The sequence below is a fragment of the Coturnix japonica genome, chromosome 1 (genome assembly GCF_054131305.1).
Source record: "Coturnix japonica strain WE chromosome 1, WE-NBRP24, whole genome shotgun sequence".
NCBI lineage: Eukaryota > Metazoa > Chordata > Aves > Galliformes > Phasianidae > Coturnix > Coturnix japonica.
In genome coordinates, this window is record NC_140663.1 from 27740401 (window position 1) to 27812489 (window position 72089).

The 72089-nt window shown below is 43.0% G+C and overlaps 2 protein-coding genes across 11 annotated transcripts in view; both read right to left on the reverse strand.

The window, feature by feature from the left end:
- Positions 1–18548: 18548 nt before the first annotated feature.
- Positions 18549–50607, reverse strand: SLC38A1 (solute carrier family 38 member 1). Of its 2 annotated transcripts, XR_014933854.1 has the most exons (17): positions 50385–50607; positions 42467–42679; positions 36800–36875; positions 36178–36293; positions 31105–31178; positions 29408–29500; positions 29032–29113; positions 28130–28212; positions 27722–27780; positions 27480–27605; positions 25165–25244; positions 23856–23956; positions 21807–22154; positions 20666–20784; positions 20012–20153; positions 19811–19908; positions 18549–19122 (listed from the first exon to the last, which is right to left on the reverse strand). XR_014933854.1 is itself a non-coding variant. In XM_015855030.3 (16 exons), exons 2-16 carry the CDS (start codon positions 42583–42585, stop codon positions 19018–19020), a joined length of 1473 nt encoding a protein of 490 aa, XP_015710516.1. In that variant the 5' UTR covers positions 42586–42679; positions 50385–50607; the 3' UTR covers positions 18549–19017. The 2 variants fall into 2 exon arrangements, 1 of the variants encoding a protein (XP_015710516.1); XM_015855030.3 differs by lacking the exon at positions 21807–22154.
- Positions 50608–65919: 15312 nt separating this feature from the next.
- The window catches only part of SLC38A2 (solute carrier family 38 member 2), a 13863-nt gene continuing 7693 nt past the window's right edge, over positions 65920–72089 (reverse strand). For 8 of the 9 annotated variants that reach the window (XM_085514156.1, XM_085514138.1, XM_085514143.1 and 5 more), the window contains 8 exons: positions 71559–71617; positions 71292–71441; positions 70837–70916; positions 70641–70741; positions 70157–70281; positions 69695–69839; positions 69483–69580; positions 65920–69121 (listed from right to left, as the gene is read on the reverse strand). In XM_085514156.1, coding sequence (XP_085370282.1) covers positions 69023–69121; positions 69483–69580; positions 69695–69839; positions 70157–70281; positions 70641–70741; positions 70837–70916; positions 71292–71441; positions 71559–71617 — 857 coding nt within the window. In that variant the 3' untranslated portion in view covers positions 65920–69022. Of the gene's footprint in view, positions 69122–69482; positions 69840–70156; positions 70282–70640; positions 70742–70836; positions 70917–71291; positions 71442–71558; positions 71618–72089 lie in introns of all 9 variants that reach the window. The other variant, XM_085514123.1, reaches the window with a different exon arrangement.

A 72089-nucleotide genomic window follows, 5' to 3' on the forward strand; every position in this document is an offset into this window, starting at 1 on the left:
TTTGTAAGTGAGCTGCCCCAGTGCAGGGGAATGCTATTTGGAGCAGCAGCATGCAGGGATTACTAAATTGGAAATGCTGTTCCCTCGGGCTTTGTCATTGACACAGAGAGCACTACTCATCACTACTCCCTGTGAGGAGCTGCAGCTGCCATGAGGCCTCCCTTCAGTTCTTCTGCTGTGGGCTGAGCACACCCAGGGACCTCAGCCATTCTACACATTTCTTGCCCTTTAGAAACTTCACCATCTTGTTCAGATGCTCTCTAACAGATTTATGTTCTTATACTGTGGCACCCAAACCTGCACCCAGCGCTGGAGGTGAGGCTGCACAGCGTAGAGCAGAGAGGACAACCTCTCACTTGCCCAGTGGGTCAGGGGCAGTCAGGCATGGTTGGCAATGCATAACAGTGTATGAAGACCAAATTATTCATTGTAGTTACTAAAGAATAAGATAAGATCCTGAATCTCTTGATTTCTAGCTCTAAAAATGTTGTAGAAGTAGCTTGCTAAGTGTGAACATTGGTGCCTGAAGTTTCTTTCTACAAGTCAAGTACACAGCTCCATTCTGCTATGGAGCGTGCAACACGATCAACCATGAACATTCCACAGATGCAACATTCTGGGGCAATTGCTCATTCTGGAGGAATTTTTTAACTGTGAGAAAAGATGCAATATCCTCTTTGAATAGGGCCTTTCTCCAGATGGGTGTCAAGATGAGGTAGGAGGAACCCCCTTCAGACCATGTTTTTGGGTTAACTCTCGCAGAGCAGTTAGTTAGAAGCAGCTCAATACATAACTCTTTACAGCAGCTGCAAACTGACCGAAGCAGCCACATGGTGGAGCTGGTTCTACGGAGAGGAAGGGCAGAGTATCCCGAGATGTGCTGGTACACAGGACAGGCTGCCTCCTGAGCTGCCGGCAGGTATCCTGCTTGGTGTCTCCCACAGTAGGCGACCACAAGGCCTTAGGCCTTTCATTTTGCAAAGCCACCAGCTCTTCTCTCCCTTCTGGCTTTCTGTAGGTTGCACATCAATCATCTCTGTCTTTCCCCTGGAGATAACCACATATTCACACCCCTTTCCCTCCTCCTCCCACCAACACTTCATTTTACAAGAGGGACAACTCTTGTCATTGCTGGGACCCTACTCCAGGTATCTTAAAAAGAAATAAAAAGAAAAAAAAAAAAAAGAAAAAGATGATGATTATCTTTTAGAAAGGGTTAAAGGCTGCAAGCTGTGAATGAACACAATGAGCATCCCTTAGGGAAAGGGAGTAGCAGAGATGTTGTCAATTCCAAATAAGTGGCAATGCCAAAACTTGACAGTGTCAGGCTTTATAGGACCAGACATATTTAGCATTTCAGCAGTACTGTAAATGAGGATGTGCATCATTATTTCCCGTGATTGTCAACCCTCTGATTGAACTCTTGGTATGTGGTGAATAATATTATTACAATACTGTACATTCTTAAGCGCAGAGGACATAATAAAGTCCCACCCACAAAGGTCAGATACATCTGACTTGCTATTGTTAAGAGTTAAGAGGTTTCCATTCAGTCTAACAATAACTTGTTTAGAAAATGAAGTCAATGAATTTCTTGGTTTTGTGAAAGGTGTCATTTTACTACAGCAGGAACAATGGAGTTTGTTTCTGAAGTGAAGCTAAAAATAGAGGAGAGATACTATTAGATCAGATGGCCATTTAAGACATTACAGCCTCTTTGATGAAATCAGTGTAAGTATTATTTACACTGGTCTACTACTACTGGTATATACTACTATATTCTACTACTGGTATATTTAAAGCAGGTCTATATACTTAAGAGATAATTGCTAAACCAATTTTATATAAGTTATTATGGAGGAACTACACTTCTAAAGTTCAGTACTATTAGGTATTCGCATGCTCTTATCACCATAAATCAGCTTGGACAGAAATCTGTAATTCTCATTTTTATGACAGTTTTGCTGTCTGAAGCTCTTGTAGAAGCCCAGTACTGGTCCACTGTATTTGTATCTAGCATTGCATTGGAATATTTACGGGGGTCTCATCAGAAGAAAAAGAGTTTGAGCTATCATCACAAATAACAACAAAATAATTGTTAATGGAAGGGATTAGGAATAAGCGATCTCTATTTTTTTTTTTTTTTTTTTAACTGATTGTTTGTACACTTTAAAGCCCTCTGTCTATAATTAGTTTCTTGGTTTTACTGATATGGCCACTTCAACCTGGATCTTGATAAAATCATAGGATCATCAACATTGGAAAAGACCTTCAAGACCATCAAATCCAACCATCAGCCTGACCTGCTGAGTCCTATTGCTAAACCCTTTCTCTTATTGTCACATCCACATGTCTCTTGCCTTCCAGCTTTGAAATCTAGGGCAAGCCCGGTGTCCATGTTTATTATTAGGAGTCTAAATATCCTCTTGGAGTCAGACGTTAGTTCTGGTAATGCAAACACATTAATCTGTACCTAATTCTGTTACTTTTAATAGTTTGGTTGTCAAGCTATAAAGTAAAAGCAGTGAAAAACAAAACTTCTTTCTCACTCTTTAAGTAACAGAAGTAGACAGAAAGCTTACATTGAGCAGTACAGAAGATACCAGCCAAATCCAGATTGACTTATCACTGTACATCCCGTGAGAGGATTTAGGAATCTACTAGGACTGTGTGTGTATTTTATACAACTTTTCTTTCATGCTCGCATGAAAGAACCACATCAGCTCACATTACTGTGTGTGGTACAGATGAAAGTGCTGTATACAACCAAAGCAAAAGATTTCAGCAGCATCTGGCAGCATTAACAGCAAAGCTCAAAAACAGAGGAAGAATGAAGCCTGAAAGTAACTTCCAAAATGATTGTATAGATCTCTGCCTTGTTTCTTCTCAAGCTGAAGGGGAGAGGGCAGGGTTCCGTACAACATCAGAATGAATCTAAATGCTGTTTGTGATTGATTTTGCTGTCTTACTTACATAACACACTTAATCCTGCCTCTCAGCTCTGTAAATCGCGGCCCACAGCCTTATTCTTATGCGTCTACTCAGAGGATCATGATGAAAAGAAAATCTCATTACTGATCTGCAGAGCAAGTGATACAGAATGGAAAGTAAAGAGAATTAGAACTTTGCTACTTAGATTGAATCAGTTTTATCTTCCTTTTTATCCTGTATTAATTCCTACACTCTCAAAAAAAGCCCAAAACAACCATAGTGCCTGAGGGCAGGGGAATGAGGTGGAACTGGGGTAAAGTATCTTCTCTGACCAGATGAGCCCAGATCTTACATGTGAGGTGTGTAATTAGGAAGAAGGGAGCCTGAACAACATGTTTATTCCCATGTCCCTAGCTAAACCCACAAATAAATAGAGATTTGCAAAGAGGTATTCAACTCTCTGAAAGAGAGGTCTTACAAATATATCATGGCCAGTAATAGCAATGCAAAGCACTTTAAAAAAATCTGCTCTTATTTATTGACCTAAGAAGGAGCTGAGCTCTTCAGACAATTCATCCTTAATGGGGAGACAGCGTTTGGGCAGCCTGACCTTGCTTACGCTCCCTTGTCGTCTGGGAGGTGTGGGTTTGGCTTTGGCTTTTTATGTAGAAAACAAAGGCAGTTCTGAAAATACTCACAGGGGCAGGGACTGGCCTTACTTGAGCCATCCCTGCACCAAAAACAGTTGAGGTTTTATGCAAACACTTGTTTTCTGAAGGGAAATTTACAAGGAGAGATGATGAAAGAGCTTGTGGGGAGGAAATGGGAAGTAAGGGGCATGGCGATTGTTTGCATGAGCCTCAGAGTGCTTGAGAAAGTGGTGCTGGCCAGGTCTGTGCTGTCCTCCATCCACCTGCACCTTGAGAACAACTCCCCTGGGTGAAGCACTGAGCCAAAGGCTTAAACATCCCTTGCAAACTTCAAGGGTGAAGGAAAGGAAAATCTCCTGGTGGTGTAGCACCGTCTTTTGCACACTGTCCTTCAGTGAGAGCTTCATCCATCTCCTGGCAGAGCAGGGGCATGAGACCATTGCTCCAGCTGGCAGAAATGGATGGAAGCAATGTGACAGGAGCATGTACGGCCCCATCTCTTTTTAACCATTAGGAACCTAGTGTTTTGGAGCAGTATCGGAACAAGCACAATCAGGAAGGCCACAAGAAATTAATTTCTGTTTACTTATTCATTGTGTATCTCTGTGTTGTACTGAGGAAATCATTCAGACTCCTGCAATACCCAGTTACTTTCAGCTGCCTTCCTGAAGGTAAGCATGTGACTCTGCTTTCGATTGCTACTGTAAATATACAATTATTTATAAACTACCTCACAGGGACCATATGGTCCCCTTTTGAATTAAAAATGCACAGACGGAGCTGAAAAAAATCTGTGAAAGAGAGGCATAGTAAATTGATACATGGCATACCATCTGCTTGCATGTGTGAGTGATGTTATAACAAACTGCAGGAGGCGCAGCTAAGGCAACAGTAGAGAGCCAACTCCTTTACGGTGTTTGAGGATCTTCTGCCGTTCTTATGCCTAGTATTAGTTTTGTGTTGTCATTTGCTGTGGCATTAAACCAAGAGGGCCATATTGACTAACTTCTGCACACTTAGACTAATACCCATCTGTGGTTTCCATTGAGTATCCAATGAGCACCCCAGAATTAGATTTCAATCACTTTGATTTTTGCAGGGTTTATGAAACAAACTGGATATTACCAATCAACCAGGCTAAAATTTACAGTACTTCTGACAATGTTTATTCTGTAAAACAGCAAGAAAACCAATGTAGAACTTCTACATTTTTGAACCATTTTCCATACAGAACTGAAACTTCTGTTTTTTCACAGATGTTTTTAAAATAGTATTTGCATTAGCGCTCACTTTTGGCATAGGACCTGTAAAAGTTACGTGTGTTTTTATTATTGTTATTTTGATGTCAGGGCACTATAAGTGCATGTGTCAAATGAAAGTAGTTGAATGGAGTCTTTGCCACAGCCATTGTTTACGATGCCACGCAAGCTGTGGTGTATGATCTCTTGTATGAATTGCTGGCAATGTAGGTAGGGGGCAGCTCAGCAAAAGCAAAAGGGCATGAAGGAAATGGATGAAATATTGTGGTTTTTACTATGGCAAGAAAAGAATGGAGTGGTTAACCAGCAGGACGGCCTGCCCTAACACTGGCACTGCACATCTGGCCATGGTTTGGTGAGCTGGCTTGGTACTCATAGCACGTCATTTCTGCTCTTGTGTGAGTCAGGAATGAAGCAGGGGCCAAGGAGGCAGTGCTGCCTGTCCTGCCTGCTGGGAGACATGGCCCCAGTTTGTGGCTGTCACTGGGGCCTCGGGTCTGCACTGCCCCTGCAGAAATCCAGCCGTGGTTATGTCACACCAGGGAGAGGAGATGCAAAAGCATCTCAGAATTTTTCATAAATGCTTGAGAAAATGATACGTTTCATTAAAAAGGCACTTGGAATACACATTTCAAGATAGCAACAATGCACATTTGATGAGTTACAAAATAGTGTCATGCATAATGTTAACACTGATATTATTCAATTGTATTCAAATTGTTCAGGTTTTGACACTGAAATTCCAGCCACAGGGCAGGAGCTGAGTCAGACAGAAAAGAACGGAAGAGTTAAAAGGGAGATATAAATAAACAGAGCTGCCTTATTCTCTTCCACTGCTCTCCTTGAGGCCCCCAGCTCCAGAGCAGCACTCCCCTTGCCTCTGGCCACTTTCCTCCTTTAGTACCTCTCTGCAGAATACAGCATACACATGGGCATAGACTTCACCATCTCTACTGCCTGTGCACTGAAAGTGATTTGAGACCTTGTGCTGAGAAACTGCACCAAGAAGTGCTGAGGTAGGAGAGTGGCACATTACTAAAAACGAAAGCAGTGCTCATCAAGAGACCCATATTTTCATGCATAGCTTTCTGACCTTCTGTCAGTCCTTCCTTACTTCAGACAATATTAAGGTTGTGTGCACACCATCATTTTCCTCTTTCTCCTCCTTAGGCTTCCCAGGTAACAGGCTGCTCACTGAGGCTCTACAGGGTCAGTTGAGCTCCTTTGGCCCTGAAGCAGCCAGGAAGAAAGACAGTCCTTCTGAAAGTACTATCTGCTAACTTGAAATAGAAAAAGCAGCAGGCACCCACTGTCTTGCATATTGGTTAAGGCCACCACAAGTAACATGAGCTGGACTGCTAAATGATACACATGCATCAGAGTTGTGCTATGACTGTTTTTGGTTTTTTTTCATCTATCAAAGCAAAACACTCGGTATCTCTTACAGAATCATAGAATCATGAGGTTGGAAAGCATCTACAAGATCACCTAGTCCAACCATCCTCCCATTACTGTTGCTATCACAAGCCACTAAACCATCTCTCTTAGATTCCCATCCAGACGCCTCTTGAATGCTACCAGGGACGGCAACTCCACCACCTCCCTGGGCAGCCAGTCCAGTGCCTGACCACTCTCTGAGAGAGAAAGATGTTTCTTATGTCTAATCTAAACCTATCCCAGACCTGATGCAATGAAAAATGCTGTGCGTACCTCTGGGGACTGCACTCACCTCTGGTTTCCTTTCTGGGTGAGATGGGTTTGTTCAGCAGAAACGTGTATGCTGCACTTTCTGCATGGTCAGATACAGAACAATAGTGCAGGAGGAAATGCTCCTGGTGAAATAGATTAAGTGGTGCTGAGGGCAGATGCATTTTTTCTACAGCATGCAGCACTGCTGCAAATCTATCATCAGTCTTGCTGATCTTTACACCCGCACCTCCTCAATAGAGCTTTGGAATAAAGTTACCCTAAAAGATGTGAAGGGAGCTCCTTCATGGACTGGTGCTGGTTTGCATTCCTTCCAACATTTTCCTCAGCAATGCACCACTGCTATCATTTACTGTCTGCTATCCTGGCTATTTGTTGATTCTCCACACCTATAGCAGAGTAAGTTTGGATAATTTTTCATTTCACATCAAGGTTGAAAGCAATAAAATATAAATCCTAAGCATCAATAAAAGTCACAGAGACTTGATTCCTATCTTAGGTTCCCCTCTTCCCCTCTCAAAGCAATTTGTTTGTAGCTTAGCTCTGGTACCCCTTAAGGCAGTTATTCGGATTGTGCCAGTCCAGAGCTTTTAATCCAATCATGTAAAACTAAGGCTGATTCAGATGACCACAGTGAACATCAACCATTCTGCAGCAGGCTGTGTACCATGGGAGCTCTGTGGAAGTCATGCTTGGGAATAGCTCTGTGCATCTATATAACAAACCAGTCTGATCCCTTTCAGGAGTGTTTTTGGCACTTTGGGGTGTCTGCTGGTAACTTCTGTCACATGAACTTTGTACCAAAGCAGCAACTTTGTGGCTATATTTCTTTATTAGTAAAACTGAATACTCTAAGTCACATCTTTGTTAGGAGCTAATTAGCTTTCCATTCTTTGAAAACATACAGCATTTGTATATGGCTGCTGTACGGCTAATCTGGTTTGTTGTAACTAGATTATGGGTTTTCTGCCTTTAGCTCACCCTGATCTGCCTGAAAGGTTCCTGGGACCAAAAGTTTGCTGAGCGGAGCAGTGGTGAGGATGAGGACATGTGAACTTTCTTGCAGTTTTCAGCTGTTGGACATAGCAAAGTTAGTACTTTCCCCAAAAGGACTACAGAGGTATTATGGGCAGTGTGCAGGGACAGTGCTTCTTTTGGTATCCTTCAGTGACATAGTGGGGTTGGAAACATTGCAGGTTCTTCCTTGTGAGTAAATGCCATTCCCTGTGGGTAAATGTCCTCATCGTGTCTTTCCCCTTGGGAAACACACAGCTCTTGGGGCTGGCTTCAATGAATCTCACTCTTTGTGGGTGTTGTTTACATTGCTCAGCTGTGCTAACCGCAGTGTTTTCTCAGACGTACGCAAGGAGTGTATTGCAAAAGGTTTGGTTTTTTTTCTGGCTATTAGTTTTGACCTATTCTGTTTACTGTCATCTGAGCTGTTTGTAAATACCAAAATCAAAAAAGTCTTTCCAGTTTTAAACAGATGAGCCTAAGAGGTATTTAGATGCCCTCAAAGGAAGCATAGGTTATTTCTGTAATAAACAAGACTGATGATCTCTTATGCTTTGTGCTTGACAGAGGGTTGTAAAGTAAATATGGGTATGTTACTACCTGAATGAACTTATTTATAATTGACCGCTCTTTTTCACACACTTGTCCCCAGACAAGTCAAAGACTTGCGCGCCTGTTGTGCTATAGGGCCAGTCACTTACCTTAGGTGCTTGCCTGGGGATTGCAGACCCCAGTTGGTGTGCATCTTTTGCTTTGTGGTGCTCATGCTTTGCTCAGTTGCAGAGAGAGAGAGGGAAGTGCTGGGCTTCCCCTGGTGTGTTCTGGAGGAGGCAGAGATGTGCAGGAGCACTGGACTATGGGACATAAGTAGCTCGTGTCTGAGTTGTCTTCCTGCTTGCCAGAGGCTACGCTGCATCTCAGCAGGCCCTGCACAAAAGAATTCTGTTCCTTGGCTCAGAGTAGAGGTGAGGGTTTTATCCCCTCTCTGAATTACCTTGGTAAAGGTAAGTGATGAGAAACAAATTAATATCCCATGTGAAGATGAAACTTCTGTTTTTGTGGTGATCCCAAATCCATATTGAAATAATTAACACAGCTAAGTCTCAGTTATCCAGGCTTTTTCATCAACCAAATATGATTGGCTGCCCTGTACCAGAACACTTTAAGAAATCAGACAGTTTCTCTTAGTACTCCTATTCCCCAGTTTCATCTCATTAACAGCAGGGATTGTGGCTTCTGGTTAAAACTGTCTGCCTGGCTAAAGCAAGGAGGCTGACCCTGCTTGTTCTGCCCAGAAAGATGCCAATTAGTGCTCCACTAGAGTCAAAATTTAACAAAGGCTCGAATGTTCCTGTTCCTGTTGCTCAACAAGATTATTTATCAGTTTACACTGAGGCCACACTGCCTTTTCAAAGTGCTGCTGGAGGGCTGCCAGACGTAGTAAAAGAGACTGCTTTCATTGTTTAAATGCCACTGAGTACAAGAGAGGCAGACTGATGCTTGTTTTCCTTTTATTTTATGATGATCTAATTGCCAGATATATATAATTCCTCATTACGGCAGGGAAGTTGTTTCTGCAGCATCTGGTAGTTCTCTGATTATCTACAAACGGTATCTGAAAATTAATAGATCCAGTGACATCCAGCTTTCCTGTAGAAGTATTGGTGGGAGCTGTTGCCTGCTCAAAGCTTGAGGAGACTTCAGAGTGCACGATCTGCCTTTGTCAAGGAGCATACAAGTATTATTTTTTTAACATCGTAGGAAATTACAGGCTTTAGTTACAGCTTCAAGAAATGTGTTCTACAAATGTTGTAGCATCTGTATGTTGCTGTTTTTACTGCAGTCGTTGTACAGGTCATTAATCTCATCTCACCTCGTAAAAATTTCTCCACCCTCTTTATGAGTTTCTTTGTTATCATAACACTTTCCAATACCTTGGCGCCTCACTCCGCTATACTCCATTATAATTACCCAGGGTAGAACAATGCTTTTTTATACTTGTCATGTTCCACTTCTTCAGTGGAGCTGCTGAGCACCACGTTTGCCACATTGCTGCTCTGGGCTGAGCATCCAGGAGCATGGCTGAGCTTTGCAGAGCTGCCCCCAGAGGCTGGGAGGCATTTGGCCAGCAGATCCTCCATGCTCTGGGCCGTGCGTGGAAGCTTGACAGCACAAAGCAGCTGCCTTATTCTCTTCCTACTGCTCACTTGAAGATGGAAAGGGGTTGGGTGACAGCTGTGACATTATGGTGGTTGTGGTGGAAGTGGGAGCAGCCCAAGGGGGGGCAAGCTGTACTACAGAGTACGCAGACAAACAAGGATAGGGGCCCTCCTTGTGCGTGTTAGGAGAGCTCACCTGTATAGATGCCAGAAGCCCACAAGCTCCCCTGTAGTCCACAGGGCACAGTAATAATCTCACAGCTTATTTCTGATGGCTGTGTGTGCAGTGAGCAAAGGTGAGACCAGTTTCCATAGAAACGCAGGGGAAAGATGAGGCAGCACACTGGAAGTGAATGGTGTCTGACATAGCATTTTGGAGAAGCATTTCCAGCTCTGCCAAAGACACTGATCCTGCTAGGCCGTAATCCATCCTGCACGGGATCATACATGCTGAAGGCCACAGTGAGACCCCAAAATGCACTGTGCCTGATGAGACAAAGGTCTGCTTCTGCGGGTCTTGGGAGCAGAGCTGGGAGAGTAGGTGCATTTGGTGCTCCTGCAACTGGTACATCACTTTCATCTCTGCCATCACTGCCAAACAGCTCTGCACAATCTTGGTCCGATGTTGTGTGAAAAAGAGAAACTGCAAAAGGAAGAGCTGAGCAACCTCAGCTGTCACAGAACCACAGAATCAAAAAGGCTGGAAAAGACCTTCAAGTTCATGAAGTCCAACCAACAACCCAATCTACTGAGTCACATCACTAAGCTACATCCCTTAGTGCCTTGTCTGCACATCTCTTAAGTACTTCCAGAGATGACGACTCACTCTTTTCCCTGCACAGCCCATTCTAGTGCTTGACCAACCTCTTTGTGAAGAAATTCCTCCTTACACACCACTTGAGACTGTCCTGCTTAAGGCAAGGTGGTGGCAGCTCTGCCCAGAGTGCAGGGCCAGATTACAGCAGTGCCAGTGGAACCAGGCCCATCATCCAGGCGGTACCATGGAGCGGCTTTGGTTTGCAGATGGGCTCACTGACGTGGTGGCTTTTGCCCAGGGGCAGGCACTCAGCCCATTGCAGCCTACTTTCATAGCTCTATTGTCTCAACTTTGGTCTAACTACACCTTTTTCCAAGAATCCCAATAAGCTCATGTTTTTCAAGCAGTAAGCCATGGCAAGGACGAGGCCTGCTAAGCCAACTGCACTTTCCCTCGCCAAAGCTGTGGCATTTAGCAGTGCAATACACACAGACTTCATTGTCCCTAACAGTAACTTGAAAGTGAAATGCACGGTACGTAATGTTTGCGAAAGACAGGTACTAGGCTGCCTGAAAACTTATATAAGAGCACTGTTAATGTTAAGTAGGCCCTGTTTTGGCCAAGGTGTATGAGCACAACTGAACACAAAGCAAATGCTGTTGCAGTCCTGTGGGGCCTGAGAACAAAAGCAAAGACCACATTCAGTTTATTGTGAGTTTGTGACAGACCTGTTACTCATCTCAGCTTCTTCCAAACTTATCAAAGCTGGTGTGAGTGCTTCCAGCTCTGGGCACAGCGAGGAATGAGGATGAGGAATGAGATGTCTTAATAACAACCTGAATTTAGCTTCAGTCTGAAGACCAGCTGTATGAACATGAACTGAAGTAAAAGTTCAACCAAATGGGGGGTAGTTTCTCCCCTCAGACGGGGCGTTCTATGCCCAAGGAAAAGGTAATTTTCCTTACTTTTTGACCCCTAAGTAGGGAGTGGTTAGATGAACTCAGAGATCTGGCCAGGCACAGGGATTCATAAAGACCAAGCAAAAGGTAGCGGTCAGTGTCTAGGAAGGAAGCTGTGTTCTTTGGCTCTGTGGTTTAGGGTTAACTTGAGGTGAAGCTGACAGTCTGCACTGCAGGTGACAGATGCTTATGCTCATCTCTGCAGGCAGGAAGAAAAGAAATACAGCTTATTCTCTTCCTCTACTCCAAAAGCCACCCTCCTGAGCTTTAAGGCATGGCTCTGAGGTGACTCTCCATTGCTGGGTAGAGAACAGAACCCAATGGTATGCCTGAAGGGGCTAAGCTATTGGACCAGGTCAGGAGCATGGCTTTGAGACATGTCAAGAATCCTCCAGTGCACAGATCCTCCCAACATTTGTCCCGCAGAGGGGTGGGGGAGCTGCACCACAGATATTGACTGTTCCATCCCCTTCAGTCTTATGGCCAGGGCTCCAGCCAGGGCCTTATCTTGTAAGTGGTCACTACAACCTCAGCACTATTTAGAATTTGTGGTCAAAAGCAAAAAGCATTTTTGAGACCTCCTCAGGCTGTGACAGAAGCATAGATGTAGTCAGGAACACTCACATGGCCTCCTCATCCTTCTGCTATAAGTTTCCGCCCCAGTAGCAGAGAACATACAGCAGGGGTAGTTCTACTCCAGACACTATTTTGGCATCTGAGCTCAAACCCAACTACAGGAGGCCTTATTGCTTTACACTGAAAAAAACTGGTGAAAGTGTGGACATTCTTCAGGGAATGGACAGAAGGAAGCACTGATTAGCACCTCTGCTCTGTGGTGACACTAAGTCCTAGCTTTAAGCCCCTCTAAAGCTCTGTCAGAATTGTTATCTCCACAGCCACGTATTGTTGTGCCCTATATTTTGCACCAGGTCTTATGGAATTGGCTTCACAGAGCTGCAAGCCCTGAGTTCAGTGGAAACACTTGTGTAAGAGCTGGGAACACATCCTGTTTAGGGGATTAAAATGATATACATTCATCCCCTTCAAAGAATGACTATTGCCCACATGTTAGTTTAGATCACAATTTTAATGTTTAAAAACTATAGAGGTAACAGAGAGATTACAGAACATAATACATTTTCTTTTTTAAGTTTATTTACACACTGAAACTGAAAACTGCATCATTTATTTGAACATGAAGAGCACAAAGTATGATGACGATAGCAGGAGCAAAATGTTACCGATCACTCACTTGAACAATCTATTAGAGATGAGCTCATATCGAATGTACATCACTCAAACAGTACTGATTACATTGGGTCTGGGTGAGCCTTAACGTACCTTGGGATGCTATAAACAGATTTCTATAAACAAGTTCAAGTCTTGTGGAAACATACCTTTACAGTTTGTATTTTGTTGGCTGTAACAGTGAAAACAAAAAGTACCAGTAATTTGAAAAGCTCTGTAGAATCGACTGCATATAATTTTTTCCTCAAATTTGTGCTCATGGTGAAAGCAAATGTTATTTCAAGTTTCATTTTCATCCAAGATCATAAACTAAACATGGAAAAAATACAGTTATTTTTAGATGCATTTCTCAACCTCTGATTTCCATCAATCCTGAAAAACACGTTCCTGTGCTTTACCAGTGAGACTCTAAGCCTGCAGGACCAAGGCTGCACTCCTGTGGAGTTACTCTCGGGACTTACACAACTGTGGTTCCCTTCCATCCCCTGCACCCCGGACATGCAGCCATCCCCTGAACAAAATGCTGCCATCTGGTTCATCCTATATACAGAGGGATGTACAAGCCATCCCTGTGCGGCTGATACTCTCCCAGCACAGGAGGTGCTAGTGTTGTGGTTACAGATAGCAGTGTGCGCCTGGGGCTGCAGTGAGGGAGCTGAGGGCCACAGGCTAAAACTGCACCAATTACTGTGTTTGTCACCTACCCTGGCATGTGATATTTCATGTCTCAACTATGTTTCTGCTGGTTGAAAAGGAAGTGCAGAAGTCCTTGCCTGACTTCTATCTGTACTAGTTGCCTTCCATGGAAAATACTGATAGCTATGCCTGAAAACCAAAGTGGCAAAATGTTAGGGCAGGTTGCTGGCTGCAGCTTACTCCACTTTCTGCATTAAGGCTGTGTCAGCGTGCTGCTGCCACCTGACCTCAGCTGAGGAACTGAGGGCATTACATGTGCCCTCTGTGCTAGGAGAGACTTGCTAAGGAGAAACCAGGGAGATGTGCTGCAATTAAACCAAGCAATTTCATTGGACCTTTTTCGTCTTTTTTTTTTCCTTTTTTTTTTTTTTTTCCTTTTTTTTCCTTTTCTTTTGGTTTGCTATTTTTACATCAGCAACGTAATTATAATTTCAAGTTCAGGATTAAAATTGCCAACTCTTGGAAGAAAAGATATAGATTTTGCTAAGTCTGAAGCTAAAGCATTTGTATTTCTATTAAAATTATTCTTAATATGCAGAGCCTATCTCAACACTCATATATCATAGGGGATAAACAACTGCAAAAATATACAGCATCCTATTTATTTACAATATATATATGTACATAAAAATGAAATTTCCTACAGTAAAACACAACTGCATAGATTTGTCTTCAGTAACATAGGCATGTGTACAATTTGTGAATTCTAGACCTTTCCAGCCCTGTACTTTTTATTAATTCATTATCTTTTTTTTTTCTTTTTTTTCTTTTTCACAGTTTGTTACAGAAATCCTTACATTAGATACAAATAAAACATTCTTTGTGTACCTTATAGGATATAAGGACTTTCCTGATGCCAAGTGCTCTGGGGAACTGTTTAAGCGAGCAGCCTGGTACCAGGAGATAAAGCCATCTCGTGGAACTGCTGATGGACCTGAATACATTCTGCTGTGCCTCTCTCCTAAAGGCACCGGGGTGAGACATTAGGACTGGAGGTGGGATAACACCACATGGGAAGAGTTTTGTTTTGACCAAGATGCTCTTTAGCCTTAATGTAAGGTTCAAGCAAAGAAACGTATTAAATTAACGACGAACTAGAGATACCGTTGGTTGCTATCGTTAATACTCAGTATCAAAGAGAACTGTGGTGCTTATGCCTCGTAAGGCAGATGTACAGACAAAAGCCATGTAACATCAAAACTGCATTTGCACAAATGACCTGTTCCAAGGGGAGCACAAGCTATGGATCTTGTGTATGGAGCTCAGGACAGCAGCCTTCAAGGACAGGTGGGTGTCCCTGCCCTCACAGGATGGGGCTGGCCTTTACCCCCCAGCTCCACATAGGGGCAGGGCACTGCTTGGGTCTGTGTGAATTCTACTAAAGAGCTGTGACGGTGCACAGGTTTGACATTGGCTCTCTGACCAGTAGCAAGCATCACACAGAGAGCCCACAGCTTTCATCACACTGTTCTCAAATAACAACCCCCTGTGTTTTTACTTATTTGGCATGTTTGCTGCCAGCCAGAGAAAGACAGTTGTATTCTGCAACTAAAAAGGGTGTTTTAAGCTCAAGACTATTTTCTTTGCAGTGTGCTATGGACTAGGAGAGGCAGCAAGTCTGTCTTTTCAGTGTAGGATTAACTCCTGCAATCTTATTGAAGCCCCTGCTTCTAATTACTCCTTCCTTGTCTCAGTACTCAGCTGTTGCTATTAAGCAAAAGAGAAGTTTAAAGTATTTTGCTGCACTTACTAGGAGCAATTTTTCATCCAGTCTATGAAATTTGCAGTGCTCACGACAGTGATAAACTCTCTGTGAAAAGAAAGCATGCTACCACCTACTAAGTAGATATGGTACTCTGGATCCTATTAATTTAACAACAGAGAAACTCCTACAGCATTTCACTGTGCTCTTTAGATCCTAGCTAAAATGTGGGACTTGTACATTGTTGGCTACAAGTTCACTATTCCAAATGAACTGAATAACAGCAGTACATTTTACAGATAACCTCATACAAATATTGTCATCCATCACTGATGTTGACAGTTACAGCAGGGTCTATTGCATTCTGTTAAGAATGTATAAACCTGATGAGAAAACAAAAAGCACGTTATTTCACGTTCATTACCACAGACATCAATAAACACATGATTCCTTTCCATAAATATCTATAAATATGATGCCAGTAATCAGCCTAAGCAAAATTCCCTCTATATATTTTTTTCCCCACAGACCCAGAAATGAAGCCTACTTGAAGACTCAATATTTCAGGTACCTGTCTTTTAGTATCTAAAATATGCTTTGATGGTACAGTACCTTGGGTAATTTCCCTCTGTGCACACACCCAGATCATTCTTCTCCCTATTTATCCAGTAAAACTCCAGTATACAAATAAACCAGGAAAAGGAGTAAGGCTGAAGAACAAAGAGGAGGGAGAGGGGTTGTCATGGAGGAGACTCAGGAAGTTGCATGGAGCAATCAGACATCCAACAGCCCCTCAAGTCAAAGTGTAGTGCACAAGACTACACAATATGGGGAAGGGAAAGAAGGGAAAACATAGTTGTGATCGTGCTGGGACTCTGTGCAGCAGATCAGACCTCTAGATTCTACCTAGATGTTTGAAAATCACTCCCAGGATCTCCTCTTTTGCAGCCCCCCAGTGCACAGAGCATCACTGCTCAAAGATCAGTAGTAGAAGGATAAAGGGGAAAAAAAGCAGAAGGGCCTTGGAGCATTATGAGGACAACACTATACAGTATTCTCAGGTCTGAGTAGGTTTACTGGGATGAAATCCAGAGAGATTATAAAGTGCCTTGGATTTTGACACATGATTGCAGCAAGATAATAATAGCATGATCAAGTGGTTTGGGCTGGAAGGGATCTTTAAAGATGACCTAGTCCAACATCACTGACATGGGAAGGGACACCTTCCACTAGGCCAGGTTGCTCAAAGCCTCATCCAACCTGGTGGAGTCACTGATCATGGGAGTGTTCAAGAAACGTTTGGATGTGGTGTTGAGGAATATGATTTAGCTGGGAAGTATTGGTAATGGTTGGACTAGATGATCGTCTAGGTCTTTTCCAACCTCGATAATTCTTTGATTCTGTGATTCTGAGCATCCACAGCTTCTCTGAGTAGTCTGTTCCAGTGCCTCACCATTCTCATCATAAAGAACTTCTTCCTCCCAATCTAATTGTAACCTTTTCCAGTTTAAAACCATTGCCCCATGTCCTCTACAAGCCATGGTAACGTGTCTTTCTGATTCGAAGTTACAAACCACGCTCCTGCTATGGCTGCCTTTGTGGATGCCTCTAAAAGGGAAGCCACAAATGACATTTCAAGCTGGAAGATGCAGGGAACGAGCTGAGAGGAGATGGCAAGAACTGATTCTTCTCTCTAGACCTTCACTAGCACCTAGACTTGTAGGCTATAGTGAATGAGAGCCCACCTGATGAAAGTGGTCACATAAAGAGGACAGGTTAGAGGTCAGTTGCTGGAAAGTGTTAGCTGCTGATCCTCAGCCTGCTTCAGCCTTGGGGCCCATCTAGCTTAACTGTTCATGTTTTGAACACTAGGCTGCATGGGAGGAAGGACGTCATGCTGGAGACTTTGCTGGGAGCCTGTATTGCTTGGAATAGAAATCTAGCAGGTCAGGACAGACTGAGGGAGTCCCACTATAAATCAGCAGGTCTTTAGAAAGAGGGGACTTCCAGTTTTCCTCTTGCTCCAAGGACCTCTCCACATGTTGATGCCTAAATTCCAAGTAAGGCTCCAAGCTAACCTCTCTGTATGTTACCCTTAGAAACCATCTCTCAAGGTCCTGGGAAGGCTCTGGGGTCTCAACTCTCAGTGCCTTCAAGCCATGTAGGACAAAGTGGGGGCAACTGAGGTAATTCAACAGCTTGCAGAAATCCCAAGACCCTGAATTCTCCATCCCTAACCTTAAAAAGAACAAGCTGTAACGACAGTTTACCCACAGGCAGTGCTGTTAACTACAGGCTCCTCCCACAGCTACAGTGGAAGCCAGAGGGTCACTGCACAATGACAGGTACATCTCAAACACACATTACTTAGAGCATTACTTAGCCCTTGGATGTGACCTAGGGCTCCCTTCAGCCTTCAGGTTTTTTTTTTTGTTTTTTTCAGTAAGAGCCAGTTTCATCTTCTGGGAGCAAAACTCAGACACATTTTAGCTCACAGGATGAATGATACGAAGTGAACACAATTATGCTGCTGGCAGTGCACTAATAAATGTCTGCTGAGGATGGTCAACAATCACCTGCTTAGCACTGGAATCTCTATAAGTAGTTCTCTACACCATCTATAAGGCATTAGGCAAATACTTTGTGGACAACAGATACAAGTTACAGTGTTTCTGCTAGTAGTAATTGAATGTCTTTTCTGTATTGTTATGAAGAATGGACGTGAAATGTAAACAAAACATTTCAATATTGCAAAGTGTTAATGTTATTCGAAAGAAATTCTACAGGCTTCCAATTCCATTAGAAAACTGGTAGTTCAGTAGGGTGAGTCAGATACTGCTCCAGATGCAGTCAGAAACCCTGCTGACTTCAGCGGGAGGAGGGTGAAACATGAGAGGAGCAAATCTCTACAAGGTCACCCTAGGTGTGTACCAATGAATCCAAGAATGCAAAAGGCATGAGGTATAATTAAATGTGTAGGTTTTGATAAAACTGGAACCTGCCATTGTTTTCTGAGATGAGCAGGGCATTAGCGAACAGTTTGATGCTGAAAGAAATGCAGACTTCCTATGGAAATCTCTGAGCATCTGCTTCTCTTTAGGTTCAGGTATCATTGCTGAGCATCCTGGCTATTGGTGGCCAGGTGCAAACTGAAAAGCAGCAGGGAAATGGTGGCTGATGATGATCATCCTACTCCAGCTCCTTATACCCCTTTGCAAAAACACACACACACGCATACACACACACACAATGGCCTGCTTCTCAAAGCAACAAATGAGCCAAGCCCAGGGCTGGCCCCTCCACTGCAACATTACAGAGAGAAGCACCAGATTTAGGAACTAAGTTTATACAGCGCTCATTTATCCTCTGGTGGTGCTTTTTGTATCCATATCCAGAATGCTACACTTATTTGGTGAGGCAAATGGTGTACAAAACAGCAAAAGAACAAACAAACAAACTGAATGCATACAATTCAAAAGCAGTTTTTGTTAAAATGCAATGGGGAAGGGAGTGAACTGACGACATTTGGGATAATCACTCCAGCTGGAATTGATAACAAATGTTGCTGCTCTAAAGGAGCAGAGCTCATGGTTCAAGGGCTAAGAATAATAACAGAACAATGCAGTTCATGGGTGGAAGAGGAAAAACAAGTTGTGATGAATTCCTATGAGCAATACTCTATATAGTCTTGCAGACAACATAGAATTGGTGCTTATCTGATTACTCAGTATTGTGGGACAGAGTGATATGCCTGTTGGAATAACGGGTCTGTTTTCTGCAAGAAAATACACCCAAAACAGCATTTTCGGTACTGGAAAAATCATTATTTGGATTTGATTTGAGTAAACTCACAAAAGGTAGAATAGATAACAGAATGGATGGTTGCGATTTTGGTGTGTAGCAAACAGGCATGTCTCCTTTTCAGAAGGTCAACTTCAGTCGCTGCCTTCAGTACTACCTCCTGACTGTACCCAGTCATAGATGACCAATGGGATGCTCACTAGGGAAAACATTATCCCTAGTGCCAAGAAAAGGGAAGCCTGAAACAAAAAGAAGAGAAAATTAATGAACAAAGAGAAAGGACAATTAATTTGATTGTGTTAAATTTTCTTAAGGACATTTACAAGGTGATGTATCAAAACCATGAGCTAAAATGGGATTTGTCTTCTGGTGAAGGCAAGAGCCATAGATAATTAAACAGATTACTGTCATTAATAATTACTTGCTGAACATAAAAAACAATTCTTCCCCTTTCGATTCACTTGTTAGAAGCCAGCCATCCCTAAAAAGGATTAAGTGAGTCTGCCTTTAGGACTTATCAGCTCCATTCTCCTCAAAGCCAGGATGAGCAACGTGCTGAATGCCTTCTGATTCAGCACACCGAAAGGCAGAAAACTTGCTGGGCTGAAAGGGCTGCCAAAGGCAGCTGGAGGGACACCCATACTTATATATGGGGCTATAACTGTGGCTGCTTGCAGACCTGCTCTTCCCCCAGAGGTAAGAGTTCCTCACTCCACAGAGAAGGGCCCTGGTGCACAGGGGAACCCTGCACCAGGAGATGCACAGAGCAAATGAAAAGGGGCAAGTGAGGCTGCCAGCTAATGGAGGCAAGAACGGAAAGTCAGGAGAAACAGCTCACACGTGTTCAGATTAAGCAGGCTTTCTATCTAACTCACTTTAAGGAATGGCATGCAAAATGCTTTGCACAGATCAGAAAAGAATGCATACCCAAATCCTCTGAGTAAATTTTGCTCCATCCTGATGTGTAATTTTTAAATACAGTGATGAAGGAAGAATGAAAATCAGCATATTGGCAGAAGTGACCCCTGCAAAATTCAAACGAGTGAGTATTATTAGTTGCCAACACCATAATTATGTCGCTAATTAACAACAGTTCTGTGCTGGTAGTACAAAGGCAGGATACTGTACCTACAACTCCAAAAATATCCTTCATGGTTGGGATAAAAATGACTAACAGGTTGATGATAACCAAAAGAACAAAAGTAACCAAGACATGACGGCATAAGTCAAATTTTGTTTTTCTTGCCAGCTCGAATAATGATGAACGCACCTGTAGGAAAAGAGAGTTCTTGGTTAGGAGCAGTCCATCATCCAGTTCAAGGCTCCCCATGATTATTTTAACCGGTTCTTCATGTGACAACAAACTCTACGTGAATCTGGCAGAAAATTTATGGACTCTGATCTATTGCCTTTTGAGATAATCCTTGCAATTACTCTGGTATTTCAAAAATGTATGTGTAGATGCATCCGAAGGATATTCCTCCCTTTCTACCATGCCTTTTGGGATAATGAACTTCACCTCTCAGCCTGCTCCAGTGAAATTGCGTGAAGGAAGAGAAGGCCCTTGTGGATTCAGTTTAAAACAAAAAGTGATTCATTGATTTCCTCCAGGGAGAAGCTCTAAAGAAGTCACTGGGAACCCGGTGTGGGAAAAGACTGATCCAAGCTCAAGTTGTTTTGTATCTGCAACATTAATGACTAGGAAATGGCTGGACTGTTCTGAAAAGATCCAATGTGCACAGAGATCACCTACTTCCAAATCGTGTGGAGACTTTTACTTACAGTGAAAAACAGTACTGGCACTGTGAGTATAACTGCAACAATCACAGCCAAGCGCACCGTCAGGATGAGAATGTCATCTTTACTCTGGTACTTGTGAAGCAGATCTGACTGCACATTTTCTATGGAAAAGACAATTAGGTAAGAGTTCTGGCAAGGAGGCAATTAGTTTACAAAAATCATTGCTTAAAAACAGACTTCTTGAACAACAAGTGATTTATCTGCAAACAAGAGTATGGAATGAACATTCTTGAGTTAAAACAGCATTTTGAACCAAATCTTAATGATCTCATTATTCCAGATTAATCCTTTGGAGGCCTGATTAAGGAATGCATCCTAATTCAGGACAGCACATGCTTAAGTCTAAGGTGATTTTCACTGTAGGAAAGACAACAGTGAGACATACACCAAAACTTTCTTAAATATATACATACATATGAAAAATAATTGAAGTAAAATTAGCTACTTCTAATCAGTTCTGCGGGCTTGTTTTTAAAGTTTGAAATGATATAAAAATAACCACATGCACTGCAATGGCTGAGTTAAATACAAATTACAGGGATGAGCTAAATCAGTCAAAACAGCAAGTAAACTCCCAGCACAGAGCAGTGCCTCTGTTTTCAAACAAGAACAAAACCTGTCTGAGGTCAGCTCCCTGTGGGATGTTGTGACATCTGCACTCACACCCCTGGGCAGCTCCTCAGAGGGCTGCCCTTCTGAATATTCTCTTGAACCTGCTTCCCCTTACGGTGCCCACAGCATAGCCAGTGCGCTCTGCGCAACCAGCGTGCCCAAGGGAGCATGCTGGGGTGCTAGCGGGAAGGCGCTGGCCTTGCTTTAAAAAGCCCTCCTGCAAAAATGCTTCCTTTGCACTATCTTTACGTACTGATAATGGACAGGGAAAGCAAGTCGCTGGGGGACCTACGTGCTTGCTTTGTGTCTTTCTAGTATTTAGGCAAGGCAACTCAGGGAGGTGGCTGTGAAACACACCACAGAACCACACTTGCTGCCCTGTTTTAGAACAGCTTGTGTTTTGTTTCTGTCTGCTAATCTTAGAAGGCTGACAGTAAACTGTAATAGCTCTTAAACCGAAGTCCTTAAGTGGAACTCGGTGGGCATGTGTAGATCAAAATCTTGGTACAACCTCCTCTATTCTTGAAGGCAGAGAGCCGCCCTGCAGCGAAACTCCTGTGCTCCCCCCGGGGCATCCTCCTGGGGCGAGACCACCTCTCAACACCTCTCCGCAGCGCCTGAATTCCAACCAGGAGAAAAAAAACACTCTCCCACCTCCCTGCATGTTAGGAGTGGGATTTTCAAGCCGGGCACATGCACAGCTTCTGCGACACAGAGCTTACTCTGCTCCTGCGAGCACAGACTGCAACTTCTGTACCGCTCACGGGCTGCAGCCGGGTAGGAAGTGAAAGGCAAGGCTTACAGTTGAAGGTCTGTTTTCCTTTCAGCTAGATACACCACAGAGCCCAACCACAGTGACCTTTTAGGGGAAGAAAAACACCTCTTTTCTGTAATTCTGCAATGTAAATATAGTCATAACTGCAACACTTTCGAGAACACAGCAAACAGACAAGCACTACTGGTGTAAAAATGAAATGGACAAAATAAAAACCCTGGTCTTACCCAGCTAGGGAAGAGGTTAGAAAACTAAGTGCACATACAAAAGGCAAAATCTTGTCAGTCCCAAGGGCAAGGAGGAATGGAGTGGAGGGGGGTTGATATTCCCTAGGCTCCTTTTTGTGCTGTTTCTTGTGGCACTAACTCTCAGACTGTTTGTATGAGCCCCAGTGGAGCTGTGTGGAAGCACATGGTGTCCATGTGCAGGGATGCCTGCTCCACCAGGGAAATTCCTCTCCCTTCCAGGGTCAGGAGGATGCAGCCTCTGCCTCCATGGAGTGTGAGAGGTTCCCAGAGTGGTCCCTATGGGTATGTGCCTCCTCACATCCCTGGGGTGACCTCACCAAAATTTCCTTCCTGCCAAAGACAAAGGGTCTGTGCTGATTCACTCCCACTGCCCTCCTGGGGCTACTGATCTGATGTGTTTCTTTAAATGTTCTAGCAAGCAGCAGACAGATGAGAACAGCTGCTGCTGCTGTCACTTGAAGCAGATACCCTCTATTTCCATCAGTTGTCTTGGGAAAATCACAACTGAGGACCTCAAATTACTTCAACACAGGAAGGCTCAAGGCGTTATGAGCCTGAGAAAATTGAGATAGGTACACATTTGAAAAAAAAAAAAAAAAGCCAAATTTCATATTTACTTATTTTCCTTCTTTTGCAATATGTGCCTCACAATGAATGGTGTCACAAATGGGGAGACTGTAACAAAAAGGTCACTTGGAATATAGAATATATACTGGAGAAGACTGATGACCTTTAGGTGACTCTGAGATAAAAGACAAATGTCAGTTGAGTCATCTGTCTCATAACCCCTTAACGGCCTACAAGCAAACACACTGCGCTTCAACTTTTCCATGATACTGGAAATGGGAGTAGCTTCTTGGGCCACGTTCATTTTTTATCCTATTTACTTAATAGTTATATCTGTTCCTTTAGGACAGCAATACAACACGGTTTGTTTGTGTCACTAACTTAACCAATATTTATGAAGAGACGCAGCGCAAGTCCCAGACACTGCTATAGCCATGCTTGGCTGCTGAGCTGGGACAACCCTCTGGGCTTCCCCACCCTTTGCAGCCAATTTATTTAACCAAAAACCGAAGGGGTGAACCCTAGGGACATAAGGAAAATATGTAGTGTTTTGTCTATGGTGAAAAAGTCAAATAAGAAAGCAAAAAATTCTACAATGGCTCACTTGATACCAAATTCCTAGGACCTGTTTTCAAACCTTCCTCATTTTATACAGTCACAAATCAGTTATTACCAATGCATACAAAAAAAACCCCACCCAGGTAAGGACCATGGAACAAAAGCCTTTTGGTAGGGCCCAGCTAATCCCCAGTTCTATTAAATAAATCTTCCTCATATTCTGAATATGCCTTCTGTAAATACTATTTTCACTTGTGCTTCTCATCTCAGGGGGAGAGAGGAAAGGGTCTGTACCTTCAGTATGAAAACCCTACCGAAAAATCTTTGAAGAAGTATTGGAATGTAAGTGAACGGGACTTTCCAGTCGGGATTCACTACTGATTTCACGTGTATTCTCTTTCTGCATACTTACCATAGAAAGTCAAATAGCCAAATATGGCAGTCATAAAGTACATCACAAACATGGCAAAAAATGAGATATTTGAAACCAACTGCATTTTTTTCTGTGAACGGCTGGAAAAAGAAAAAAAGAAGGGAACATATAAAATGGTTGGATTGCATTTCTGAATAGCTGATTAAAAATGTATCAAGTCTTTGTATAAACATATCAATCCTGGGGAGATTCGTGAATTCATTTTCATTTAAAACAGGCATTCATTGACAGCTGCACAAGGAAGAGAAAGGTGGGGGCAATGGATCGAACTTGGAGTTTAAGCACAGAAATTCTGTGAGCACCCCATGGCTCTGCTCCCTAACCATACTCTTGTAAACAGAGGGAAGGGAAATTTGAGTGGGTAGGGAGAGCCCTTAAATACTTCAGTAATTAAATTCAAAGGCCAAAATAAAGGGAGAGTAAACACACACACAGAAAAAAACCTCCAAAAAAAAACCCATTCTGAATGTTTGCAAAAAAATATTTGTATTGCCATGTGTAGGAAATCATGGATGCATACAGACCACTGCAGATCCGTACATTGATTAAATGTAAATATTTCATTTTTAGATATTTGCTGTGAAACAGTACATGTATCTGTATATATATATAGAGAGAGACTTTAAATACATGCAGGGATACCCTAAAGAGGCCCCAGAGAACCTGATGAACTCAAGTGAAATACAAAGTGCCCAGTTTTGAGCACATCCTGAGGATCCCCATGGGTCTGGCTGTTCATAACCCTCCCTTTGGTCCCTCCTTCCCACTTCCAGGGGCCAGGGCTCCACGTCAGCCCCATGTCGTTCCCTGCCCCAGCCAGGTTGCAGCAGGGCCAAGCTCCAGCTCTGCACAACCCTGTTCAAGGCCACAAGTTGGGCATTCTGGCAACAACACAATAGCACATGCAAGGCAGAAAATCATTTCTGTTTCTGGTACCACACCAGATTTTTAGGTACACTGGAACAAATGCTGTGGGCTGAACACACGTCTCCTTCCTACGCAAAATAACAGCAGTCGACACAACTTGGCTCTCCCCAGGCTGCCATGTACTTCCAGAGAAAACTCCCCATTTATTGCATTATCCTCAGCTTCTCTCCACCCCAATGACACCTCTGGGAGTCCAGCTTTCCTAGCTGACAGTCACACTCATTGACTTGTTTGGTTTTACTGAAGCACATCTCCTCCGAATGGTAAGAATGACTCAGAGCACCTCTGCACTAACATTTTCCATGCAAAACAGTGAAAACAATTAACTGGAAAAAAAAAATAATAAAAGAGAAAGGCTTACTCTTTAAGTTCGCTGTATATTGGAAGGACTGATGGGTGGCACACAAACGCAAAAGCGATGGTGGGTAAAGCATACACTGTCTGTTCAGAGAGAATTTCAGACAAAAAGTTAAGAAAAACAAGTATTTTTCCCAGCAGTATGAAGAAATGATCTGTGTTCAACTACCTCAGCTCCCAGCTATCTGGACTCTTCAAATGAATGTCGAGAACCCTTTTCAGAGAAGGCAGGAGACCTGTCAGCTGGCACATATTTAACAAAGTATGGAGAGCAACACTCTTCCAAGGGGAGGACAACATCTTGGTGTTGGCCACCCAAGCCCAGTCCTGACTTTGTCCTCAGCGCACAGCAGTGGATGCCACGTGGCTGTGGGACCGCTCCCAGACAGGGGTCTCCCTGCCCAGCTACTGCCACCTCCACCAACACGCTGCCACGTGTAACAGGGATGTATGGTGGATCACTGCTACACTACCCTGCCTCGGAATGGAGAGGGGTGCACACCCATGGTGCTAAGGCTGAAGTCCTGGAGATGAAGCCCATATCCAGACTGTAAGAAAAGAGAAGAGGAATGCAGAACTTACAAATAAATGGATATTTCAAGGTACCAGACAGAGCCCCTTCATTTCCCAGGACAACAAAAGGGCTAGGAGGGCTGTGGAGGGAGCATGCTTTTCCTTGGGGAAAGAGAGAGACCGTTATGTCACTATGAAGCATAAAGGGCCTCTGAAGGGAGCCTCACCCACTGCTCAACCAAAAATCTGAGCAGGCTTCAGTGGTCAGCATCTGGCCAAGCTTTATAAATGATCTCAGAGCTCAAGCACTTCCATTCTCCCCAGGAAACTAGAACGAGCTGAGATCACATGAAAAAGGTCCTCCTGTTAGGATAAAAGGATAAATCCCTACAAGCAGCTCTCCCCACTGCTCGGAGGTTTCCTCATGTTGGCCACAGGACACTTATCACCACAGAAGCCATTCTGGGGCTGCCCAGTGGGGCGGGATTCAGAAAGCACACTGCTTGCTCTCCAGTGGGGCCTTTCCACACTGTGGCCTCTGCTGCCTTCTCTGCTTCACTTCCAGTGCACTATTGTTGTGGAATCTCTATCCCTGGAGATACACAGAAGCCATTTGGATGTGGTCCTGACCACTTTGCTCTGGGTGTCCCTGCTGGAGCATATGGACCCAGAGGCTCCTGCCAGCCTCAAAACAGATCTCCTCTCATGTAGCAAAGTTGCTTAAAGTGACTGGCAAATTTTTGGCCCTGAGAGCAAATCTCTAAAGCTCAAGTCTAGTGTGCCTAGTTCAGACTGACTGCTCCTTCTGATGGGCATCCATCAACTCTGAAGTAAACACTAACACTTCAGGAGATCAAGACAGTCCTTTGACACTGCCTGAACTGTACCTACACCTATGTTGCTACCGCATACCCAGTCAACTGCTTCTTGGTCGGTCACACTGGATCTGAGCTGATGGCTGTCCCCGGCTGAATGAAAATGCTCACCTGATTTAATGTGAGCTGCACTGAAGCTGGCAGGATGAATTAAAAAAAAATAATAATAATTTTTGCATGCATATAATATGCATATGCGTTCCCTACGAATGCAGTGGTGATACCCTGAGGAGCATGCCCTACTGGATAAGGTACCATTCAAGAGCGCTGCAAACCAGCATGGCCGGAAGAAGAAATCCTCTTACTCCCACAGCTACAGCCAGCTGCTCTTTTGCACTCTCTTGGCACAGCATTTTGTGCAGCTGTGCAGCGATCAAGGAAAGCATCCAGCTGAAAGGCCATCAAATTTTTACTTTCAACTGTATCCTTTTTCCTCATCTTGTTCACCATACGGCTACGGAAACACATACCCTGTCACAAAGAAGTGGTTTGTGTGCAGGACAGATGGGTTACTTCTGGCTTTTGGATGCAGGCATGGCTTACAGTGTCTGCTGAAACACAGCCTAAGCACTCAGTTGCAGCATGGAAAACAAGAAGCAGCAGAAAGGAAAACTTTCATAAAGAAAGCATTTGTTATCTGGTGGCAGCTCAAGCTCACAGCCTTAGCATGCCTGCTACCGAGGCAGCTCACTCTGTGCTCACACTGTCTCAGTTTCCTGAGGAATGGAGTGACAGAGCAAGGCTGCAAGGAGCTACAGGCATCATGGCACCTCCAAAACACTGGGCAAGGACACCTGTCATGCATTCACCATCAGAGTTATGTGTGGAAGCACGGAGGGCAGGCCCTAGGTGGTGCTGAGCTGAGTACGACATGGGGTGTGGGTGCATATATTATGTGAATCAAAAATAAGTATCATAAAGAGAAACATACCTTGGAATTAAAGATAACATACTTTGGCTTACACATATGCTCATGTGCTGAGCTATTGGATAGGATAGGTGATGTTGTATTTAGCCCCGGCTCGAAACAGGGAATTTGAAACTTCTTGTAAATAACCTAGAACAAGAGCTAACTGTTAAAAATAATACTAAAAAGCAGATTAAAATTAAATTCAGAAATTCTGCATATCTTATCAAGTGACTAATCCAACAAACAAAACAAGCTGAACTTACCACTATCAGGAAAAATACCATACAGCTTAATGAAAATCCACTGGTATAGCCAAGATACCCTGAAATAAGTAAATAAATTAAAAAGTTATACGGAATAATTTTTATTAAACATATCTTGCTTTTTAATTGTCTACTCAAATGAACAATTTAAATGTATTATGAATTTCAAATGAGTTACAGGATTCTGGGCAGGACAAAAGCGACTTCATTTGGTGCCTTCCATGTTGTAAAACAGTGAGATTTCAGACAGAGTACATACTCAAAACAAAGCATACTCCCGAACCAGGGGTATCCTCTCATTACAACGAGAGCACAATTTCTAACTTTTATTTGACTTGCCAGTGCAGCTGTCAGAGGCGCAACGTCTGGCTCCTCTATTTTATTCCTGCAATGGTATTTGCATCTTACCTAAGTTCTTTAGGAGACATAAAGGGAGGATGATACCAAACGTCACTGCAACAACAAGAATCCGCCCATCCACATACCATGCCCTGTATGAAACATTTAGAAAGTACCATGAACACACCTTAAACCCTTTCTGGCACTCCTCACACTCAGCTGACCTCTTTAATCACTGCAGTTACAGAAGTATCTTTAGTATCATTATATTTTGGAAGTAAAGATGGGGACCATGTCTGAACTTTGCAGAAGAGTACTCAGCATCCCGCTCTTAAAACACGACACTGCTCTGACTCAGATGCAGCATTAACGATGTTCTGTGTGTCGTATTTCCATTGATCTGGCCAATTCAGTATGGAAGCCTGAGGAATGGGATCTCTATTTTACCTGGTTCTTTACAGTATATTATGAAACCCAGTGTAAACGATACTCACTACTATAGAAGAATACCATCCCTCTATAAAAGAAGCTGGTAAATGTCAAGTGACAATTGGCAGAAATCTAAGAATAATATTCTGCTACTGTCATTGATTAGAAGAATTTTATACTATCAACAGTGCTTCGGGGGCACTAAAAAGTCCTGTAAGATGCGAAGAATGAAGGGAAACATATAATGTGAAATTTGCATTGTTCCAAATATCTTCAAATGTTACCAACACTCTAAAAGTGTCTAAAAGATTCTGCACCAATATCCACTGTGCAAAGAATAACTGTTGATAACTTCATCTTTCATTTTCTATCCATCCTCCTTTCCTTCCCAAAGTTTTCATGTTTGTTTTTAACTCACAGAAATATTTCTGTGAAGATTTAGTTGTTAAGCCTAAAGAATACTGAAGAGCTTTTATACATGTTTACTTAAGCTTCCTTACACAACGTTAAATTCTAAAATCATCCAAATGAATTGAACTTACGAAAAAGATTCTTCTTTTCCCATTAGAAACTTTATGGCAGAAGGCAGTTCATTTTTGACTATGAAGAGATAGCTCAGCATTGCTGGAGGAAGAAGAAAGTCACTTTAGGAAACAGATGAGATATTTTGCAGAATAAGTACACGCTGAACTTTTTCCAATTTCAGCCTGTAAAGCTAGAAGGCCTAGAACTGTAACTGACTATAAACTACTGATTATTCAGTAAGAAAGTATTTTTAAAAGGCCATGTGCAAAACATTACTGAGATCAAGCATGAAAATCCAAAGACATTGCTAGGAGAAGAGGGAACCTGCCAAGTTGGGAGGCATAACTTCATAAAGGTGTTTGTGGGTTGTGTTTTTTAATATTCCTCCTTTACCTCCAACATTTTGAAGAGATGTAGATCCAAAGACAATCATTTTCCCTGGGGTACCAAAAACCTGCTCACCGAGCTTTTCATATACCATGCAGCCTGTGTAAGAAGAAATGAGGAGAAGGGTAAAGAATACAATGGCATATGCTGTTGAGTCAAAACACTTCTGATTCCCTCTCTGCAATCATATCTTCCTGTCACAACTGAATAGAGAGCTCTCTTGTAATTGCTATGGCTGAAACTTAGGGAGGAATGTTTTCTTGATACCTGTAAATGCTTTCTTTGGCTACCAATCACTTATGGGACGGAGGCATTCCTTTAACGAGCCCATTTATACCTTTAGGGGCACTATCCCCATCCTGGCATATTAGGTTTGCAATCTCAATGAGAGGTTGAAAGCCTTCTCTCCAGACCAAATTCAGTACAACAGGGACCACAGACTGGCACTGGCAGCCTGGCCACAACAGACACCAGACTGTAATTCTGTAATTTTGCTTGGTTTGACTAAATGACCCAAATGAAGGCAGTCACTGCTGCACCAGATGATTTACAGTCTTTAATGATAGTGTTCTTGTGAATTCTAGAACGTGGTATGCTTTTGGTAAAAGCAGAAAACAGTGTAAATTATAACAAGAACTTAAATATCTGTCAAGCTTGTGAAACTCCACTATTAATTGGATTGTGCTTCAGTTAAATGCTTTTTGTTTTTTTGTTTTTTTGGTTTTTTTTCTCTTGGCTGTGATTCAGGCTGAGGGAAAAAAAAGACTGGACACGGTGAAGCTGTTGAGACTCACAAGAACAGAAAGAGAAATATTGCAGATGTTACACTGAACAGATTGTTTTAAAAATGGATCTCACTGTTTGTTTTTCTCTACGTTTCCTTATAGCTGACATTTCTTCTTTGAAGCTTGTATAAACAACAAGATTGACCTTAAATGTAGTGTTGTGTCTGTGATCCAGCAGCACAGAAAGCAGGGCTTAGATTCTGGGAACTAACGGGGCAAAAGTGTTCACAATTAGGCCTGCATACCTAATTAAATAAGCTGTTGCTGCCATTGTACATAATAGTAACTCATCTGCATCCAAATTACATATTAAAATATATTGGTGCTCTTACATAGAGATAATTTTAAAACTCTGGTTCAGTGATTGTTACTCAAGGAAAAAATCTACGATTCAGAATAGAAAGTCATTTAACCCTGTATATAACATCTAATTTCTGTGTTTAGAAATACATTTTGCTTAGAGATACACCTCCTTTTCTAGAGGAACTGGTTCCCTTTTATTTTCTCCAACTACAACAGGAATTTCAAACTAGCCATTAACAACAAAGTGTACTTCCACATAAGCTACACTGTAGACAAAGATTCATTATATTTCATTTGGAATAGATTTTGTAATGCAAATAAACTATCTGAGCTGTTCCTCCTACTTTGCTGAAGACATTTCACTACGACAGAATTCAGTCTTTGGCATATATTTTTTTTCTCTTTACAGTGATGTTCATATGCTGTTCTCCTTTGCTATGACATAAATTATTTTTAATTCTGGGCTTCTGACCCAGAATTTGGCAGGACTTTCTTTTGTGTCAGCAAAGTTATAGAAATTCTGTGTTTCACAAAGCACTTGGCTTTATTCTGAGCACTTTCCACCTCTTCTTCTTTACAATTCCATTGAAATGGTACAATAAAGTCTTAGATTACCTGTTTCCTTTGAACACACCAACAGGAGATGTATTGAATAAATAGACAGCAATGTCACAGAAACCAAAAGCAGCCTACAAAAGAATGAAAGATAAAGCTTACTGTAAGAACAGAGCTCTAACGTTACAATATTTTATGTGTTGGGTCATATACCCATTGAGGCCAAGATATTTTTTATAATCCTCTGAGAACGCAAAAAGCTCTATAAACAAAAGTGATTTACATGCTTTATGCAGTTCTGACACACTACAGAGGAGGTACGAAGCCTTGTATGCAGAGGAATCCAACCAAGGAAAACTCAGTAGAACTACGTCCTGCTATTTAGTTATACCCTCCCAAGCCGAAGGAACAGAGATGTCTCATCATATAGGAATTAGGATTTAATCAGAGCAGGAATGAGTTGCATACATTCCTCACCGCACAGTCTAAAGATTTTTGTTTTTTTTTTTTCTCTTCTGGAAGACAAAAATTTCAGAGGGAAGTCCTCTATTTAAGGATTTTCATGCCAAATGTAAGCATCTCTCTCCAAGACACATGCCACCAAAGGTAGCCTCCCAGTGCCCCTGGAGGAGGAGAGGAGGAAGGCTAACACTGCACAGAGCTGTCTTGCTCTGGCCAGCTCTTGACGTGTGAATGGGACCTGGACATAAACTCAGCTCACTCAGTGAAGAAGGTGGTCTCTAGTTTCCATTCTGACCCTATGCTCACAATGAGTGAACGTGAAACTTGAGGGCTCTAGGCTTTAGGTGTTGGGCATCAAGACAGCTGAGCCAGAACCTAACCCTTCACCTCCATGGCCCACACTGGGAGTAAAGGCAGAAACCAAAGGCTTGTGCTTCACCCAGGCAGGGACAGGTGTTCCCTCACTGATGTCACTCCCTGTTTTCCTGTGATCCATATTTTGACTTTGCATGTAAAAGAATTGCAGGAAGTAATGACCAAACTGTTTGTGGAGAGAACTTGCTGGCACAAAAAACTCTCAGTGCCGGGGGGTAAGTACATAAAAATACTTCAGTTCATTGCTCCATGTCTTTTAGCCAAGCACCATGTGTGTCTTCCCTTCCAATACTGAACACATAAAGGCCTGACGACGTTTTCACGATGTGTGTGAAGAGCATTCAGACAATCTGCTGGCAATTCCCCTTCTTATTATGACAGCTACCCTTGGGACATTACAGAAAACAAGCCTGAAATTTAAAAGAAAACTGCGTATCTACTGCCATAGATAGGCACAAACATATCTCTTCCATTGTAACGCATAGAATAGAATACGAAGCCTTCTTCCTCCCCCTTCTTCTTATTTTGGACTACAAATACTTTTGTGTCAAATAATGACCTATGGGTTACTTGGAGCCAGAGGAGGAGGAAGAAACACAGAAATGGTAGGAAGAACTGCTCTTTTGCCAAGAACGAATGATGGTTCACAATAACACAACGCTTTTCGTACAGGCCAAAGGGTGTTTCTCCTTGGGGAGGTGAAGGGAAAGGAGACTGCGCTGGCTGCTCCATTTTTAAAGATGCCCTAAGTTCTCCTGCTGCCCTGCTTCCCCTGTCCGTGTAGAGGCACGGTGCTCACAGCTGCCATGACTCACTCCCAGTCCCAAGTGGCTCTGGCTGTACAGGCCAGCAGCATCAAGGCTATTTTAATATTAAAAGCTCCCGTTTTTCAGGCACTGAGCTCATGGAGCTTTCACAGTGGTAAAAATAACACTCTCGAGCAGCCAGGTATTTATCTGATCTGTTGTCCTTAGCTCCCCATAGGATTAATACAGAGAAGCTTGGCATTTTCATTAACACTGCGTGAAGAACTTGTTTGTGTCAGGACACTCATGCCAGAACCGCCCCTTGGAAGGGAATGAGAATGTACATACCACTCATCCTGTGCAAATTCAAAACAGAAGTGGGGAAGCTCACACTGCCGTCTCAACGCTTATTATTTTGCCTAATTTTAAAGTAGTGCTGGCAGCTGTGAAGGCAACCAGCACACGGAAAAGTCACCTCCCTCCAACAAATCCAGAATAAACAGCTTAGGGCAGGAGACTGATACAGGGCTACGAAGAACACACTGTTCCTATGACACCACTGCTGTTTGCCAACAGCTGCGTTACCAAAGCAGCTGAAATGGGTACTGTCCCCAGCGCCCTGTGGAGCCCAGGCTGCATAGTCAGAAGAGCAATGAGGATCATGGAGTCCCCTCTTCATTGCCTGAACCCCTGTGAAGCATTAGATGCAGGGTCACGGCACTGTGTGGCCTCAGCCAAGTGACTGCCTCCAGCCAGCCTTAGCAGAGGTGCCTGCAGGGAGCAGTGTGAAGCTCCAGTTGTCACCTCACGCTGCACCTCATCCAACAAGCCCGGTGTCTCAGATGATCTTCTCAACTCCTTTGCAGGGATAGGCTAAACACAGGCTGAAGGCATCTTGTGCTTGTTGGCCTGTATGTCTCTGCAACATGATCTGTGTCATTCTGCTAATGCGACTTGAATGAAACCACAAGCAGGATGAGCTACCTGCAGGTGCTCCTGCCATTCCCAGCTGGCCTGACTCAACTGAAGCTCTTCAACCTCTTGTGCCATATTTCTGCAGCACAAAACTTTTCTTCCCTTCTTCATAAAAGAAAGGATATTCTTTTCTGATCTAGGTTGTCATTATTAACAATGTCAGGATCAAGTTCCTCTGAGTTTCTCAGCCCAGAAAGCCTAACACTTCATTGCATCAATCAGTTTTGTGAATAGCATGTGAGAGCACATATCCATCTCTGTATTTCTTTTCTACAAAAATACAGGATCTGAACTGATCTACTTTACACTGCAGAAGCACAAAAGTTGTGAGAGTGGAAACCAGTTTTGGTCTGCTTTACCAGCCCTAAAAATGCTGCTTTAGTTTTTACTCCTCTGCTTTCTACTTTTCAGAGATGGCACAAGCCAGTACTGGCAGGCTGACAACCTGGACAAGGCAACCTAGAAACCCTGAATTCTGCTGTTCAGGAGCAATGAGTGTAAGTGCTTTCTCATGCGCAAAAATCATATGAATCCTTTCCAAGACTTTATCCTTTATCACTTGTAAAGAAGAGACAGTTCTAAGATATATTTGGAATAAAGAGCAGAACTATACATTTGTTGAAAAAATGCACTGAATGAGAGTGTGACCAAAACTGTAAAAGTAATGGTCTAACTTTAACTGTGAGACTATTGTATGGTAAAAGTCTATTTCAAGCATTTCAATTTTCAGGCATAACTACAGAAAACACATTTGAATGACCTGTCTCCAGGCTTCAAAAGCAAAATCTCAGCTAGACTGGTCAGCTAGTTCCCGATAGCTTCCTTACCTTTCCTCTCAGCAGGCTGAGTGATCTCCAAGCCAACAGATCTAAGAGCATCAGAAAGCTATCAGGAACAATTATCCACTCTTAAACACAATCCAGGAGAGAGTAGTGCTGTTATTTGCTGTATAAAACTACCAAACATGTGTCTTCGGCAGATTTTGTGCAGTTAGGTGGTATGTATTTACACACTCACTACTCAAACCAAGATGAACTTAGTCAATAGGTGAGACGCTATTAATCATAGAATCACAGAATGGCTTGGGTTGGAAGGGACCTCAAGGATCATCAAGCTCCAACCCCCCTGTTTCAGGCAGGGCTACCAGCCTTTACAACTAATTCTAGACCATTATCTCAAAAGAGGCAACTAGGCTGAGCTTTTTTTGGTTACAAGAGTTTTTGCCCACCTCTGTCATTGTCCTTATCAGAGTATGGTAGAGAACCACAGAGAGGTTAGTGTCACATGCTGGTTAAACTCAGCAGAACTGAAATAAACTCAGTCCCTCTGCATAAGAAAAAATCTAAATTTGAGTCCTGCTACTTTATTGCCCAGCTTAGTTGCAACACAATAATGAGGCTTTGTACATTCTTAATGTAAGTGGATTAATTCCTCGGATTATTCCCAGATTTCACCCAACCACTGCAAACTGTACTCTAGCAGCATGGCTGCAGCTATACTGGCACAAAATCCTGGAGCAGATGGCTGTACATACCACTGTGGCCATTCATTCTGCTATATGCAGAGCTCACATTATAATTCTTCAAAAAACAAACCAACCCAAAAAAACCACCTGGTTCCAGAATTTTTAGGATCTGATGTTTAAGAAATGACACCTCTGCAGAGTGATCTGTAAACTTAATAACTGTGTTGAGCGGTTCTCAAATACTGTAAATTATTGTGTTTTTTTCCCTCAATGAACATTTATTACTGGAATCTGCACACAATTCCCAACTGATTTCTTAACAATCACTTTTCACAATGAAATGCCTCATGCTGCAAACCAAAATAACACAGTACTCCGGGTCTTATTCATTCATTGGCACTGTTTCATTTTTAAACTATACAATTCTGTTTTATGAAATGCTGCTTTTTTTTTTTTTTTTTTTTTTTTTTTTTGGTAAAGTACTTTACCTCAGCTTTTTTTTTTACACTCAAATCTTGGCTATATTTATGTTGGCTCTTAAGGACTCTCACATAAGAAACTGAAGAAACTGTGGGAGTGAGATGAAAATATTATATCTGACATTTAAAAGAATATAAATATTCCTTTTTCCTGCTTACAAGACTAGATATTGCTTCATGCTTTGCTGAAAGCTGTAGAGATTCTGGGACACAAGTAAGAAGTGAGTACTGTCACACTGCAAGTATTACTACTGAATAAATTTGCTTTTTTCAATGTATGTGCAATTTGCAGACCATAGGAAAAGTTCCTGGCGAGGCTCAGGTCAGCAGTTAATGACATGGCCTTAATCTGCTCTAGAAGCACAACTAGTGTTTTTCCCCCCCACACCATTTTGACTGAAAAATATATGACTGAAAAACGTAGCTAACATTTTCAGGCTTAAAAGCTGTAGTTGAGTATGAGTACATTTTTAGATGTGACACAGCTGACCCATCCAGAAGTACCCTGAAATCCAAGCTACTTATACAGGTCAGCTACTTCAAGCAGTGAAAAAGAACATTACATTTCCAGTAGACCATCAATCACTCAATCACAGAGCAGAGTTCAGCTCCTCAACCCATTCACACTTACGAAAAAAGGAAGATTCCTGTGTTGGCCAATGCAAAAGCGAGGCCTAAAATGCCACTGCCCATGATGGCGTTGCTGAGGTTGAAGACGGACATTCCCAAGGAAGTTGTACCTGGAATCTGGAGAAACAAATGTTTGTGTGTCAACAGGAGTTTGGAACAGAGCACAGGAATGCCCCTACACCCCAATCTGCAGGCTATGTGATAATCAGAGAGAAAGAGCTACTGCTGTGGGAGCACTGTGAGGTTTGAAAGAGAAAAAAGGCCACTGTTCTTTTTCACCCTTATATTCTGATGGCTGCCCTACTGGTTTTGTAAACTCACATCAGTAGCACGGGCAATATACAACTCATACTTACAGTGTGAATTTTAAAATCCATCTCTTGTCATGCCCATGGGACATCTTAGGTGTGTGAATGATGTATTATAAGCCCATGGAAACAGACATGCCTCCTGCCCAGCAAGGGCCAGAGGACTTCCCTTACCTGAACCAAAATGCCTTTTGGCTTTTTCGTATTTCAGTTACACATGCCTGTACTCAGCTCTTTTGAAAACTATATCCAAGGGTTCTCCACACATGACAGACAGTTAATTCTGACAAAGAGAAAGTCTACAAAAATACTTACATATTCATCACATTTCTTCTTTTCCAAGTGGCTGTTTGTGAGACTTCTCCTGCTCTCTCGGTCCGAAATAAATTTGCTGAAAAAACGTCAGAGTATTAATTTCCAGCAAAGAGCCATTAGAAAATGCAAACAAATTAATTCCATGAGCAGCACGTGATCACAAAATACACAATGTACACAAGCTACACACAAGAAAAGGTCAAGCCTGTAACTGTTAAAGGAGCCCAATTATGCTTTCCTGATGCCAGCACAGACTGGGCGTCAATAAAGGTACCACTAGATCAGAATAAACGTGTAGGGACTGGAATTTTAGGAGATCTAGTAATGAAAGGGCACTGATAAGCTGCTGAGTGCAAACCTTCTGCGGCTGTTGTGGGGTTGGTGTGGTTGGAGCCAAGAGGAAAATGAGGCGCTGCAGGCAGCAGCGCTGCCAGGGCCATCCTAAACCAGGCCATGTGCCCTGTGGGCGTGCTTCTTGTTGGGATTGCTGTACGGTCACCAAAAAGCCTTTCAAAACTCAATGCAAAATTCACCACACTGCAAAATCAAACATGTCTGTGCAGAGGAACATGAGCTGAATGACTTTTCTTCCTCTACAGCTACACTAGCTCTCTATTCCTAATACACACACACAGTCACCAGAGCAAGATTTGCCTCTTGCCTTTGTGTGTCAGTATGCAATGGATTTCTGACACTTCTGATTAGGGTAAGCTGTTAGTTTCTCCCAAAACCACTCTTCAATAAACAATTTTACTTTGTGCAAAGCATTCTTTCAGCTACTGATCTTCCAAAAGGTTTATGCATAATTAAGTCCCTGGCATCTCTGCTAATTTACAGATGGTTCTCTGGCACTGCCTACAGCAGCCATCATTCGTAACACATACCTACCCAGCTGCTGTCACCAAGCTTCCTTTATTCTGAATGCAGATTACAGTGGCTCTTCTTAAAGCAAGGAGTGAGCTGAACACAAAGACCAGCCCTAATGGCCCTTTCCCACAGCTGGGAACATCTCCCAGCCAAAGATTCACAGTTCTGACTCTGACTGTGCAATTATTGCTGTTTGTGTGGCAACTTTGATTCCTACCATCAGTCTGCTTCGATTTGCTCTGTATATAAACCAGACATAGGCTTCTCTTTTATTTTTTAAACGGTTAACTTCAGAAACTAATTCACTGCAAAATATAGATACTGAGACAGTCTCTAAAGCCCTAAAGCAGTTGGAATGTACGGCTGATCCTCCCCCACTGTTTTAAGGAGTGAAAAGCAATCACGGCTAAGGTGAACCGATCCAAAATTAACTTTCTGAAACTCATCGGGAAGGCATTTCACTCCGATGGAATCAAATCTCAACCCAATCTTCTGTAGATTCGGAGTATATGCTTTCTTTTTCTTCCATGCCTGTTTAAAGCTGAGCACAGGCAGCTGAGTGTGAGCGGTCTGACAAAGACATTCTGGCTCCCTCTCGAAACACCCCGCAGGCAATTTGTACAAGCAGGAGCGCACAGAAAAGTTTTGTCTCTTCTGTGTTTCTGAGCACTGCTGGGAACATCTGTGGGCTTTGCCTTCTTCTGTCAACCATGGAGATCATGTGTCATTTCAGATTTAGTTGGAGTAAGAAGTCAGCCAGTTCGCTCCCCCTGCTCCTGCTCAGCCCCACGCATTCAGTCTGTTCAATAATCACCAAAATAACAAATCTGTAGATACTATCGTTACCACCACCTGGCATTAAAGATCAATGAAAACTGTTGTTAAAGAGCTAGTACGTGACAAAGACTACATCCAAAAGACATGGCTCAAATGTAAAGCAACTTTGGAATTTTTCATTTCAGTACTTTCAACAGAAATGAGTTTTTACGGAATTGTCATTTTCAGTAGGGAACAAATGCATTATTTCCTTCCAGATGGGCAGAGGAGAAAACATCTGGTTAGATAAGCTATTCCAAAGTACTTTCTCTGGAGTCAGCCATGCTAAAATCCTCTCATCTCCTATGACAAGGTGTGTTCCTCATCCACTCCACATTTACTGTGTTGCAGGGCACACTTTTCTCTACCTCTGCTGTACAGTGTGTACTGGCAGGCAAAGTCAGATGCAGGACCTTCTGTGAGAGGCACAGCATTGCCCAGCTTGCACAGGGTGCTTCCCAGCCCTGCCTGCCAGCTGTGGCTGTGGGATGTCCGTCTGTCTGTCTGTAGCTACATGCACTGGTGCAGGTAACGTAACTGGCAGGCCTGGACAGGAAGGTTGCCTCGGGTCCATGCTCAGTAGGTGGTACAGATGAGCCGTGGGACACCCCACGCTGCTCACAAATGGAATGCGTTGCTGAACTCAGGTTCAGAAAGAGAAAATAAATGGAAGAAATAAAAGAAAGTAGGGAGAAGGCAGTCAGATGGATTCTACAGAAACTAATTTTCCCAATATACACTTTTTTTTTTTTAATCTAATTTCAGGATTTTTATTTTTTTATTTTTTTATTTTTTACTACAGTACATAAAGGAGAACATAGACTGGAATACTATAATTTCTTATTAAATCGTGCCTTGCATCTGCTCCGCTCAACAGCTGCACTTAGAAAGCGAGCTAATCATTGTCACAACGGTGAATATTTTAGCTTTATGAACCTGACTTGAATAAAGCAATATGACTGTTTGCTGTGGATCCTCCCAGCCCACAGAAGGACTAGAGCCAGCAACAGGTCCTAAAGAGTGCCTCCCACAGTGAGGCAGCACAAGCCTCCAGTGCCTTGTGGGCCCTGACAAGTGTGAGATCCATTTGGGCTGTTTGTCGTCTTCATTTTGAATGCTCTCCTCATCATACCCAATCATAACTTGTTCTTGTATGTTTCTGCTTTCCTGGTGTGCTTCCTACATCACAGTCAAGCACAAACAGTTTATGCAAAACTTTTCAGATGCATTTAAAGAATATCCTGGTCAAAAGATGATCAGCTCATCCTTGTGATGAAAGAAGCCTCACAGCTGGCTTGGAAAGAATGCTGTAATCAAATTATTTTTCTGCCTTGATTTAGTGAAAAACAGAAACTCAGTCTTATTGATAAAGTGGCTTTAAAAGGACCGTACTTAACCACGGTCTACAAATTTAATTTATTAAAGGACTTAAATGAGAAATGCTTGATAAAGGTGATATCCTGGAGCTAACCATTTTGGCTAAGCAGAGTTAAAACCATTTAGCCATCTCAGATATGTTTAAACATAATTAACTTAAACTGATATTTGACAATGCCTTAAACATTTGTTAGGGAAAGCTCATTTTGCCAAGATGACAGAACTCTATCCTCAGGCGGTTTCTTAAATGGAGCTGCAGCTTGAGTGATGGCAAAGATTTCCAGGGCAAGCAGGAACAAGAAATGCAGAAGAAAGCTTGCTTTGGCTTACACTATGAAACTCTGACCAGATCTGGGTATAGCTACCAGCAGCCTTGTCAACCAGACAAGGAGTGCTAATAACTTGCTCATAGCTGCAGACTAGGACAAACATTCAGCCAGCAGCTTCCTGTGAGCATCATCACAGGTACAGATCCAAGTCTGCTGAGCGGCTTAGCAGATCTGTCCTGCTACCACAGGAAGCAACAGGTCACCTACACACTGATTTATGTCATGTTCAGTGATGGCAAAGAGGTGTAGCCAGGATAAATCGTTAAAAGATGGCAAATCCATATTCGTATTTGATGCATGTTCCTTTGTATTTCAGAAAATATTCAACATCTGCACGCACAGAAAAACCCGTCCCAGTAGAGCTCCTCCCAAATAATATCCCATTTCTGCATATATAAATGCATATTCAGGCTCAGGAAATGCTGGAAATCTAAAGGGAACTACAGAATTCCTTTCTAAGATGGGGAAATATTTGGGGTTTAAATCAGACCTGGTATCAGCTTCTTACTGCTGCACTGTCCCCAGAAGACCCTTAAAAATACTGTTCTACATTCTGCTCAAAAAATAATGCACTGAGAAAGAAAAAAAAAGGTTCAAAATGAAGTACAGTGCGTGGAATCAGACAAGCTGAAACAACAACGAAAAAATGCCGGTTGAAAATTACACATCTAATCTAAAGCTCAAGTGAAATCAACATAAAAAGTCCCACTGATATTGGTGGACTTTGGCATTTCACAAGGCCTCACACCATGTGTCGGATGGCACAAAATACAGATGTGCATACACCCCTTATCCTCATAGTATGCAGAGGCTGGGTGTTTTCTGACATAGCTATGGGATTTCCATCATGGAGTGGAAAACAATGGAATATACTCACGTGCTTGAAGAGCCAGAACAGGACTTTGAAATTCTGTCTCAGTTTTGACACTTTCTTCACCCAGTTTTTATTCCAACTTAACCCTGCTCAGACGCTGCCATCATCACAGAGCTCCATAAAACACAAGGTGTGCACTGTGGGTTACATGCATGCAGCACTCTCCCTGCTCAGCCTCTATGAGGGCTCAATGAAAGATGACGGGCTAACAGGGCTTTTCCCCTGACAGTTACCAGACAACAGCTCAGAAGGCACAGCCACCACTACTCCTGTCAAGGACATAAATCCTCAGCAGACCCCAGGGAATGCTTCTACCAGTGTCAGCTCCTGAGCTCCAAGGAAGCCAGCATGAAAGCCAGCAGGTTCATACAAGAACTGTTTTGTTTTGACAAAGTCCGAGGGTTTTTTGTTTTGTTTTGTTTTGTTTTGAAACAGAAGTGGTTTGCATTTCACCCTGGCACGTTCCTTCAAAGTGGTTGCATCAGAAAATTCCTGATCAACCCTAATCTCCACTGGCGCAGCCACAATGTGGTCACACTGCAGCAGGCACAGCTGGTGGTCACTCCATAGCTTTCCCAGCTGGGCTGGCTGTAGGCCCTGCCACTGCCCCTGCCCTTGCCCCTGGAGTGCAGTGCTTTGACTGGGAGCTTGGTCAAAAAACTGCTTCTTGTTTTGCAGCTTGCAAAACCCAGCTGGAGCACAGCAAAACCCACACTGCACACAGCAGAGAACAGCACCTGTGAAATGCTGGTGCCTGGTAGAGAGGCCTGGAAGATGCACTATCATTAAGAACAAGTCTCTTCGATAAACTACTATACTATAGGAAAAGCGATTGGCCAGTTTTTACTAGAACTGACAAAGAGCTGCATTCTCTATCTGGATACAAGTTAGGTGCAGGTCTCTGAGCAGCTCCTCACCCTCTGTGCTCTAGGGCAGAGTGGTTGCTGCCTCTCATCATTCTGCCCAACTACGAGCAGTGCCAGCTGCAAATCCCCACCAGCCTGGGGACGTGGATGTGGCCAGGCAGGTTTCAGCTGTCATCGAAAGGTCAACAAAGCAATTTGTTCCAAATTATTCTATCGGTCTAATTGTATTTATTATTATTGCTTCTCTGCTGTGTGCAAGTAGACGTTTCAGAATGTTGGGCTTTTTGCTACATTATATGTTTGTGCATTTTATTAGACTAATTTGAAAGATTTGAAACGATGAATAAATTGTCACTCTCTTTGCTTTATCTGCTGTTGCAGCCTATGCCCAACAGATGTCACATATGAAATTCAAATTACGTCTTCAAATGGAGCATGACTTGGTAATGAATAATTCAAAACTTATACTGAAAATTAGAATGCTGTTTTTAAACAGTGTGTTTCTTAGCACAGGCAGTGTCAATGGAAAAATACTCACCTATTTATCTGGCCATTTTCCACCTCTGTGAAATCATTTGAATCGTTGCTGATGTTATCATCTTCAGGGATAGTCATATTCTGTAATTCAGTCAGTTCTAATCCGGCTTTGAACGGCATCTTGGGTAAGGAACTGTACGTATCCAAGTGTTTTTTGAAATGTTAGCGTTTGGTTGGGATCTGGTGGGTAAATGGCAGCCACAGTATCAGCAACCTACGTAAGACAAGAAAAAAGGCCAATAAATACACACCAGAGGTACGTAATGTTACCAGAACACAGTGAAACCTGGATATGAGTGACCATCCTCGCCAACCTATCTGACATCAGTAGAAGCACTCCTGGTTTTAACAGAAGTCATGCAGTCCAGTAGTGATGTTTCATTCCCCTTAGTGAGATCAACTCCACCTGCCTTACAGATTTACCCAGTCCCACAACTGACTGCAGAAGATGGTGCCTGTAGTTATAAACTAGGGTGCAAACCTATCATCTTTGATTCAGAAGTAGAGACTCAATGACTTACAAATTAAGGAAGAAAAATTATCTGCTTGCCCAAGAACCTTTAGTTATTCAGTGTTCATCTTCAGTACATTCTCCATGTTGCCCCTTACTTAAAAATATAAAATACTTCAAGTTCATGCTGCTGCTAAATGGAGGAACACTGAGGCAGTGTTATTGCAGCACTCTGTTCTACTGATGTCTGCACTCGTGGTATTTTAGTATGTTAGGGTTTTCTTGGTAAAGAAGAGGTACAGAGGCTGCTCTGTGTATGGTGACACTTATTCCAAACAAGGACAAAACCAGACAAAAATAAATTCCTAAGAACACATCTCATAGGAAGAATGAATAACATACATCTTGTGTCAAGCAGTTATTACTTACTGACCGGGAGGCAACTCCACTGTTAGATGCGTTACATAAAGGCACCATGAAAAGCACAAAAGGCAATTTGGATAGGGCTGCTCCATGGCACATTTCCTTGTTAGAAATGCAAATCAGCTGAAGGCCAACCTTTTCCGGAGCCTGACCACTCTCAAATGGAACAACAGTGACTTCGTGATGCAGAAGCACCCATACCACAGTCATTTCATTCCTGTTTTGTGAATGAATGTTGTGCTGCATTGCCAAGCAATAATTTACAATTCGTCTTGGGGCACTTGGTGAATGTCCACAGGCCACATTTATTTGGGGATATTTCCTCAAATTTGCAGAGCTGCCTCAAAGCCACCACGCTACTCTCAGGCAGTCAGGGAAGCATCAGTGTCCCCAGGCTGTGACACCAGCCTGCTCCAAGTAAGTTTATAGGGCTCAATACTCCTGGCTTACACCACATCCCCCCGGGCAGAGGAGGGCTTTGCAAAGAAGCCGTTTTCCTTTCAAGTTTCTGAGAAAAGTACATTCGTTTTCAGTCCTCCAAAAGCTTCCTCATGAGCTCAGGCTGTGGCAGAGGCACTGTGCTGGTGGTGGAGCAGGGCCCACCCAGCCTACAGGAGCAGCTCATGCCCAGCTACGGAGGCATGGGGAGGGCACATGGCTGCTGGGGGAGGACTGTGTGCAGGGACACTGGCCAGGCACTCCTCAACTCCCCTGCACAGCAAGTGCAGAGCATGGGCACCAAGGGCAAGTGCCAGTGTTTTACAAGGCTGGTGCAATGCAAAATGGACGCCAGCTGCAGACAAACGGCTGCAAACCAGTGAACAAGGGGTGGTTCTGATGGTGACATTCTGGAGCAGTCTTCCCAGGGGCATAAAGTAGTCTACTTATTTTGGAAGGAAAGCGTGATCTTTTTATAAAAGGATAAAGCCACAGGAGGCAGAGGCTGTGAGGCGGCAAGGAACAAGCATGATGAATCCTGAGGCTTCTTGTGACCCTGAGTTCCTAAAATAAACAGCACCTTAATAGAAGTGGCAATGTGTACTGAGATCTGTATCAGGCATTTTAAAGCCAAGCAGAGGCTCGTCTAAAATTCAAGCATAACTTTCCTTTTGGGGGCTCTTTTGCATCTTTGTCCCCCAGGAGGATTTTCCCAATAGCCCTGACACTGCTTGTGCTTAATGAATTCTATGCTGAGTGTGTGCAAAAATAGCAGCTGAAATTTACCCTTCTGTGAGGTAAACAGCATGTTTGTGGCTCGCTGGTGTGCAGCTCCTGCTGCCCCTTCCTACTGCCATGCAGCCGCTACACTGTGAGCTGGACCTACAGGAGTGCATCTGGCTGATTTATCTGCAAGGAATCTTTGGAGCACAAAAGTGCTGACTTCTTTGTTTGTTTGTTTTAACTAAAGCTCAGATTCCACCAAAAAAAAAGTTTGAATGAAGATGCTGGTGCAGCTGACGCCAGCTGACCCACCAGCAACAACTTCAGCAGATTCCAGATTTCAGACAGATGAGTGGCTCCTGCAACAGCATGACAGCATCTTGGAGTCTGCACCGGGTTCTTGTTAGGTTAAGTGGTTTACTAAAACAAAACAGAACCCTGAAACTAAAAACACTGTGAAGTGAAATAATACATTGCATTTCCAAGTATGAGAAAACCTGACCTCAGTGCCAAAACATGAGGGCAGCAGAGAGAGAACTGTGGGGCTGAGGCCTGAAACTTTGACTGTCACAGCAGGAACTCATTCCGAGGCTTTGGCAAAGGATAACTACCTTGTCCTTAGCACCTCCAACTGTAAAGCTGGGGTGACAATAGTGACAAAAGCATTCAGTGAAGTGCTTGAAGATTCAGAGAGAAAGAGTGATAGGTGTGATGCCCCCCAAAAAACAAAAACCAATTAAAGCTCAAAAATTTTGTAAAGAAACTTTCCTTTACATATAAACAGCACAAACTCTTCATCAGAGATAATCACTCTTGGTTCCCCCCACAGGCCCGGATACAGGTGGTCACACGTAATTCACCCCAAACTGCCTGTTTATATTGCAGGTGATGGAAGGCACTTGGCTTCTTGAGAACACCCACAGCCTCAAGGGGTAGAGATCCCAGCTTTACATCCCTCATGCTACACACTGGCTCTGCAAAAGTATGGGGAAAAGAAGCCAGATATGTATCTGCTGCTGGTGCCATTGATGCTGTGGGAAAGGAAAAATATAAATGCTTCACCGCACAAGAGTCATTGTACGTTGATTCTGAGCTGGAAGACGTTTGTATTTTTACTGAAAGCCTTTTCGTTTGAACAGTGTAATAAGGTAAATGCAGATAAAAATGCTGTGTTGGCAATAATTCCTAGACTGAACTTATTATTTATTGCCTTTTAATGTGAATTAAAAATAATCTGAACAGTGACTGCAGCAACCTCATTGTGCTCGCAATTCTACCCATCTTTAAACCTCTTATACAGAGAAGTTCCAGATCCCTGCAATCAAACCTCTCTCCAGACACACACAGACTAAAGCAGAAAGAAAAAGAATTAGAATTTTGCCCTTCTTCAGACTTTCCCACTCACATGGGCAAACACTTCTTGAAGCATGAATTGCCCCAAGAGAAAAACAGGAAAGAGCTAAAGACACTTCTAAAGGAACCTCAGAAGTCTGTGTTTGGTAGCTGATCCAGGCCTCCGGTGCAGTAGAAAAAGCCCTGCACAGGCCTAGGAGCTTGGCTTTCTCTTTAGACATCCCATGACATGTCTTGCAAATCCCACAACAGATAATTTATTCCCTCCATGCTCCTTGTAGAATATGGGAAAGATTACAACTGGTCACAGACTTCAGAAGGAGGACTGTAAGATGACACAAGAAGATAAAACGAGTTTATTTTTCTCAAGGATATGGAGACCTTCACAAGCCATTAAAACACATTCCAAAAGCCGGACTCTTTTTCTCTGTTGCCTTCTGAAACATCAAAAGAAAAACAAAAAGAGCCCTGCAACTCCTCTCTTCTGGAAAGTCAAAAGCTCCACGCTGGCAGTAGTGGGCACACAAAGCTTGTATTTGAAAAAATATGTTAATATAGACAATCTAACTTTATTTCTTTTGGCTCAAGCATGAATCCTTTCTAGGCAGTACCTGGAAGAGGTATAACGTAAGAAAAATGCCCCTAGAAACATGCTAGAAGCAGCATATCTAAAAGTATCATCACCCGTAGTGATAACGATGACTTAACTCATGGGTATTCTGTCATGTCCTATGAAGGATATAATTCAAGAAGTGCCACCTTAGGAAGGGAGGCTGCCCAGGAGCTGATCCGGTATGTGACAGGGCGTGGAGTGGGGCTGGACGCCATTATGCCCATCTTGGGATATGGTTTTCCTCACGTCAACTTGCACACTTACCGTGTGCTCCAATCACAGTGCATCTCCTGCAGCCTTTGGGATGGCAAATATCCAAGACACACTAAGAAATTTCAAGTATGGAATTCAAGTCAATTTACTTAAAAGAAATACAATTCTTTTTTTTTTTTTTTTTTTGCTCAGAAGGAGTTTTGCCAAGAAGCCCCACTCTTAGTCAGTTAGGAGGCAGCAGAATGCAGTGCCTGAGTTCTGCACATGCCGTTTCATTCTTCTCAGGGAAAGCCTGAGATATGATACATCTTTGCCTGCACTTTTGAATGTTCTTTTAAAGAACAGCAATGTGACCAATAAGACTCTATGGGTATAAATAAAGAAATGCCGAGCCTGAAACACTGCGTATGGACTATTCACTTAAATGACAGAAAGCAATAATAGGTTTTACACAGTATCACATTGAAAAGCCAGGAAGCAAACCTCTCCTTTCTGCTAGAGACACCTGACATCTGGAACATCAAGTTCCCGTTTTACTCCTAACCTACAGGAAGGACAAAATTGAGAGATGAGAGGAGCACTACCAAGATAACAAAGAGCCTGGAAATAAATTAAAGACTGACTCACATCCAGTGAGCAAACATCTGTGGAGCTGAAAATGTCACTGCCTCCAGCTATCCGGCACTGCCCAGGGAGCTGAAGGAAGGAAGCAGGCTCATCCCATTTGATCCCTGCTTGTAGAGGCCAAGGAGAGCCACCCAGGTGTCAGTACCAGTACCACCAGCAGCAGCACTGCCAGGCAATGTGGCAATGTGGTGGACATCAGCCCTTCCAGCAGCTGCAGCTGTTGGCTCAGTGGCTGCAAGCTACCACCTTTCACAACCAGCCTCCTCTCTCACACGGACCCTGTGCAATGAACAGTTACAACATAAGATGGGGGGAGCAACCAACAAGTGAGAGAGAGGACTTGACGAGGAAGATCGGAAAAGGATATGATGGCAAAGGAGCAATATGCACACGTGCTCAGCCTTCCTCAGCACTGTGACCTTGTGTTGCAACAGGAAAGTGCTCCCCATCGCATCCCATTCCACGCTGCACAAAGGAGGGGGGACAATCCCAGATTAAGTCCCAACAGGCCGCTCAGTTGATCAAAGGCAGGCAAATCAGAAATCATAAAACACTCGCCTGATTCACCCAGTGATTCATGACTTTAGGCAAAACACTTAAAGATGAGCCATAAAGGAAAATGGTTTTAAGTACATTTCTGTTCTGAGCCCTTCCCAGTCAATTTAGGGAAGGCATTTGGCAGAGGAATATAGTCACATTTTTTCCTAATTATATTTCTCTGTGAAATCCTCTTAACAGGCCGGGTTTTGCTGAAGAGGTCCCAGGACACACCACCACAAATGAACGAACTCTTGTGCTGCACAGGGGCTGTGCTGTGAGTGCTGCAGGATGGGCCACAGCAAGCAACGAGAAGGAGTCCACAGGGCTGAATAGCAGCTTTCATATTCCAATTTGAAATACATTGTGTACTATAGAAAGACAGGTTTGCATAGGTTCATATGCAACTCACTTCTTCATTTTCCCCCAATTTACATGTAATTTCTTTGCTTCGGTTTCCTTTACTGTAGGAGATTCAGAGTGAAATTTAGCTGCTAACCTTTACACAAATATTATGAGAGAGAACTGGAAAAGGGCTGTAAAGCACTTCCAACATGAACAGGCTGCTGTTTTTCCCATGAGTAGCTGCTCAGACTTCATGGGTTGGATTAAGGTTACAGTAATAATTACATGCCAGAAAGGAAACTTCATTCAGGCTTGAAACATTTAAATACCCCCGCAACATCTCATTTGCCTTCATCATATGAACTTTTAAAGCAGCAGTAATTGTACTGCTGGGTGTTAAGCTGCTTCTAAAGAAATGAGCAAATTGAGAAAAAGCCAGTGGGAACAGACAGGACGCAGGAGGGAGAACTGTGCCATTTCTGCTTGGTCACCCCTCTGCCCCCTGTAAAGAATGATGAAAATCCACATGACAAAATCCAGATGAAAGGCAGCATAGAGACCTGAGGAAGGGAGCCCACCAGCAGAGACCTCCCATCCTCGCCTCCAGGCATTAAACCCTTACGAAAGGCAGGATTTGGCCACAAGGACATGGGCCCACCATGGTCTCCACCAGGCTGTGTGATGCCCCACAACAAGGGGACAGGCCAGAGGCAGGCAGCCTCAGCGACAGGCAGGGATGCTGCTGCTGCAGCATGCCTGGGGCAGTGTGCTCTCTGCTTTGCCTTCTCAGCCACGAGAGCCTCCTCAAGGCAAAGTCACACAGGAGTCACACAGTGCGGCAGCGAAGCTGATCCCATTGGAGTCAGTGAATTTCCACCACGCCACAGCAGCAGGCCCTGCTTGCTGGGAGTGCGGCAATGCCTGGATTTTGGACAGGTTGTTACCAGCTGATTTCAGTGCCATGTGGGAACAGCAGTTACTGACACTATGTATATCCTTCGGCAACAGATGGAACTTCCTTTTGGTGGCTTTTTAAACCGAGTTCATGCTTTGATGGGGAATGAAGTTGCGTGGAGCAGTGCTCTCTCTTTCTTCCCTTTACTTCTAGACTCAGAATATATACACATATTTCCTCCAGAATGTATCCAGTCAACCTAAATGAGCTTTTTCTCGCCCTTACACAGCAATGGCTGCCCTCCTTGTGCAGCATTAAAACCAGGGGCGAAGCAGCACCAAATGCGGCTGGTAGCAATGGCCACGAGCACACAGGGACCTGTGGCGGGCACAAAGCCTGCTGCCGTGCAGGGCTTTTATTTCACCTCTTCCACTGTCACCTAAACAAAGCACAGCTTTACACGCTGCCCAGCTCCTCTTTCAGAAGGGTGAATAAACGACAGCTACAGGTTGCAGGGCAAACTCGGCGAAACAATGGGGCGCACCCCCATCACAGCGGGCTGTACCTGGGCACATGTGAGCGGCTGGACACACACGCACTCGGACATGCCCCCACTTTCGTCCTCGCCTTTGGCTGGTAAAAAGCGAGCAGACCGCCTGTTACACGCTCATATATCTAATACACACACACGTACGTACGCACGTATGTATGTATACACACACACACACACACGCGCGGGGGCGCGCACGCGGCTCGGGCCCACCCCGCATTTTCCGAATGCCGCACAAGTTCCCCCCGGCCGTGGCTATGGGGCAGGGCCCTACAGGAGCCCGGCACGGGGGCTGCGGTACACGGGGCCCGGCCGCGTTCGCAGCGATCACGTTCAGAAGCTCCTACCCCCCAAAAATGATCTTTTTAATTTTTTTTTAATTTTATTTTATTTTATTTTTTTGCATTGCCAGCTAAAAAGCGCAGCTGCTCCCGCCATCGCTTAATTACCCCTAACCCCCTTTAATATTGTGCTTTTCCTTTTGCCGCCGCTCAGCATCCCGGCGGCCTCCCCCCCCCCCGCGGAGACGGATGCCGCATGGCCGCCCCCCCCCGCTCCCCCAGGCCGCCCCAGCACCACGCCGCCGGGCTCCCAGCCGCCGGGCCCCGCGAGTTCGTAGGGTTGGAAGCCGGGCACGTTCGGGGACAAAGCGCGGAGGGCCCCGGCCAGGCTCCCCCCGGTCCCGAGCGGAGACAAAGGCAGCGCGGGGCGCCGCGTCCCCGTCCCCGGGATTGCATCAGATGCCGCCTACCTTGCGAGGAGCCGCGGGGACCCCCCCGGCGCGCAGCGCAGCCTCTCCCGGCGGCGGTGGGCAGAAGCAACCCGGCGGAAAATCGTACCGAGAAGAATATACGATTAAAAACAAAATACAAATAATCGGGAGGAGGCGTGAGGCCGGGAGAAATTAAATTGGAGAAAGGAGGACGGCGAGGGAGATGCCGCTCCTCCCGCCGCGGGTGTGTTCATGGACGGGCGGAGGGAGCGCGCGAGGCGCGCCGCCGAGCCGGACCGGGGCCGCGCCGCCAGGTGCCGTGGACGCGGAGCCCCCCGGGCCGCCCTTGGAAGCGGGGCTGAGAGCTGACCCCCCGCCCCGCGACCCCTCCCCGCCCGGCACGCACACGCCGTGCCGCTCCGGCACCGCCGGCACCACGTTTCTGACTCTGTTTGGTTTTTGGTTTGATTTTGTTGTTATTAAGACAATAAGCGTTTTGCTTTAGATTTGCTTTCTTTTAGCACCGGGGCTCGCCCTAAGGAGAGCCTCTGCTGGCAAGGAGGGCAGATTTTTGTGGAGATGTTCTCTGAAATGGCCACGGAAGATCTGGCATCATCATTAGCGATTTCCTGTTTCGTTATGCAAAATGTATAGAGTGGAAATGCAGCAGTTGGTGCCAGAGGTCAAAAGATTTCAATGGGGAAAAGCTATGGTTTTCAGACATAAGAGGGGGATTTACTGAACAGATGATTTACTGTAACTTCTTGTTTCCAGAGTTATCTCTATAAAGTACTGTTGGAGCTTTCCAGTGTGGAAAATAATCCACCAACTTATAAGAACAAGCCCGAAGCAAGATGGCTTTGCGGCTGATGAGAGAGACTGCAGGCCCTGGTTCCACTCTGCAGCACACGGCCTGCACAGGATGCCCCGGGGCAGAAGGGAAAAGGATGTTGAGAATGTGCCTTGGTAAGCTGGGAGACCTCCCAGAGTCTCTTAATTGTCAGGCCCAAAGGCAGATGTTGCACGTGAAAAACTGTTTTTCAAATCTTTACACGCACAAGTTTGATTTCCTCTGTGATGATTACAGTGCCTTTTTGTTCTCACTGTGGATGCTCTTTGGGTGTGAAGCACACTTTATTAGCAGTGAGTTAGTTCATCCCATTGCGCCCAACAAGGATGGGAGCTGAGCACCCTCTTGGTAACCAGAGTGAGCAGAAGGAGCTGCCCAAGGTCACTGAGCCAACCAACACTTCCTCGTGCGCAGGAACCTCTCCCAGTGCCCCATCAAAGCTTCAACCAAGGATATGGGGTCACCTCTGAGTTAAGGGCTCAGCTCTACATCCAGCACTTTGTGCAACGCACCAGACCCTGCCAAAATGCAGACCAGAAAGTACATGCCACTCTCACTCAGTAAGATATATTTCTATCTAAAGTCCTCCAATTACTAAATCAGAATGCACATTTTATAGTGCGTGGGGTCAGGCAGTACTGGAGTAGGGAGGTGATCGTCCCCCTGTACTCTGCACTGGTGAGGCTGCACCTTGAGTACCGTATTCAGTTTTGGGCCCCTCACTATAAGAAAGACACTGAAGCCCTGGAGCATGTTCAGAGAAGGGCAGTGATGCTGTGTAGGGTCTGGAGCACAAGTCTTATGGAGAGTGGCCACAGAACTGGGATTGTTCGATCTGGAGAAAAGGAGAGGAAGACCTCATCACTTTCTGCAATGACCTGAAAGGAAGCTGTTGCAAGGTGGGGGTCAGCCTCTTCTCCCAGGTAACAGCAATAGGATGAGAGGTAACAGCCTCAAGTTTCTCCAGGGGAGCTTTGGGTTGGATATTAGAAATCAGGTATTCTCCAAAGAGTGGTGAAGGTACTGGAACAGGCTGCCCAGGGACATGGTAGAATCACCATCCCTACAGGAGTTCAGGAAACATGTAGCTGCCACATTTAGGGCCATGGTTAGTGGGCATGGTGGTGATGGGTTGGGGCTGGACTAGATGTGGTCTTTTCCAGCCTTAATGATTCTCTGATTTTGTAAGAAACTTACATTTGTTCCTCTAAGACAAAACACGTCAGATGAGCAATAGTTGATTCCCTGTGTTTTGTACTTGTGAAGACACACATTTTCTAGCTTACAGCTGATGAGGCTCTCACCTGATCCTGCCTATTTTTAGAACTACTGTAATTAGTTGTGGAATTCAGAGAAAATCTTCGTAGCACATCTTAACACACCTCCGCAAAAGTGATAGAGCTCGGAAATTAAAAATATCATATGGTGTGTTTTACAGTGTTTTACTCACATTTCTAATACTTCATATTAATGTTTTGCATTCCTCCACTCTTCCACACAACATCTTTATGATTTTTTACACTTCGGGCTCTATTTGCCCTCACATTGCGTGAAACTTTGATGTTTGTTGCCAGCACCTTCTACTTTGAGCTTTTGCAATGCTTGTAAGATCTTTTCAATACGTTTTCATGTCATTCACTCCTTGCTGACCTTACTCACTCCTCACGGGCCTTTATCTTTTTGTGTATCATCTCCCTTCTGTATCTGGTTTAAGAGGTACGAAAGGTTTAGGGGTTTGCTTTTATATTTGAGGCCCATCGTTTTTCTTCCTGTTGTCAGCCTAGAACTGGCAGTTCTCTCCTTGAATGACTTTCAATGCACCTTTATCTCGTCAAAAATGGATCCTCTTCCCTTTCCTCTGAGGCAGTCCTGAGCCCTTCTCTGTGGTAACGCCATTTCCATCTTTCCTTTTTTCAGACCCGCATCCTCTGAATGTTCTTCAGATTATATTTCCGCTGCCTAAAATGCATCAGCAGCCACGCTCATTTCCAGAACGGCTCTCTGAAGTACAATGTCCTTTCCAGAGCCCGGATAATTCCCCTCTGAGCTGTCCTCCAGCACTGTAGGCTTACTCACTAACTTAAACTTAATAGAAACCGCAGGTATACAACGAAAAGTGCTGTGTATGTGATGAAGGTGAACTTAAGTCAAAATATGTGAAGCATTTCCTTGCTTGATTGCGTTATAACACATGGCTTGCTTCTCCATGCGCAGCTTATGAATGCTGTGTGATTTGGATTGCATTTTAAAGTAAGATTTGGCTTGCTTCTCTGCTTTCCTTTGCTCCTGCACTGCAATGATGCCTGCAAGAACGGGGGGGCAGGAGAGGAGCTGAAGCAGAGAGAAATCCTCTGTGTCATGGAAAAGCTGCTTCCTGCCAGCAAGTGGCCTTGGACATCTCTGAGGTCCTGATGGGCCTTCAAGGTTGACCAGGGGTGATGAAGAAGCACCGGGTATAGGCAATGGGCAGTTCTGCACCTCTGTGCTGCATCTACACCTTGTGCTGGTTGAAATAAAAAGCACATCGACTTTGGGGGTCTTTTTTCCTTTTCTTTCTTTCTTGCTTTTTTAATTTTAAAATATTTTTAATAAAGACCCTGCGTTCATTTACTGCAGAAAACCCATGCGAAAGGCAGTGCTGAAACTATTGGGCTGCTCACAGGAGGGGCAGTACTGACCCTCTTTTGTGGGGTGATTAAGCTTGGTGGGAAGGCTTCCCAGGCTTCTCACCAAGGCTTCACACAGACCGTGTGCTCAAAAAGTGCTGCAGATGTGCTGATAGCTGCTCAGGCTGAGGGTGAGTTTGAGCACTAACTCCCCACTGCTGTGCTTGGAGTTGGTGGCTCAACATTTTCAGGGTTATTGTGCTGCCCTGTGAGACTTTCTGCTTGGAAATAAACATTTCAGCCAATGCCTTTGGTGTCTCCAGTCTGGGATGCCAGGATTTTCTATCAGACAAAAAGAAAGATTTCTTGGATGTCAACTACCATGTTAACAGAATGCTGTTAAAAGTTGCAGTGTTGATTCTCTGACATTTCTTGACAATGATATTTGGTATAAAATCTGATTAAGGTAGACCGTCTATAATGGTGAGATGTGTACATGACTGGTCTTGCATGACACTTGGTAAAGAATTGCCTGCACTTGCCATGGAATTCATGAGCACTGATAGCATCAGCTGTGCTGAAACTTGTTCATCCTCCTCCAACTCTGCATGTTGAGACAATTGATTTTCTGAGGGCTGTAAAATGTTGCGTACATTTCTGCAACTTCATGATCATGAGACAGTACCATCTGTGGGTTTCCTGGCCAAAGGCTGGTTTACATCTGTCATGACTAACCTGGTCTAGTAGGAGGAGTTCTCTTCCATCCTTCCTCTTCAGATGCAAGAATTCATGCAATGAACCAGATAGTGGCGCTTTTTCTCATTGCTTTCTGATCATCTGCTCTAACATTTCTCTGGTCTGAACAAACATCTTGCCACAATGTGAAAGCTTCAAACTTCTTGCATGGGCCCAAGGAAATATTGGTGACTAAAGTAAAGGGATTTACAAGTACACTAGATGCCTATGGTGATAATGGAAACTTCATTAAAACACACTTTATAGCTATGTATAATGAAATGCTCTTTTGTTTATGTTCTTTTAAGGCGTTGCTTCTTACTGTGAATTTATAGTGCTATGGACCACTTTATGTGGTCTGGCTTGGCTATAAAACTTTGATCTCTCTGAGACGAATAAATTCAGCCTGTAACCATGACACAATGCTGAGCCACAACACAAAGGGGAGATTCTCTTTTCCCCCAGAAAAGGATAATTTTTTGTTGTTCCATTTGTACAGAGAAACGTAAAAGGCTTGCTCAACATATGGAGAGTTGTTATCTGCTATGCTGAAGTCTCAGAAGTGGCCCTGACACCTTGCAGCTCCCAGTCGCAGAGTATGGAAGATGAGATGCTAATGGAAACATGAAATCATGGAGAACAGTTGTGAATTAAATCATACTGAAGATAGTTTATTTAATCAGTGCCTGACCTGTTAGTGCACAGCCCAGTGATTGAATTTCTTGCTGTTAAAAGAGATTTATAGGTGTGCTTCATTTCAGGGTGGTGATGAAAGGAGGAACTTCTTATTTTCAGGTCTCCACGTCAACCAACTAACTAATACAGGCTGGCTTTAGGCACAAGAATCTCCTACTCATGTTTTAAAATGGTTGAATAGATTAAAATGAAGTCCTTTATAGAACAACTCAGTTGCTAATATTTTTAAAGTGTAAAACAAAGAAAGCTATTGATGTGCCTTAGGGCATGTCAGGGAACATGGCTGAAATGCATCAGATGCACAGATCCTGTGTAGAAGCTGAGGCTGTTAGTGCAGCTCTAGAGCTGGGCAGTTGTCTCACATGGTGTCTGGTACTTATCCCATTGCTCATCTGATGTCTGTATTTTCTTTTTCACCCTCTTAACATGCAAAAAAAATCTATTTTTTTTTTTCCTTCTATTTTACTTTACTAAGCCTAAATGAAAGCAATGAAAGCAAAATTTAATCTATAATTTACGAGGCTGTGGATATCATGTATACCAGGAGAGTCCTTCCCTAGAGATGGTGAAGGTGCTTGAGGCCAAAGTGGTGCACAAGCACTGAGTGATTATCGAATACGTGTGCATTTAATAATTTGCTCATGGAGGAGTCGAGTTCTGTGGAAAGCGCATTAAACAGAAAAATGAAGTTAAGTGGAACTTCTTGTTATAAATATACCAAGACTTCCTGATCAGCTTTGGCTAAGGAAGTTGACAGCATCCCCTGCCCCTCCTCCTGGCATGCTGCTGCCCACCCCCAGCTGCACCCCTGTCGTGGTGCTGAGCTTGGGCTGAATGTTGAACCACACAGTTCTCTGCTAGGAGTTACCACTAAAAACATTCAGGGGAACCTGTGGGTAAGTTACTTCTCTCTGTTTTTAGGCTCCTAGTGCCAGCTGTCAGCACAGCAACGAAGTGATTAGATCTGCTCTGTTGCCTAATCACAGGACGAGAAGTGGCATGCATTCCTGCAATCTACTTAAGTGCTCCCTATCCGGATCCTCTGATTTCAAGGATAGTCTTTGGGAAATTATCTTCAGAGTAAATCTTTTTTTTTTTTTTTTTTTTTTTTTTTAAAGTGCACTTGATTAAAGTGAGGCATCTATCATATCGCAGAATTATTGATTATGATAAGCACTTTGAACTTACCCAGTGTTTTTCATCTCAGAATCTCCTAATATTTTGTTGCAAGTGGAAAGGATTACTAGTCCCACTGCAGACTGAAAACATGGAGGAAAACTGAGACTCTACATGATTCACGGAGGATACTCTATTGTGTGGTGAAGCAAGACCCGTGAGCTCACAGCTTTTCTGTCCTTCAGGGGGTCTACAAGTAAGAGGCCTTTTGTTGCCTTTGTTTAGGATGGAAACCAGATGTTTCCATGCATATTTTGGGTTCAACACAGTTTCCAGTGTGGTCCAGCACCTGTGAGTTTTCTGTTTGAGAACCACTGCCTTCTGTACAGGAACCAGCAAAGGAACAGTGTATTACAAGGGGGAGGACATTTAAAAAGACTTTATACATCTTACTCATCGCTCATCACTCATACTGATGATCTTACTCGGCCATCTGTATGTGCTTCTGTTGAGGTGTGTCTGCCTTCATGTCAACTTTTGAGGATGGAAACCTAAATCTTCTCCCTACCAGTTCCTGTCTTAATGACTTTCAGCAACTGTGTATTTACCTACTTAAAGATGTGTTGCAGAGCTGTGGGCTTGACCCGTCTTCTGCATCTGTTCTGATCTGGGACATGTGGTATCACCAGAATTGGACATCCAGTCCTAGCCATCTCTTCTGTTAAGCGAGGTTTGGCTGGAGGTGCTGCTCATGTAGCCACATTCTGCGTACATACTCACAGCAGACAAGATAATAGTTATCAGTGGAGTATTCACAGCTCCACACATCAGTAGAGGCCCTTCATGCCAGAAAAGGGGATTCAGTGGTTCCTACAGCTTTATCTCATCTGCACATCCCTCCTACGTTTCCATCTGTTTCACATTCCTTAGCTGGGAGCTGAAGAAAGTAAGTAGCATTTTAACAAAGTTGAATCATAAGAAAAGTGTGGTAAAATTTATAAGATCCGTGTAAGTGGTTAAAAGTTGATTCAAAATAAATTATTTGAAATGATTCCCACACTTGGGGAAGCTGGAAGGGATCACGTGTTTCCCCCAGTTCCATGCAGTTTTTGGTCAAGTCAGGAAGCCACAAAACTGAGCAAAAAATCCAGTGGTCAAGATCAAAGGGCAGTGAGTGCAACTGCACTGTCCCCTCCTCCTCTGGACTGGTGGGCTCTCCTGATGGCTCGACAGAGATTGGCCACGGTCCACTCTGGATCAAGGGATCTTCTTGTGCTGAAACCCAAACCAGGACTTTAAATAAAAGAGAGATCAGACTTTGGGGCATGCCTACTACCTATAGTAAGAAAAAAACAAACAAACATAGCAGCATGTGCTGCAGAGAAACAAGGAACTAGAAGTATGACATACCAGAACTTGTTTCACTTATGCAATTTTGTTTGAAAATGTTCTGGGTTGAGCCAAGGGGTGAGTGATAGTGAATTGATGGGAACCTCACCCTTCTCCTGGTAAATATTCAGCAAGAAGAGAGGTGGAGTCCATAAACAATCAAAAAAACCTCTCAAAGATTACAGCATTATGCAATTATTACAGTCTGAGCAGTTTTTAAGCAGTGCAAACATTTGCCTTCCATTTCATGGCTGGCTGTTGCCGACATCGTACACGGTCTCTGTGGACATAAGATTCCCCCCCACCTCCCCCCCCCATGTTTGCTTTTTGGTTTTCACGCAAGAGGAGGCTCAGCACCCACGTGTAGTGTTACATGCACAAAGCTATTTGCTTTTCTCTGACGTTCAGGTAGTTTTAAATGGTAACTGATGCTTTACATTTAATTTCCCAGGTAAGTTAAACAAACACGTGCCACTGACAACAAACACCGCTGCTCATGGCTCATTAAGTCATGTTTCCGAAGCAGGTAATCCTCTGCCTGAACACACAGCCACGGCGGGGTTTATGAGCTGTGCAATGTGAAGAGGATGGGAGCATAACCAAAGGCCTCGGTCTTCAGGACTTTTGCAAGCAGCAATACTTTATCAATTTAATTTCTGGTTCAAAAAAGTCTGTATTAAAATTCATGGATTTTCTCCCATTCCTTTTTCCTTCTCCTTCCTCCTTTCCCCTTTACTAAGGTCCATTATGGTAAGGGTGAAGTGACATCGTTCTTGTGGTAAACATGTTTCTTTTCTCCAATGCCAGTGATACCAAGGTATTTAATACCTTGCACATGGCAAATGTTGATACACTAACACTTGAATTATTTATATTCTTGTCATGCTGCTGCAGTAAAACTTGTCCTTTGGTTTGTAGTCCTGTGACTTATTTTGTGTTAGCATGACAATAACACAGGATGGTGCATGCTGACAGTGTGCAAGCCAAGGCGTGCAGGATGACTTAGAATCATGGAATCACAGAATCACTGGAGTTGGAAAGGACCCATAAAGGTCATCTAGTCCAATAGCTGTGCAATGAGCAGAGACACCTACCAGGTCAGGTTGCTCAGAGCCCTGTCCAGTTTGAGCTTGAATGACTCCAGGGACGGGGCATCTACCTCTCTGTACAACCTGTTCCAGAGCTTCACTACCCTTATCATACAAAAAATATTTTTCTTATTTCCAATCTGAATTCTCCCTCTATAAGTGTTGCTTCCAAGATAAGCGTTGCTTCCAAGTTTAACAAATATAGTTTTGAGCTCCCAATGCCTTCTTCAAGTACAGTGTAGAAGCAAAATTCCAAGCTCAACAGAAGTCAGAGCAGCTGCTTGCAGCTGAACAAGGCATGAGTGAGTGAATCCTTGCAAGAGAAGAGGTGGCAGTGGGGCAGGGAAGTGCTGGGAGGTCTCCTGATGCATCAGTTGCACAATGGGAAGGTGAAGGGGGCAGACATTGTGTTGCAATGTGCAATGAAGCTCAGGTTCATAGCAAACTTCATTTGCTGCTTCAATTCCAGACCTGCAGAAAGGCTTCTGCTCCTTCAAACTTTCTGCTATTTACTTTTCTTTTTAATTTATTTCTTTTTGTATTATACTATTTAATCTAACAAAAGATATCAATTCTACCTGTAATTCTTGCCTCATAGTTTTACATTTTTTTTTTTCCCTGCCTCTTTTAACATACTTTAAATATACATTGACTGCAACTTGCTTTGGTCTGTGATACCATCATCTGTTTTTTCACCTCACAGCATGTGAAAGAGACAGTGTATTCCTGTGGCAAAATACTTTGAGAAAAGGAATGGAACTGAATGACGATTCTTGCCGGGCACTTCAGACTTGGGAAAGGACTTTTTGGAGAACATACATCCCACTGCTGCACTGCAGTATTTCCAGAGTCCTTTTGAAGATGTGAGGAGCAATTTCAGTGTTAGTTCTTTGACACGAACATTGAAAACTCTTCAATTGAGCTCAGTTTTCCACATCAGTGTAGGTATGTGTTCCATTTGGGATATATGATCTTGTCTCTTTCACCTTTTGCTGGTCCAGGAGATTGGTGCATGCCTCGGTGTGCTGACAGATAACACACTTACTGATCTAGATGGTGCTGTCCTCAATTGTGCTTTACTTCCACAGCTATTTTCAGAATCCACGGTTAAAAAATGAGCAGCTGAAGTTCTGATAATCCCAAGCTAAATCTAAGTCATGCTCATAAATCCAAATATAAAATGAAAAGCAAAATGTGATGAGCAGGGTTTGCGTATGTCAGCTTCATATGCAAAATCAAACAGGAAATGGAAAACAAGAAAATCATCCTCAGGAAGATTCTATTTGATTCTATTTCTATTTTCATTTGATCCTCTTTAAGGATTAATATAGTGCATCAGGATGGTGCCTCCCAAACAGGCAACTTAACAGACTGAAAACAATGTTAAAATGTCTTATATCACACTGGCAACAAGAGGGAGAATGAAAAAGATAGATTTAACAGCGGTTACTTTTTCTGTACCTACAGTACTTGATAACATCAGATAAGAAGTGTCCTGACTTTTTCCGAGGTCTGAGGTTGACCTGTAATTACCAGTGGGAAGGAAACGCAGAAATGCCATCCCATGCTGGGTCATAAGATCTCCTTCTAGGAATGCTCCTGTTTTCTCTACCCCAGTGCAGAGCGTGGACAGTACACATGATGATCACACGATACAGTGGTGGTGGCAGCCGCATATCCAGGCAGTGCAGAACCCCCCAGATCTGATTGGCACCACAGAGCTTCAGTGCAGGCATGTTGATGGGACTCTTTTTCAACCCCCGATGTCTGTTGCACTGTCTCCTTCCAAAAGCTTCCATACCTTTATTCAGCTGCCTTCATATCTGTTACCTGAGGTGCTCATCAAACCAATTGCTGTGAAAGGCTATCTCTGAGCTCTTCGGCTCAGTAATCTGTGGAAATATTTATAAAAGGCCATACAACAGCAACAAAAAAGATGATTTGTTCAAAGACCAAATCCCTGGTAACTGCACACCAGGAACTCCACTAGTTTTCTGGCAGCTGGCCCCACTGGCCCCATGGATGCAGTGCCAGGTGCTGGGCACAATGCTGCAAAGCACACACAGGCATTCTGGCATTGAAATGGAAAATATCATAAGAATAATGCTGGCAATAATCCAGACAGTTGTAAATAGGATTAGGAATAGGCAGTAGTCCTGGGAGTCAGGGTAACTCTTCCTGTGCCACAGGGCTGTTCCCCTTTCCGAGTAGCTGGGTTGTTGGCTCGTTCCAGTGCAGAACCTCAGCACTGTTTTCTTCTTCTTATATGTATATGTATATATTATCGTGAGCTAATTTCATAGATGAGTACTTGAGTATGGGAATTATTATCTTAGCCTCAAGTTCTGGCAGCTCAGAACAGGGCACTGCTTCCTGCTCTGTCCTCACCAGTGCCATCATCATGCTTGATATACAAATATTTATGTTCCCTTAAGAAGGCAACCCTTGGACTGCAATGATTCAGTCCTGGAGATCATTTTAATGAGCCCAAGCCTAAGAAGATTGATCCAAAGAGGAGCGAGTGCCTTTGCCATCTTCTGGAGGGAATTTGCAGCTCTGCTTCTTTTTGCCTCAACTAATCCTCATTAGCTGTTCATTCTGCTTTAAAAAGTGTGAGCTGGGGTAGTTGTATGTCAGCTGGTAGAAACATGGCATGAGCACTGCTCTTAAGACCAAGGTGTCTTCAGAGCTAAAGATTTATCTCCTTTAGATAGGTGAACAATGCAACAACAGCTCAAATGAATGATGAAAAACCTAAACAGCACCCCATTTCTGCATTGCTGTATTCTTAGAAACAATTCGCACATGCCATCAAAATATTTCTTCTCCTCGTCATTCTTTTTACTCAACAGACAGAATTGATTCTTCCTCGAAATGCAGTCACTGCTCACGTATTTATATGTATTTTCTCCTGAAAACAAAGACACTTCCGGAGTGAGTCAGGGCAAATCCCTCCCTTCAGATAAGAACACCTCATCAATCTCTCGGCCCAAAGAAAGTACTTCCTCCTTTTTCCTTACAGAAAAATTGCATCAGACACTATTGTTTTCTGTTGATTCATTTTTAGGAAGTTACTAGCTCACGGCCAGGATCTTGTTTGTGACTATGCAGTTTCTACATGGCCTTGGTGTTTCAGTGTGTTTTAACTGACTGTGTGCAGTCTTGGCATGCCTTGGCACTGAGTGGGTCCCCCAAGGCTGGGGGCCAGGCTGGGCATTTCCCTGCAGAATTAGTCTCTGTAACTCTTGAATTTGCTCTGTCAAAAGTAGTCACTGCAAAACATTCCGCTTTGGCTTATACTCATTTATTTTATAGCTGATGTTAACGTGCTGGTGGGATAGAACACCATCCTGCGGGCACTAAGTAACCAGAGTTAAGTAATGACTCAGGATTCCTCTGGAGGCTGTTAGCACATACATACAGATGCCTTCTTCCCTTTTCCACATGACTTAAAAATAATTAATTTTAAATGATTAGGAATACCTATTAAGGAAGCTGCTCTTTAGGCTGGGCTGGCTGAGGTTCAGTGCTTCCCTATTCTGTCCTCTGCATCTTGTATTAGGACCACTTCCACAACATCCTTCCTCTCTTCAAGAGAAAACAGACACTGTAATATTTATCATTACTTTTTTATTATTATAACTGAATCATTAACATTCCTCCCCCCTTCATCCAATCCTGTATAATTTAATAAAATCCCATCATGTTTGCTAGGCTGGGTGAAAAGGGCATCTAATTTCTCTTTGGAATGGGATCCCGTTGGCAGTTTCTGAGATCTTTGTATGTGAAACTTTGCAAAGCAAATGAAAAATAAAATAATTTCTTTGTGGAAGAAGTTCTTAGATGTTTGCAAAACTTTGCGAGCGCATGAAAAGTGAATCATTTGGATGTCTGTGGTGCAGAAGTGAAAGCTACAATGTATTATCTGGATGAAGAAATAAAGAAATGAAACCAGGAAAGACCTTGAAGAATAACGCCCATGACTTTATCTCTGTGCTATTACAGTATGTAATAACTGGCTGTCCATGGAGAGGGACAGCAGCCATGTTGGCACTGCTGGTGGCACAGAAAGAACAGCCTGAGACACACCAAGAGCTCTGTTCAGTTGGAGAACAGTGGATTTGTGAGGAAAAAAAGCCCCATCCATGAAGGCACTTTAGATTCCATGTGTTTGATTTTTCATTGTATTTACAAAACTAAGAAAGCAATCGAAATAGTTAGAAATATTGTTACACCTTTTGCTAAACGGGACAGTTTTCAGAAGGATTTTATGTTATTTGGAAGCTTTTGGGTGGCAGAGATGGGATGTGGTTCTTTCCCACACTTGGTCATACATAAGTGAGAAGGAAAATACTTTGTAGATTTCACTCTGGTCAAGCTGCTGCTGGAAAATGTTGAAGAGGAGAAGACTGATGCTGTTTGCCAAACTTGGGGGGGCTGGGAGAGAGGATGAATGGAGATCCTAGAAGTTAGCTACACTCAGACAGAATAACCGTCACAGGGCTTCTCCACTGGGACTCACAGATAAGCAGTATGTTGATCCAAGATATGGATTGTTTAAACGGGTTGAGAAATTTAACCACAAGGTGGAAACTGGCTCTGTTAAGTGCAGAAATAGTGAAATGCTGTGTTTGGCCTCCCATAATGGCTGGAAATCTGTGGCAGCAAAGGATAACATTTGTTTTATATTAAAGGGCAGACTGGGTTTTGAAGCGCAGCTCACAGCCCTCTGTCGCCCAGCTGGTGGCATGGGCTGTGCTCCCGGTGCTCTGCCAGAAGGGCTCACAGCAGGGTTTGGTCTGGCTCCTGGGAGAGGCTGCTACATTTCTGCTCTGTCCTGAGTCTGGGGTGGCAGTTGGATGTTTAAGGTCTGGTGGAGGCAGGGGTATGCAGTATGACATACCCAAGGTGAAAGCTCTTACAGAAGGGTCAGGGTGAGCAGAGGGAGCTCACACTGCAAAATGGGCAATGTTGGGAAACCCGGACCTTTCTGGGACAGTTTAAGTTTGGGAATCAATACTCGCTCATCCAGTTTGCTCCAAGAGGGACCTGTGGGCCTTGCTTTCTCATCTGATCTTGTGCTGCCTTTCAGATGTGTCCAAGTACATAGGAGAGCACCTCATGCCCTCTCCCTCCTGAGCACATACACTGGCCTGTGACCACCATCATTCTTCACAGTTGAATTATCTCCCAAGAACCTTCACCCTGCTTGTCACCACTCTGTCCCATGCCCAGCTCCTCAGAAGGGTGTCCAGGTGACACTGTGAGACCAGGCCTCACCTTCCAATGTTCTGTGAAGAGCTGGATGGATGGCCAGGCCCAGAGAGTTGTGGTCAATGGAGTGGAATCCAGTTGGCGGCCAGTCATGAGCGGCATCCCCCAAGGCTCGGTGCTGGGGCTGCTTCTGTTTAACATCTTTATTGATTATCTGGATGAGGTGATTGAGTGCATCCTCAGTAAGTTCACAGACGACAATGAGTTGGGAGGGAGTGTTGATCTGCCTGAGGGAAGAGAAGGGCACTACAGAGGGACCTGGATAGACTTGATTGATGGGCCGAGGTTAATGGCATGGGTTTCAATAGGGCCAAGTGTTGGGTCCTGCATTTTGGTCACAACAACCCCAGACAACCCTACAGGCTTGGGAAGGTGTGGCTGGAAAGCTGCCAGATGGAAAGGGACCTTGTTGTGCTGATGGACAGTCAGCTGAATATGAGCCAGCAGTGTGCCCAGGCGGCCAAGAAGGCCAATGGCATCCTGGCTTGTGTCAGGAACGGTGTGGAGCGGGACTAAGGAAGTCATCCTGCCCCTGTACTTGGCTTTGGTGAGGCCTCACCTCAAGAACTGTGTTCAGTTTTGGGCATCTCGGCACAGGAAAGACATGGAAATACTGGAGCAGGTCCAGAGAAGGGCAACGAGGCTTGTGAAGGGCTTGGAGAACCAACCCTATGAGGAGAGGCTAAGGAAGCTGTGGCTGTTTAGTCTGGGGAAAAGGAGGCTGAGGGGAGACCTTATTGCCCTCTTCCAGTACCTGAAAGGTGCTTACAGTGAGAGTGGGACAGTTCTCTTCTCACTGGTGACAAGTGACAGGACGAAATGGCCTCAAGTTGCACCAGGGCATGTTTAGGTTGGATATCAGGAAACACTTTACAGAAAGGGTAGTTAGGTACTGGAATAGGCTCCCCAGGGAGGTGGTTCAGTCACCATCCCTGGTTGTGTTTAAGAGCCATTTGGATGTGTTGCTCACGGATATGATTTAGCAGAAGGTTGTTAGAGTTTGGGTACTATGGTTAGGCTGCGGTTGGACTTGATGATCTTCAAGGTCTTTTCCAACCTGGGTAATTCTATGATTCTATATAGCGTTTTGTTGTACACACAGCACAACACGTTACACCTTTGGCATCCTTCTTTCAAAACTAATTCTAGTCAGGTAATAGGGAGATTCACATGAAGTGAAGTTCCAATGAAGAACTGATGCATCACACTTCTATTTTGGCCATTGGATGTAATTCAATATAAACCAAAAGACCCAGTTTGGGAAATTTTTAGAGAATCATAGTAACTATCCTGGAGATTACGGGAAAATAGCCACTCATTTATTACACTTAAATGAGACCCTGCGGCTACTGCAGCCCATAATGCAAAAAGTGAGACAGGCTCCTGGCTGCATTGAATCCCCTTTTCTTTGATGTTCATAAATTGTAGACTTCAGGGTACGCAATTCCAATCCCTTCCCCCCGCATAGAAAGTGTTCATAGATCTGTAAACCGTGCATGAAATTTAGGGTGCTTTATAGGAAACCCTTCAACTGTCTCCCCCCAAAACCATGACAACATTGCTTAGCATTATCTAAGTTCAATTAAAGCAAACATACAGTGTTTCATTGAAACTGTTGCACTCTGGCAACAGCTGTAGCTCCTCTGCTGGCCTCTAACAATACAGTGGCTACTTACAGTACAAGGATGTACTGTAGGAGGCCTGAATCTGATGGCCTAACACAACTGTTAGAACCCAGTAGTTGTTAATTGCTCCGTTCAGGAAATCAAAACATCCATGGTATATTTCAGAATCAAAACATACACAAACCAGAATTACACTTTTTATGGACCCAAGTGACATTTGTGTTTATTGCAATATATACATTTGTAATAAATACAATCTTAGCGTTTTCTTACACCCTTTGGTGTAACACCGTATGGGAAATTGGTAATCACAGCCTGAACCTCTGATTAATCAGCTGAGGCAAGTGTCAGGTCAGCTACGGGAGCACAGGTGAGGGTAATTCAGCTGTGCTCCCGGAAGGGGTGGAGCTTGACTCCACCTCCTCTAGACCTTATTTAAGGCCTGACCACCACTAAGGCAGCATTTCTTGGAGATCACTCCCTGGTGGAGATTGCCTCAGATTGCCTCAGCGTTTCCCAGCAAAGGCATCCATATCGGTGAATTTTTCCCTATAAATAACCTTTTGAATATCTATTACCACCTTTGTATTATTCCACCTTACAAACACATTACTTCCATTTTGGTAAGCATTACATTTTGTCGTAGAAGGACCTTTCTTTTGACAGCTGTTATACAGATGTACAACATGAACAACTCATTGAAATGACGCGATTTTCAGTAATGAGAGAGAAATATATACATAAACCCCAAACCCCGAACCTACACTATATACATTATACTTACAGTATATACACACATACAGTTTTATGTACATACAATATCATAAATATTGAAAAATAGGTTTAGGCTTAATGGATTAATGTTTTATAAATAACATATTACACTTATGACTGAAATATCATGGAAGACAGTAATGTCTAACTGAGGTGACAGAACAGTGGTTTAATACTGAAGCTGCTCTTTCAGGTCATTTGTTACGTAGGCAACTTAAGACAGACAGGTTTCAAAAAATAAACGTAACCAGAAAAAAAAACCAGCAACCAACCATCCAACCAACAACATACATTTGAAACCAACCCAGCCAAGTGGAACTCAATTGCTGCAGGTGGAGCCAGCCATCAAGTAATACAACGCTTAACACAGAATCCAGAAACTGCTACATTAGAAGAATTAGGTGACATGGATGATAACAGCATTATGAGTTGCCATCACAAAGATCTTTCTCCTCTCCAGCTGCAGAGAGGACTGTGTAATAACCTCTCATTTCTTTTTTTTCTCTCCTGTGGTTCTGAGAGAATGAAGATTATTATTGTTTTTTTTAAAAGCTGGCAAGGGAAGTGCTTCATCCCTTATGTGCTACAAGTTGCTCAAAGGTAGACATTTTAATCCTCTTCAGTTGTTCTACGCTTGCAGAGGAAGAAGAAAAGCTGCCGAAGTAGAGAGGCATGCGCTCAGCGCTCCTGTATATCAGGTGCCATGGGATAGTTACCATAGATGTAAAGTAGCTGAGGGCAGAGAAGTACCTAAGGAGCTTTAGTCAGTGCTGACTTCAGGATCGTTCATCACCAGTCGAGTACCACCAAACGAATGATACGAACAACACAAAAGAAATCTAACTTCTCATTACAGTTTACGTTACAGACGTAGCAACCAGCACTTACAGCCATGCAGAAGTATCAGTACAAAATACCTGCAATTTTTTTCCCATGAATTTTAAATGGCTGGGCAGAGCTTGATGTTATCTGCCAAACAATGACTGTAATTTAGATCGTTCCTGACCGATTCTACAAGAGCAAAAAAAGTCTCAGGCACTGTTTAATCAATGGATTACAGGGCCCTACTTGTTCCCTCTAAGAAATGCTGAGTGGAACGTTGTACACCAGACTTTTAAAACATTGTGTTAGATGAAGACAACTGACCACATTGCCATGATTATTTCATTAATAATCTCTATCTAGGCTTTTGTACCTAATATTGTGTTTGAGAACCTCTTGTAAGCCAAGTACGCTGTTACATAAGTTATTTCTCTTCACCCTGGGATAAGAATGAAAGAGTAAACATGCACTAGAAACAAAACAGCTATCACAACCATACAGCATCTGTTTCATCAGCTAGCTAGCTAGAGTTCATAAAAAAAAACTTACCTATTTCTGAAGCAAACAAGTATGAGATGACTATCCAGTCTATGAGGTTATCATTAATACTACAATACACTATAAATTGGAAGAGGAATCCCAGTCGTGTATGTGAAGAGAGTTTGTACCAAGCATGAAACACTGGCACAGTTATTTTGCAGATTTGACTCAGAAACAGAATAGTCAAGTAATTAAAAATCCAATAATGGATGAGTACTTTGATGATATGCTCCATTGCCATTAAGTTTTTTATCTACAACAGGAAAACAAAACAAAACAAACTAACAACCCCAAACCCTGTTTTACCCAATTGCACTATTGAGTACTTCAAGAATGGCAATGTCAATACCATCCCTCTGAGTTCCACATTAACTACACTTCTCAAGTGCACCCATTCTAAGGGGTTGATACTTTTTAAAGCTCGACAATTTGGGTTTCCAGACCATTTTTTTTTGAAACAAAGGTAAACTGTGGTTAAAATTTCAGTACAGTGAAAATTAATTTTTATGGGAAACATTTACAATTAGAAGATTTTACTTGAATTGGTTCATCTTCTGCTTTGGTCATTACAAGTACTTTTAATATAAAATTTCTTCTAATTATGCCTCGACAGAGAGGCAAACTAGATTTAATTTAGGACACCGATTACTTATTTTTATATGCGTGTTTCTTTTTAGAAAAAAAGTTTCTTAAAGTCAAAATAGTGCTTTTGAGGTCCATAAGATTTTTTTGGTACAAAAAATAATAGTGTTTCTTTCTCTCTCTCTCATTGGTTATTTAAACACTTTCCTGTAAATTAAGAGTCGTTTCTCACATCAAATGGTTCCATTAGGCACATTCAAGTAAAATAACAAAATATCCAAGTAACAACGATGAAAGCCAAACATGGCTTGATAAAAGTCTACACAGAGTTCTGTCCATTCTCTGGAATGGAATAAAGTTGTCACTTCCTTCAGCCAGACACTCACATGGTTTGATGTTAATATCCATTTCCATCATGCAGAATAGTTCCTTAAAGCCAGAGTTCAGGTATTCTACAATCAGAAGAACCATCAACAAAGAATCTGCATTTTAAAGGAAGGAAGCTGAATAGCTCATTTTCATTCTCAGTAGATATCTGAGTGAACACTGGCATTTGAAGTGGAGTATTACACCAGGACAGTTAATGCCCATCAGACGCATCAGTATGGATCCAGTCTAGAATAATCAGTGTCATACACCCAGTCATCACAAGTATACCACTTAGAAAGAATAATGCAGCCTGAAAAGAGAGAATATAAAGAAGCGGATCAGTTTTTGCTACTTGATCTATGAAATCATGTACATACATGGCACAAATACCACTGCTCATGGAGGAAGGAGCAACTAGTATAAAAGATTAAAATATCACAGCAAGCAATAAGAAGTTGGACATTTTTCTTGTAACTGAAATCCTTTTTCAAATAATACTTTGTTCCCCCAACCCCCCCCCCCAATGTAGTAGACCTTGTCCTCAGTCATCCTCAGCAGATGACACTCCATTGATTACCCTCCATTTACCCTTAATTTATAAGAAGAAAACTATTTTTTTTAATGTTCTGCATTAGTAAGCAAGTGTGATCTTCATGTTTGTCTATACATACCCCAATCTTTTGCACTGACTTCATTGGTTCCTTCTTGACTAATTTGATATAGAAGGCAGACGGAAGAATGAAGATCAGCATAGCTGCTGCAGATGCACCTGTTAATGAAGCACAGAAAAACATTTTTTGAACATGTAAGTATAATTCAATTAGACCACAACTGCATTTCCCAAGATTTAACAGACTACTTAAAGTGATGTGAAAATGCTTACCAATGAATCCAAAGATGTCTCGGATGGTAGGGACAAAGATAACGAGCACGTTGGTAAATGCCAGGAGAACAACTGTAATAGCACAGTGACGCCACCAACTGAACTCTTTCCCTGCCCACAGTAGTTGGGTAACGGAACTGCGGATCTTTCAAAGAGAAGGGAAAAAAAACAACATGCTGATTTCAGTAAGCTGGAACAGTGCAAGTTCTTTCAGAATCAGGAATGCAGTATAACTGGATGCCTCCGTATTAACTGCTCTGTAAATGTTGCTTACTTATTTTAATTAATGATACAGTGATATTCCATCAAACTTATCAAAATAAATTTGTGGGGTTTATTTTTTTTTCAGTTAAGAGAAAAACTCCATACACCAAAAAATGGTAGTTGCGACATCAGCAAATGACTACAGCAGGAGATGAGATTAAAAATAATTGTACTAATACTAAAAAAGAAATTACTTACTGGGAAAATAACCACAGGTACAGTAAGGGTTACAGCCATAAGTACGGCAAGACGCACAATTAGAAGAAGAATGTCAGCACCCAGAAAAGCAGAGTAGGTATGAAGCAGCTCTGATTCAACTCTTCCTATAAAGAAAGTAATATTTAAGTTAGATGTAGTTGGCACACTTCCCAAGACAACTGTGTTTGCTCAAAATGCTGTTACAGTCCAAGCAGTACACGCTAAAGCCCCACAGTTCCTGAAAGTACTTCTCTATTTTACTCAGGAATACCTTGAGGGCAATTAATCTGTTTTAATCCAGTACCTTAGGCCTCATCCCACCACTATCCTGCTTCTGGATGTGCACTTTTAAGAATATTAAAAAAACCCCAAAACTTTAGTTTCTGAACACATACACTGCGTTTATTTGCTCTAACTTAAAAGTACTGATGTGGTTTTGCAAAATGTAACTCACTTAAAAGAAAGCAGGGATGGTAATACTCACCGTAAAATGTTAAGTATCCAAAGAGAGCAGCCAGTAAATACATCAGGAACATGGCAAAAAAAGATACATAGGACACATTCATCATTCTTTTACGGCTTCGGCTGCAAGAAAAGTAAATATTGTTAGCAACGAGAAAACCCTGTTTTATACTATTTTCTTTGTGCAGTGCAATTAGAGCAACTTATCTAGTATTTACCTTTTCAGTTCTTCATAGATAGGAAGAATTGCAGGATGACAGACAAAAGAAAATGTCAGGATTGGGACAGCGTAGACGGTCTGAAAAAAATAATGTTTTTTTTAAGCATCTCAACAGACATTAGAAAAGGAGTTTTAAAAAAAATAATCATCAGCAGGTTCCCAATTTTGAATTAAGTATTTCTTTTCATTCTTTCATCAAGACTAGTGATCCTTTGGAACTCGAACTTTTGACAGCAAGTTCTCAGACACCTTGAGCTCCTTTTATTTCTATGCATTTCTATGCATGGGAACACCCGATCTACAGGAGGTAAAATGCGTCCAACTCTCCCAGAAGAGAAATTCTTTGCATGTATCAAGTTTGCAAAGGGCAAGAAAAAAAGGACCTGATCTAGAACTTATTTATATAGTCTCTTTTGGCTGTTTTTAAACACAGAATCTGATTCTGCCAGTTACCTGTGAATTGAAGATGAAATACTTGGGCTTGCATGCATCATCAATTGTTATATTTTCATCTGTGAAAGGTGCCAGTGTTGCATTTATTAACGTTGCGTTTATGATGTCACTGTCCATAGGACAAGGAATCTGAAACATCTTCCAAATTACCTGGGAATAAATTAATGCACTTGTGTTACTTTGATTAATGTAGTATGTGAAACTTTTTAGAAACTGTGTTCAGTTTCACCTCAAAATGTAGCTGGAAGTCTACAGAATTATACTTACAACAATCAGAAAGAAGACCATGCAGAGTAAGGAAAAGCCACTGGTATAGCCCAAATATCCTATATTCAAAAGAGGAAAAAACAACATAAGATACAGTATTCATGTTGTAACATCATCAAGACAATATTTTCTGACAGCCATCTCTTTGGATTGCCATTTTTCTTTACATTGAATAAAACAAGATAACCACCTATTAATTTCCTAATCAAAGCCCGGATCTAAAAGTTCTCAAAGACATGCAAGAAAAATGCAGCATTGAGTCCATACTAATAAACTTCATAACTTTAAAGCCCTATTTTTTAAAGAACATTCTATACTAAGAATGACTGTAGGAATCATTCCAAAGGATACACTCAAGACAAGTCTGCCCTCCCTTTTGTTTTTACTGAATCATTCAATTTGTAGGAAGCAATAACTTCAGAAAAGTATTTCAGATCAAGACTTTCAGTTATCAAAGCTCCACCACAGAATTCTTTAAACAAAAAGCATGTTACTTAAGTTACTCAGATACATTACTGGACTACAGGCATT

Bases quoted from the DNA above. Each gene is read 5' to 3' on its own strand.
- SLC38A1 (XM_015855030.3), bottom strand. From the start codon at position 42,585: ATGCCGTTCAAAGCCGGATTAGAACTGACTGAATTACAGAATATGACT. The intron at 29,501-31,104 runs GTAATCTAAGAC...CTTCTTACACAG, and splicing joins GGTGTGTTCAAAGGAAACAG to GCTGCATGGTATATGAAAAG. The intron at 25,245-27,479 runs GTATGTTTCTCT...CTCTCTGAACAG, and splicing joins ATGTTATCTTTAATTCCAAG to ACAGTGTATGCTTTACCCAC.